Here is a 72089-nt window from a genome sequence, read left to right as displayed (position 1 = left end):
CCTATATCATCCATATAATAGAGGAGCAACAATGGTTGTACCTGTATCTTTGACAAAAAGAGCAGTGTCAGTATAACAAGATTTATAACTTTGATAAACCTGTCATACCAAGCTTTGGGAGCTTGCTTAAGCCCATACAAAGCTTTTCTTAACCAAAGAACTTTCCCCTTCTCGGTCTCATAACCGAGAGGTTGATCCATGTACACTACCTCATTTAGATCACCATTCAAACATGCATTCTTAATATCAAGTTGGTAAATAGGCCATTTTCTAATAGATGTTAAGGCAATCAATGTTCTAAAACTAGTCATATGAGTTGCAGGAGCAAAAGTCTCTTCATAATTTGTCCCATACTCTTGGGAATAACCTTTGGTTACTAGCCTAACCTTATATTTTTTTAAAGGTTCGTCTCCTTTTGTTTTGACTTTATAGACCCATATACATCCTATGATCTTTTTCTCTATAGGTAATTATTGAATTTCTCAAGTCTTGGCTTTCTCGAGAGCTTCTAGCTCTAAATTTATAGCATCAACTCTTTTAAAAATTTATTTAGCCTCATTGTAGGTCGACGATTCATAAAAGGAGTGAATAGATATAAGACAAACTCTATATCAGAATTACCGGAAGCTTCTTAGATAGATGTGAAGCCCGCTTCTCGGAAACTCGCTTTGGAAACGCGATACTCCTCGCTTCTGAAACTTGATGGGAATCTTGATTCCCCCATGCTTCTCATATGCTTTCTGCACGCTTCATTTTAGTTTTTATTTATGTTCCATTTCTATTTTCATTCAATTCTTATATTGCTTTTTTTTATTCCTCGCTTTCTACTTCCTATACATTTTAAAATGCATCGCTTCTCACTTTCGCTTCCCGTATCGTTTTCTACTTCTACTTCCTAGTTTGGCAACCTTGCTCTATATCTAGGTGAAAAAGTCTCATATGACAAACTTTTCAGGAAGTCTCATATGAAAAAGTTTCTCCTAGATTTTGGTTTTATGAAATACCTGTTAAGTGCACATGAAGGGTGTTCAAGAGTTCTTCTAGAATAAATTTGAATATTATGATTCTGGGTATCCTCCTTGGTAACACCAGAGTCATCAATATGCATATCATCATGATCATTATCATGTATAATATCATCAAAAATCTTCTTTGGCAGTAAGTCAAATAAAAATGAATACTCGAGATCATCTTTAGGCTTATCAAAGTCAAAACCATTTTTATTTTTGAGAAAGTTAACATTTCTTGAAACATATATTTTGTCAATTTTCTTATCTTAGCATCTATACCCTTTTTGGTTATTGGCATAACCAAGAAGCACACATTCAATGGTTTTAGGGGATAATCTGTCTCTTTTTTCAACAAGTACAAAACATGTACATTCAAAGATTTTTAAAATTATGAAATCTGGAGAAGTTTGATAAAGTTTTTCAATTAAGGATATGTTTTGTAAAGATGATGAAGGCATTCAGTTGATAAGATATACCATAATTAAGGCACCTTCAGCCTAAAATCTTTTGAGAACTTTTTTTGAGATAAACAAAGTTCTCGTAGTTTTAATGATATGATGATGCTTCTCTTAGCTAAACCATTTTGTTGAGGAGTATTTAGGCAAGACCAATGTTGTGAAAAGCGTTGAGACGTAGCAAGGCACTCCACAAAAAATTGAGGCAAGGCGTAAAGCGTAAGCCTCAATTTTTTAAAAAAAAACTTAAAAAAATATCTAAAAATACAAATAAATAAAAAATACTTTGTTGATGAAGCAACAACCAATAAGAAATAGAAAATCTCAAATAAATACTAAAAAATATGAGATTAACATATAAAAGTAATTAAGAAACTGATTATATAACGAAAAATATCTGAACTAATTATATAAACTAATTATATAACTGAAAAATATGTGAAAACTAATTATATAATTGAAAAATATAACTTCTTCGAAAATCTCAAATAAATACTAAAAAACATGAGATTAACATATAAAAGTAACTAAGAAACTGATTATATAACGAAAAATATCTGAAAACTAATTATATAACTGAAAAATATTTGAAAACTAATTAAATAACTGAAAAATATAACTTCTTCGAAAATCTCAAATAAATACTAAAAAATATGAGATTAACATATAAAAGTAACTAACAAACTGATTATATAATGAAAAATATCTGAAAACTAATTATATAAACTAATTATATAACTAAAAGATATCTGAAAACTAATTATATAACTGAAAAATATAACTTCTTCGAAAATCTCAAATAAATACTAAAACATATGAGATTAAGATATAAAAGTAACTAAGAAACTGATTATATAACAAAAAATATCTGAAAACTAATTATATAACTAAAAAATATCTGAAAACTAATTATATAACTGAAAAACTTCTTCTGAAAAATATAATACAACTTCTTCTTCTTAAACCAATTATATAACTGAAAAATATCTGAAAACTAATTATATAACTAAAAAACTTCTTCTGAAAAGTATAATACTTTGTTCACGCCTCAGGCTGGCGCCTTGAGGCGCGCCTTTTGTGCCTCAAGGCACGCTTTTAACAACACTACACAAGACCTTTGATGTGAAATCCCACTTTCTTTCAAATAATTTTTGAAATCATTAGACAAATATTCTCCCCCTGAGTCTGATCGAAAAATGACAATATTGGTTTGAAATTGGTTTTGCACAATTTTGTGAAATTCTTTGAAACATAAGAATACATAGAATTTTTGCCTATGAAAATAGTGTTAAATTATATATATATATATATATATCTATATATATATATACATATATATATATATGTGTGTGTATATATATTATATATATTATTCATGTATATATATATATATTTATTTTCTTTATTTTATTTTTATTTTATCTAGTTCATTTAGAACTAGAGTTGGACTAGTCAACACTTTGTTGACTAGTCAAAGGAGTTGTTGGACTAGCTCCAACAACTCTATTTTCAGCCGTTGGAGCTAGTATAACGACTCTTTTGAGTCCCTCTCCTTGCATCTTGCTTGTGTATAAATAGGGGTGTTTCCCTTCTCTTGTAATACAATGCTTCTTGCATGGTAATGAGTAAAATAATATTTATTTTTAGTCCTCTTGTGAATACCCCTTTGTGGGTTTGGTATTGAGTGTACCCTTTTGTGGACACTTGTTGTGTGTGTTCTTTTGAATCTTTGGTGAACATATTGAGTGTGATTGAAAGATTGCTGATTCTTTACATGGTATCATAGCCTTGGTTGCTCTTGTCTCTTGAAGATTGCTTGCTGCCTTGTTTTCTGTGCCCAAAGAAGAAATAAAGATCTTCTTGGTGAATCAAAGTGTTCGTAGAATTATGCAAGTGTGGCTTGTTGGCTCGGGTGATCGTGGTGGTGTGTTCGTGCTAGTTCATGGTGTTGCACTGGTGGTGGTGCACTCGTGCTAGTTCTTTTTCTTTTCTCATTTATTCTCTTCTCTCATCTCTTTCACCTCATCTTTTTCTATCTTTATAAAAATAGATGACAATAAGAAAGTCGCCATCATACCTATTAAGCTCAATGATACAAACTTTGTAATGTGGTCTTCAATAATGAAGCACCACATATGAGGATTAGTTGATGGTTCCGATCCGAAGCCTAAACTAATCCTCACGAAGGTTGAAAATGAAAAAAAAGTGCCTCTTACGGATGATGAGAAGGCTAAGGCACTAGCCACTTATGAAAAAAAGTGGAAAGAGTGGAGAATGAGGCATGCCAAGATTATGTCTTGGTTAATCAATAGCATAAATATTAAAAAGTGCTCTAGTCTCGCAAAGTTTGAGCATGCCAACAAAGCATGAAAATACCTTAAGAATATGTATTCCCTTAATATTGCACATGTGCAATTTTCAAAACAAAGTTCAGACAATGACTCAAAAGGACAAAAGTATTATCGAATACTTCAATGAATTGTCTGAACTTTGGGAAGAATTATCTATCCTTGAGCCTAGGTGGCATTGCTCGAAAGATATAGAGCTCTGGCAAAAGCAACTTGATGCGGGACATTTTTATCAATTTATAAATGGTTTGAGACCAGAGTTTGAAAGCACCAAATCTGCGCTTCATAGAGGGAAAATCCCTTCTATTGTTGATGTTAAAATTATACATATATATTTATATACAACAACAACAACAACAACTACGCCTTCATCCCAAAACAATTGGGGTCAGCGATATGAACCAAAAAAGAAAATCATTTTGGGTCTTCCACATGAATCCTTTTCCTCCAATCATTTCTATCCAATGCCATGTCCTCGGTGAGGTTCAAAGCATTCATATCCTTTCCTATCATCTCCATCCAAGTATTATATATAAATATATATATAATACATATATATTTATATATATTCATATAAATATATGTTTTTCTCTTTCTTTATTTTTCTTTTATTTTCTTTTCTTTTATTTGTAATTGAACTAGTCAACACATGTTGACTAGTCAAACATAAGAGTCGTTGGGGGTCCCAATGGCTCTATTTTGAGAGTTGGGACTCCAACGACTCTCTATAGAGTCCTCCTTTGGGTATAAATATGTCGGGTGGTTGTTAACAACCTATCCATCGAAGTTTTTATATCATCCATCTTATCCCTTGATGGGAACAAGAGGCGAATGGGCGCGTCAGGGGTTACTTAACTAACGCCCCATCCTATATGCTCTGATCTTTTAGACACACTCAAGTATCTTGCCTGTGAAAGAGAATCATCACCATTTTATATAATTTCAACAAGGTGCTCATTGCACGCTTCGAGGTTGCCATCGACCTCTCATCCTACTGTAATGAAATGGTGGTCTTCAACAAATGCACAAATAACTCACAAACAAGTGCCTATTGGAGACACTACAAGCATGACCCTTGAAAGGGTATAAAAGGAAGAACACTTGAAAAGTGAATAATACTTTATTCATGAACAAAATGCTTAAGAAGCATAGTAGTTTACATTGAAGGGGTTCACCCCTATATATACAAAAAAGTGGAAGAGAGAGGAGAGCTCATTTTGAGCTCTCCAAAAGAGACGTTGGATTCCAACGTCTCTTAATATAGCTGTTGGACTACAGTCCAACAGCATTTATTATTATAGCTGTTGGACTATAGTCCAACAACATTTATTATAGCTGTTGGACTACAGTCCAACAGCTATTTGCACAGTCAAGTTCGAACTTGACTGGATCAAATATCTAGTTTCTATTGAACTAGATGCTAAAAAAGAAAATAAAGAAAAATAAAAAAAGAAAATATAATAATATTAAATAATATATATATATATATTACAGTTTACATTTTAACACCTACTTATCATAGTACAAACATACCGTACATGTCTAAAGGTACGGCTACGATGATAGGGGCATGGGTTTCTCAAAGGATAACTCAACATAGAGTTTCACAAGTACATGCTTGAAAGAACTTCAAATATTAACATGCTTAGACTTGCGAAACAGTAAACAACATGCATGGTTTAGATTATCTATAAATCTGAAATGCTTCTCCCAAGCGTACCAACTTAGGGGGAAAGCTAGTTGCCCATTTGCAACCCACAACATCTTTTAGCTTTGCTTTGCAAGACTGCGAACTCGAGGAGCTGAGATCCGTGCAAAGAATCTTCTTCTCGAGACTGAAGCGCATGTACGCAAATTTGCATCTTTTCGAAAAGAGCAAAAATGGTATGCGCTCCAACGCGCCCTGCGAGACTTACATTTAAGGAGTAACAAGTACCCAAAAATGTAAGTTTGCACTCTAAGTGCGGTGGCAAGGAAAAAAAAGAGCAGAAATGCGAAAGCAATAGCCTGTGCACATAAAGCGCGATGGCAAAGCAAGTACAAAATAGTAAAAGCAAATACAAGCCTGTGCACTCTAGCACGGCGGCAAAATAAGCAAGAAAGATAGGAAAGCAGTAAAGAACAAAAAGAAACTGCGAAAGCAAAAGCCTGTGCACATAAAGCGTGGCGGCAAAGTAAAGACAAGAATAATAAGGACAAAAAGCAGTAAAGATGGGAAAGTAAATGCAAAAAGAAAAGCCGGTGCACATCAAGCGCGGCGGCAACAAAAAACAGTAAAGACAGGAAAGTAAAAAGGATAAAGATTGCGAAACCGCGTCCTTGAGTTAAAGGCATATATATATATATATATATATATATATATATATATATATATATATATATATATATATATATATATATATATATATATATATATATATATATATATATATATATATATATTGTCCTTGGTCCTTTCTTTTTCATTTTTAAATTTTAATTTTAATTGCTTTATTTTTAATTCATCCATTGTCCTTTGCGCAATTTTCCCCTACCTTGGGGAGTCTCGGGGTTGCGTGTGTCTTCGAGTGTAAGTAATGTACGTCTCGGGGCGCGAGCGGGCTCCGTTGCGCAAGCTGCAAAAAGCCAAAACATGAGTACATGTGCAAAAGCTCGAAAAGAAACATACAGGGGGTGGGGCAAAGGTGGGCTCGGCTGCCAGGCCGAGCCCGTCCTTTGTTTGAAGACAACAAGGCCGAGGGGTGGGCTCGGCTGTTAGGCCGAGCCCGACCCCAACTCGCAAAGTGCAGGGCCGAGCGGTGGGCTCGATAGTGAGCCCGACCCCGGCCTACCAAGGGAGGAGGAGGGAGGCAGGGGTTTTGCCCCTGCCTGTCAAAGGACGCAGAGAGAAAAGAGAGGGGTTCGACCCCTCACCTGAAATAGAGGAACAGAGGGAGGGAGCTCGGCCATTGGCTAGTTGGACCAGTCCAACAACTATATTGTACAAAAAACAAAAAAAAAATAAAACAAAGAAAAGACAAGTCCCTAGAGGACTGACACCTTTACATAGTGAAATGACTGAAATATCCCTAATGGATATTTCAGTTTATATACACAGAATACAAATATATATATATATATATATATATATATCCAGATAAAAATAAATGAATTCCAAAGATCTTGGGCAAATCCAAAGAGGGTTTTCCCGTACGTTCATCGCAGAATATTTCTAGATCCCAATACACCCAATGCCAGATAGCTGCCAAGAAGCACAAGCCAGAAAACACAATGTGTGCCCCGGCAACACCTTCGTAACTCCAAATACCCGGATTGGTTATAGTTCCTCCTGTAATACTCCAACCGCCCCATGAATTGGTTATTCCTAAACGAGTCATGAAGGGTATAACGAACATACCTTGTCGCCACATTGGATCAAGAACGGGATCAGAGGGATCAAAAACAGCTAATTCGTATAGAGCCATGGAACCGGCCCAACCAGAAACTAGAGCTGTATGCATTATATGGACAGAAAGCAAGCGACCAGGATCATTCAATACGACATTGGTACTGTCACTGCACAGCAAGCAAAGGATTGGGGATTCAGTGGTGTAATGTTAAGAGGTCGTGCGACATGAAGACATTGATAGCAATATGGGGGAAGTTCCCATCAGGCAACAACGGTTCTGCCTGACCCTACTCAAGCATGCACTACTAAGGTCAGTGAAGACTTGGTGTGAAGCCTTGGAGACGACGTACCCGGGGCTAGGGTGAGCTGAGGGGGGACAGCGTCAGTGAGCGAATGTGTGTAAGCCCAGTCAAACATGACTGTTCTAGGCTGTCAAGTTACGCCTTCGGAACGTCGACTCCACAGGGCCACCCACCTTCGAATGGTGTTGGTCCGTAGGACCGTGAACGGATTCGCCTCTGGCCTCTGGGCACGTCGGAACCGCATGAGTTCACCGGGGTGGAGCACGGTCCGCGAAAATCGGCATACTACTATCTCGATACATAATCATGTTATGAAAAAACAATAATGATTTGCTCATATCGAACTAAACGTGCCATGCTATTATTACTTATATATTCCATATGGCGAAGGCATAGTCTTATTTTTTCTTCAAATCAAATAAAAACTCATTGGCGCCGAGCGTGAGGGAATGCTAGACGTTTGGTAAATTCTCCTCCGACCAGGATGAAAGATCCCATCGAAGCAGCTAATCCCATGCATATTGTATGTACGTCTGGTGGAACAATTTGCATAGCATCATAAATAGCTATTCCCGGTATTACCCATCCGCCGGGAGAATTTATAAACAAATAGAGATCCCTGGTATTATCTTCCATACTGAGATATACCATGAGACCAACAAGTTGATTCGAGATCTCGCTATCAACGCCTTGGCCTAAAAAAAGTAATCTTTCTCGATGAAGTCGGTTGATTAGGAAAAATTGTATCCCCGCGGAACCGTACACGCACCTTTCGATACATACGGTTCAAAAAGTTCGAAAAAAAGAATCAATGTGTCGATTCCAGACCTATTCCTTTTTAGGCATTTTCCTGACAAAGGGCTTTGTTTTCATTTGCATTTTCCACGAAAATGAGTTTCGGTTTGCCCTCCTAACCTAAAAAAAAGAATTCGCTGAACTTATCATCTTTTTATTGATGTATTATTTCATCGAGATCCAAATCACGATGTCATTTTCTTGTTCCTGAATGGGCCTCTTCACTTATTTTAGGTTTATGCTCTACTCCGGGTAAAGATTCGCCCGAATTCTATTTGCACATATAGGACAAATGACCCCAGTACCACTTATTTTTTTCTTACGACTTTTTTTGTTCATGCCTTCCACCAACCAAGTATTCGATGTATTCATCACATTTATTAGTGGTTTGAGATCACTCCTATGGTGTTATTTATGATAGAAGTGGTAATCAATATTACATATACCCATTTGGTATTTTCTGAACGGAGCCTGGATACTTCATTTTATTGTTCCAAGTCAACCATAGATTATTCTAATTGATAAGATAATATTTATCCTCCAAATGAATTGATCCATTTGCACATTTCACGCTCCGAATTATTTAATTGATGATTCAATCAATCTTTCTTAGGCGAAAGAGAGTATATCTCGATCGGGGGAGAGAACGGGGAAATCCCATATGACCCAATATGTCCGACAAGTCGCACTATATGTCAACCCAAACTGCATCTTCCTCTCCAGGACTCCGAAAAGGGACTTTTGGAACACCAATGGGCATTACATTAAAGAAAACGGGGTTAAGTACTATACTTCACTTTGATGTGGAAACGTAACAATGGGTTTATTGTCCTCATGATATTTCTGTTTATCATATTTTTTTATCCATACCATAGATTGGAAGGTTCATGTAGGAAGACAGAATGAAAAAGGGAAAATTATTACGGACGGAGCGGATCCTTCGAATGATGAACAAGTATCTAAGAGATTCACTTAAAAAAAATGGGACCAATCCCCCCATTGCGTATTGGTACTTATCGGGTATAAAATAAATCTGCTTCTCTTTGTTCCTGCGAACAGAACGGAATCGTTCCATTATTACTATCACCAGCGGCACGTAATAAATGTGAACCCTTGCACCGAGATAATCCACTGAATGAGGTCCATAGCATAGTCTTTTCCAATGTGATAAAGTTACATAGTGTCTATTTTTCTTTGATGAAGGGGTATTTCCATGGGTTTGCCTTGGTATTGTGTTCATACTGTCGTATTGAATGATCCTGGTCGCTTGCTTTCTGTCCATATAATGCATACAGCTCTAGTTTCTGGTTGGGCCGGTTCCATGGCTCTATACGAATTAGCTGTTTTTGATCCCTCTGATCCCGTTCTTGATCCAATGTGGCGACAAGGTATGTTCGTTATACCCTTCATGACTCGTTTAGGAATAACCAATTCATGGGGCGGTTGGAGTATTACAGGAGGAACTATAACCAATCCGGGTATTTGGAGTTACGAAGGTGTTGCCGGGGCACACATTGTGTTTTCTGGCTTGTGCTTCTTGGCAGCTATCTGGCATTGGGTGTATTGGGATCTAGAAATATTCTGCGATGAACGTACGGGAAAACCCTCTTTGGATTTGCCCAAGATCTTTGGAATTCATTTATTTTTATCTGGATATATATATATATATATATATATATATATATATATATATATATATATAATTTAACCAAGCTGACTATAATTTCAGTACAATAGCTTTCTTTGAGAATCTAATTTGTTAGGTTCTATTTAAAAAACTAGGTCATACTGATCATTTTGTGTATGTACAATGATGTATGTCTTAATAATAATGACTTACACATGAAAGTTTTTCCACCCTTCTCTAACCAAGCTGATGCTTGACCACCAACTGGAGTTTCCTCCACATCCACTCCCTTTCCAAACACCTGCCCACCAGCCATGTTTACACATTTCCAAGATTTTCAAGTTTCATCACATGCTGGAATGCAATCTGTTTGTCTAAGCATCGCGACCTATAGAAGCCTCATTTTTTTTCCTGTGGTCGCTTAACCCAGATTTTTATATGGATGATGCTAGTGAAACAAAATTTTCCATGATATCAATACTTAATAGATGAAAAAGGCAAATAAGACAGAGAACAAAAAGGTTCTGTAGATATTCATGAGTTACCAAAAATAACAAAGAATGGCTGTATAGAACCACTATATATGAGCATGAAGTGCAGAATGCTATTGAAGTCTTGCATGTTGAGAAAAAGGAATTGCAAAAGGGCATCTTGGCTGTCAGAAGGTGGCATTTGGGGTTCAAGAACCAAGTTAAGCATGTCAAAGAATGGTAATTTCTGTGTGAGATTGTTTAGAATGTTGATCACTATCACCAATGATATTACAATGTCAGTTTACATTCAGTTTGGTGGCTAATCCTCTTCCTTAGGGAAGACTAAATCAGGATGTAGCATTGGTGCTTTTCATGCTTCAAATTTTGAGGCTTCTAGGAACTTTTCTTGAAGTCTTTTATTTATTTATATATATATATATATATATATGTGTGTGTGTGTGTGTGTGTGTGTGTGTGTGTGTGTGTGTTTATTTATGGAAAAATATATGGTGGTTCTGTTCCATGATACAATACAGTGGTACAGACTCTTGTTTGTATAGATCTAGCCAACAAATGGTAAGCTAACCATGCGGATGTGTTTAGTATGGTTTATATACTATATTAAAAGGTTTTATCACGTCTAATACACCATAAGATATTATTTTTAAGACGGTGAAAATCAACGGCTCACAATTCATGAAAAGTATAGTGGTTTAAAAATGGTATAAAACATCATATTTGAGTCAACTTTAACACATGAAAATAATAAATAGAATGTGCTAAACATGATTCAATGGCTATATCTTTCTTGGTGCTTAGATCTATGTAAACAAGTGTGTACCACCATAGAAGGGCCCTATATATATATATATATATATATATATATATATATATATATATATATATATGGGTTAACATTTGCTAATGTCAACCTGACCATCCGAATGAGCTAGAAATCATATGTGTGGGTTGTATTTACCCAATCCGACCTCATGGATGGATTCAGCATGGTCCAAATGCTAGGAACCAGCTTTTGGATCATGTGTTTTCGACAAAAAAATACTATTTTATGAGCCGAGAAAATATCACGTACACCGTTGATTTTTCAAGGCTCATAACATCATGCCTACACGTCGTAATTGGACGATCTAAGAGCTGACCTCCACTAACCTAAACATGTTGATCACATCTGTGAGGTTAGTTTCATGAAAAACAACAAAAAAAGAAAATTCATTTGTAGGTAATGTCGACATGAGCAAATGTTAAACATTATATATATATATATATATATATATATATATATATATATATATATATATATATATATATATATATATATATATATATGCCAATGATCAGGTCTGGATCAGTTGTCCTTCCGAATCCAAATCCAATAAGTAGTATTTGGTAAAGATACTAGAATCTGAATAATAATCAGATTCAAATTTGATATTCAGTTTTGCTTCCAAATCTGAATCCGACCCCAAACTGAATCTGGCTGATAATCTGACTTGATTACATATAAAATGTACTACTCTATTAGCTAATTGAATCTGGATTCAGTATTGCCTTTTTCCCACCTGTCTCTGAGTCTGAATCTGATAAGGCTAGATTCTATTAGTAGGACAGATTCAATAATGCAAAAAACCGAACCAAGTCTGATCCTGTTTACACAGATTAAGGACAAAAGCTACTGATCATGATAAATGGTGTTTTTTTATTTTAAGAGTTAATGATTATAAAGGATTTTCATATAAGACCTGTCAACGAAGGAATCGATATGGCATTCTGAAGTAGATAAAAATGCATTAGTTTATTAGTTTTTTCATTAGTTTATTAGTATCTACCTCACGAGCAGGTTGTGGGGAGTAGCTTACTACGCTTGATTCTTTGTCTTGTTTATATGAAGGCTTTTTGTGAGAATATTATAGAAATGACAGGATACATTAACAAACAAAAGTGGTTTATCTTCAGCCTTTGTAGATGCATACAGGACGACCAAACCTCATTAACATAAATACTTAGGTTTTGGTTTTATTTCAAAAACACTACTAGCATGGTATTGCATTTTTAGGTGGAGCATAGATTACAACTAAATAATGAATGGAATTTGCAAGGATGTGAAGATGCTTACGTTCTGATGTTGTAGATACGTTGGTGTTGTGTTTAGTTTGCAGTCTTTTGAGGCATCAAAAGTTATGGATGCAATTTAATGTATGCTAATGTGATATATGTACATGTTACCTGTAAAAAAAGAGCTCCTTCATAACTAATATTTAGCACTGTTCATGTTGAATGCAGTTATACTAGTTTGCAATAGATATTTTCTGTTAGTTTTTGTTCCTGAACTTGCTTTCATTTAAGTTTGCAATAGAAATTTTCTAGGCATTAACTGGGCGTTCTCTTTTCTCTACGCAACCCAAACAGGTCGCTCTTGATGATTTACTTCTCAAATGCAGTGCTTTTTCCATATCTAACATTCTAAGTGTGTTACGCTTGAGTACCGTTCTGTCCTCTTATTTTGATGAAGTTAGATGCATCTACTAAAACGGTTTGTATGTTTAGTTGGAAAGAGAGGCCACAGTCAAAGGTTTACCCATAGGAGAAGCTCATGAAATAAAAATTCCTCCACCTCGCCCAAAGAGGAAACCAAGCAATCCATATCCTCGTAAAACAGGGGTTTCTGCACCAACTGCCAAGGATTGTCCAGTTTCTTCTGCATGCTCTAGTAAACCTGCTATGCTGAATATTAATTCTCCTGCAAAGGTAATTTCCATATAGCATTTCTCTCAAACTTGTGATGTTGATTAGGATTACCATCAGTTTTCATAATCAATGCTTTGACCCATATTATTTCATGCGAACCCGTCATACAGGTTTAACAAACCATTGTTCTCTCTTGCAAATTTTGCCGCCTTGTCAACGAAAATATCTACTCTAGCTGACAGAACATCTCATAACCCTTGTGATTTCTAGGGAGGTTACACAACAAGGAAATATTACCGTTCTCCTATGCACTCAGTATAGGGGCAGTCTGCTAAGTGAACATTCTGTTGTTCTTGGTTGGATTAGTATCACAGCCGCAATTTTGTGTTTTCCTGTCAAAGCTTGTGATCTTCGATATTGCCACTTTGCCATTTGATTTTTTGTTTCAGGGATATCCAGAAAATGAAGTGTCTCCTGCCAGAAGAGAATGTCTGAAAGAGAGCAGATCTCCTGAAGTCCTTTCTCTCTTTCATAAAGCTCCATGTGCCTCCTCTCATGAGAGTAACATTGACAAACCCATGAGAGGAATCTCTGCATTCTCAAGCCCTGGAGCATTTAGGGAATTCATGCCACCAAAGAGTGATTCAAAGGTTCCAATAGACCAGAAGTTAGATATAGAAAGTAGCCATTTCATTGACTTACAGCTTGGAAACCCAGTAGAAGTAATCTCAGAAAGTCTCACCATTCACTCCACTGGAAAATCAAGCATAGACACTGAAGAAGACGAACAAGAAAAGCATGGGAAGCCTGAAATGTTACAAAATATTGGCATTCCCTCGGCACAGGTTTACCCCAGAAATGTGCCTGTCCATGTTGATGTGAGCAGTTCAAAATCCACAGACTCTGAAGCCCCTAATGCGACAAATCGCAGTAGCGTCGCTGCAACTAAGGAATATTACACAAACTCGACACCATCTGCACTATATCCTACATTCCTGATGATGCACCCTCCCTTCAATCCATTCCAGACAAACCCCGACATACTTAAATTTGCTTCATCTTATGTTAATTCTACTTCATCAAATTTCATCATGTCAAACCTTCTACAGAACCCTGCTGCACATGCTGCTGCAAATGTTGCGGCTTCGTTTTGGCCCTCCACGACTGACAAAGAAACTTGTCCGAACGAGATCTTCAGACTGACTTCCAATGGAATATCTTATGTGGAACCATCTGCAAATTTGGCAGTGGTCGCAGGCGCAACTGTAACTGCTGCTTCAGCATGGTGGGCTTCTCAGGGTCTTCTGCCACTTTTCCACCCTCATGTTAGCTTCCCCTTTGCTGTGACACCCTCTGCAACTACTATTCCTGTAACTGATGTGTCCCCTTGTGTCACTTCTCAACCCAAAGAAGATAGCAAAGAACAGAGTTTCCTTGAACCTGAACTATCACATATGATAAAAAATGCATGCCCTGCACCAGAGTCTCCACCCTTGTCTTTAGACTCAGATGCAAGTGCTTGTGGAGAAGGCTCTGTGGATTTGGAGCCAAAAGTGACATCTCATGAACCAAGGAAGCTCCTTGCTTCCGTCTTCCATGAAACGAGCAAGGCCAAAGCCCGAAAGCAGCAAGACCGTTCTTCCTGTGGATCTAACACAACTTCAAGCAGTGAGGTGGAAACAGACGTCGTGCATGAAGATACTAAAGGGGCATCCAAGGCACTGAGTTTCATCAACTCTTCTCCAGATCTAACCTACAGGCGACCTCAAAGCGCAGGAACCTACAATGAATCTTGGAAGGAGGTCTCTGAAGAGGTTGTAACTAGTCCTTACTATCTATTTCAACGTTCTTGATCTTCTGATATTGGCACTTTCTAAACTGCTCAATGTGCTGCTATAATTTGAATTTGAAAAGTAGTTTCTCAGAGTTTGGAGATGGGACTGGACCAGCCAGTTCAACCTGGACTGGGCTCAGATCAGGCTCAACTGTGAGCCGGATGGTCTTTGGTACCAAACTGCCAATGTGGTGGGAGGTACTTTTTTCTTTTCTTGATAACGAGAAACCACCATTATGATTCAGATGTCCCGGTACGGGATGAGAGCTGCCATGTTGACCGTGGCCCTGTTTCAATGTCAGCTGTGTGAAATTTCATAAGTACTCTCTCCCTGCCCACCGAAATAGTTTTCCATTGGCTTCAACCTTGTAACAGACTTCTCATAGCAGTAACATCATTTTAACAGTCTGCCAGAGTTGGTCACAAGAGTTCTGAACACATGGCTAAGTGGGTCGGCTTAAGGCTTTCAAGTTGAAGGAGGTCAAGAGTTCAATATCAGGGGTGTGCATCGTAAGCCAAACAAAAAACTGGTAGGCAGGGAGTTCTCACCAAGAATTCAGGTCTGTGGTCAACGTGACACCTCTTGGCCTGTAATGGGATGTCTAAACGGCGTTGTAGCGCCGGAAGACAGCCACCCATCTTGGCATTTCTCGAGATGGTTATGGTCTCCATCTCAAGAAATGTTGAGATGGGTAGCTGTCATCGGCAGCAGCAACACTGCATGATGCAGCGCCGCTGCATTAAAAAATCCCTCCTAAACCATAGGGTTTGTCCATGCTAAACGGTTTGATCAACGGTCAGGATTTTGAAACATTGACGTTCATGCACATCTTTGATTGTTTCCTTTTTTTTCTCTTTCTCAGGGACGTCTTGCCTTCCAAGCACTATTTTCCAGAGAAGTGTTGCCCCAGTGCTTCTCTCGATCCCACGATCTTGAAAGCAAGGGGCACACCAAGAACACCAATGAAGCTGCAACACAAGATTCTGAGAAGAAGATGGAGAGCTGGAATGGCTCTGGGAGAGAGGGAAAGAAAGGTGTGCTGATTGGTGGTAAGTTGAAGGGTCATCGAACCGGGTTCGAGCCTTACAAGAGGTGTTCGGTGGAGGCCATGGTGGTGGCAGATGGCAGCAGGGGAACAGAGAACGGGCTGAAGAGGATCCGCATGGAAGGAGGTGGTGTGGTGCCTGCCGCAGGCTCGTCCATTTTTCTACTCCCACCTAAATAAGGTGCGGAAAAGAAGCTCATGTTTCCGTGCATGGTCTGTCCTTCTATAAGATATACTTTTCATGGACATTAGTTTTTTATTTTATGTGAGCATCCAAAAATTTACAAAAACCTACTCAACTTTTAAATATTTCCACCTACAAACTTAATCTTTGAGATTTTAAGAAGACCCGCCTAGTTTAGCAAAATAATTCTCAAATACCCGCTTTTGCTAACTCAAGTGGGTTTACTCATCGTTAAGCATAGTAAAATAACTCGGTTAGCCCCTTCTCTCTCATTTACCATCCATTTTACAAAGGGTACGATCAAAACAGAGGGTATCTTCCTCTTGCTTATAGAATGAATGGTCGAAGCTGTTCATCACGGCACAGGTCTCTCTCTCTCTCTCTAACATCGGTGAAATTTAGGATGGTAAAAGTTGAACAGTAAGCTTGGTCTTTACATGTGCATCTTCATTGATGAATCAAGCCCTTCTTGTTCCTTTCTTAAAAGGTGATGACAATGAGGACAGGGCCCTTAGAGCAAGTTTGATTACTCTTCCTACGTTGCGCGGAACGGAATTCACGTTTGTATTTTGTAACAAACGTTACACAATGTGGATGGCATTTCGCCTAGAGTTTTTTTTATTTTCTTTGATTATGTTAGATCTACTAAATAATTAGGATTTTTTCATTGATTAGGAATTTGTTCTTTGATTTTCATTGATTATGGGGCTTTTTTTTATTTTTAGTAATTAGAGCTTTTTATTTATTTATTAGGGCTTTGAATCAAATATCTTTAAATAGGGCTTTTGTTATTTAATTTTATTAGGGCTTTTCTTTGATTTGATTAGGACTTTGAATGAAATATCTTTAATTAGGGTTTTAGATATTTAATTTATGGTTTATTTTTTTTGTAGTATAGGGTTTTTTAGTTTATTTATGATTTATTTTCTTGCATTTTAGGGCTTTATGATTTATTTATAAAAAATATGAATATGAATTCTTTTGTTTTTGTTTTTTGGTTTGTATTTAAATATATTGCATTTTTGGTTTTTGGTTTTTGGTTTGTATATAAAATGAACATGAATATGCATTTTAGGGTTTTTTGTTTATATATAAAAAAATATGAATTCTTATTATTTTCTCAAATTACCCAAAATATAAACATTTTTTTGTACTTGAATCTCGTTTGAGATCTATAATTGGAGCTAAAATCCATGATTTTTTGATAAACTTTCATAATTAGATTTAATAAGACACCGATTAAATCATCTATATGTAAAAATATATCAAATATTTTTTCAAATTACCAATATTTTTTTGTTTTTAAATCCAATATCTATATCCGAAGTTCAAATCCATATAAACATGTTAAAACACTCATATATTTGGGGGGTCATACAATCCAAAACGAAGTAATCCAACCCATTATCCATGACTGTCCAAATTGTTCACACATCGTCATCAAACAATGAATATTTGTTACACAACATTCGACTACAATCCAAACAAAAGTTGGACTTGGTGCAGTTGTTACGGAATGAACAGTTCAGTCTTTTTTTGTTTATTTCGTCCAATCCTGAACAAGCCATCAAACATACCTTTAAAGTTATCATGGGTAGCTTGTTGGTGGTGTTTGGTTTATATACCCATGTATCGACAGTTCAAATAAAAAGAAATTGGTCACTCCCCTTCCAAAAAGAAAATCCTAATCTCCTTACCCAAATGCAACTCAATTTCAATCCATAGAAACAAAACACAATCAGACGAAATGAGAGAGAGAGAGAGAGAGAGACGCTTGCCAAGAATGATCTTCAGGTGCTCCAACCACCGGCAGGGATGCAATCAGCCTCCGGTGATTGATTTGCAAGAAGAGGCCTGTTGATGAAACTCATGGATAACTGTGAATGTTAAGGGGCAACCAAGTAATTTTACTTAGTAAACTGCATTTAAAATAAAAGAAGCGGGTGTTTGAGAATTATTTCATTAATAGGTGTAATTGCTCTGTGGATAAATATCTGCACTTCACCTTCTTGAACGATTGGATAGAATTGGAGAAAGAATCCATTGCAAGATCAAGTGAGAAGTGGTACTCCAGCAGCTAATTTGTAAAACTTATCATATCCAAACTTGATAAATCTAACAGGATGAGGAATGTGTTGCAAAATTGACTGCCAATCTTGTAATTCATCTTTGAAGGTAGGGCATGAGAAAGTTGAGCAGCCTGTTTAAACCAAAACTAAATACGAGGAAAAGAGAGAGCAATGAGAGTAACACAAGAGATAGCACTCGCAACCTACATTCATGGGTTAGGATAACCTTTCTTTCTTACTTTTTCATCTATTTCTGTTTATATTGTATAAGGTCAATTTTACTCTTACGTTTTCTTTTTTTGATAGGATTCAGTACTATTACAGATATGCTTATCTTTCCTTTGATTAATCATTTTCTTCCTTGGCCAATTGATCTTGCTTGCTATTCATTTACTGTTTTGAATGGATTAAGGTAAGGTGGTTGAGCTGGACAAATGATTAATGGATATCGTGTAGAGGAGTTGCAAAGAACAAAGCCAACCTGCCAGTGATATGTAAACATAGAATAAATGGAAAGTGATAGCCATCCAAGGTTGGGTGGATTCCATCGATTAGCAAAGAGCCACCTCTGAAAAATTGTGTCATGGCCTAAAATGGAAAGAATTCTCTCACGGACTGCATTTAAAGCATCAATCTGAAATCTCAAAGAGAAAGAGCGACAATTATCAAAGAGAATATCGTTTTGATAAACCCAAATAAATCTGATAGTTATTTGAAACTTATATCGAGGTCACTTCTTAAAATAAGAAAAATATGAGAATTATGCCTTGAGCTATTTGGAATGGTCAAAATTAGTAATTTGTAATTTAGAAGAGGTGTTTTAGATTTTCAAAGAGACACCTTGCTTGATGAAAGGATGCAACTTTATGTCTCTTTGAAATTTACCAAAAGGTATTAGGTTTCTTTTGAAAATGTGTAACCTTTTGAAAGAAAATGATACGTTTCTTTTGGGCTCTATATAAAGCCCTCATCCTTTTTGTGTTGCCTATGCAATCTCATTTCACTTGCTCAATAAAATATTTTTTTTAGTACATTTGTGTGTAAGTGAGAGAAAAACTTTTAAGTTCCTCTTTTTCTCAACCTTATTTTTATGGCCATAGCCATATTTTGTCCCATCAATTAGGGTATTCAAAACCCAACAAGTGGTATCAAAAGATAGGTTGAAGGAGACCATACTTACATCAAAATGATGGCAGAAAATTTGAACAACTCTATCGTCAATCTCTCTCAACTCCAAGTGTCTGTGTTTGATGGTGAAGGCTATGATTTTAGGAGTCTTAAAATGAAGACTTTATTCGCCTCACAAGAGCTTTAAGAGATTGTTCATGACGGTTACGAAGAACTAACTGATAATGAAATCCTTGCATTATGGACCGCTCTAAAACAAAAAGAATTTAAGGATAACAAGAAGAAGGATGTAAAAGCACTTTTATATATCCAACTTGGGGTAAGCAATGCTATCTTTCCTTGAATCATGAATACAACTTCATCCAAAGAAGCCTGGGATATTTTAAAGAATGAATTCCAAGGCTCAAAGAAGATTATCTCCATCAAGCTTCAAGCATTGTGGAGAGATTTTGATACATTGTTTATGAAAGATAATGAATCCATTCAAAAAGTTTTTTACAAGAGTTGTTGGGATTATCAATCAAATAAGGAGCTATGATGATAAAATTAAGGAGAAAAAAATAGTTAATTTTTAAAAAAAAAAGTTTATCGTCGAAGTACAATTATGTCGTAATAGCTATAGAAGAGTCAAAAGATCTATCAACTCTATCACTACAAGAATTGATGGGATTCTTCGAGGCACATGTGAAGCGGATTGCAAGGACCGAATCTCAAGTGATTGAGCATGACTCCAAACAAAGCTCAATATAGATAAAGAAAAAGAAGGCTTCAAAAGAAGACCTTATTTTTCAAAACGAAGAAATCAAAAGTTCCTCAAAGGTTGCAGCAAAGGAAAAAAATTATTCTAGTCAACCAAGGCAGTTTAAGCAATCAGAAAAATATTGCCATGTCTGCAAAAAATTTGGGCATGAGTCTAGAGAATGCTGATTCAAATGTACAAGATACCGAATACCAAATCACTCTCAGAAGGACTGTTGGTTTCAAGAAAAGCATGAAGCCAATTTCTCAAAAAATGAAGATGAGAAAGATCAAATTGTCTTCTCTTGTATGAACGTTGAGCAAAAACCAAGTGATATATGGTATGTAGATAGTGGTTGTAGCAACCACATGATTGGAAATAAAAAGTGTTTCGTCAAACTTGATGAAATTTCACCTCCAAAGTAAGAATGAAAGATGAAAAATCTCAAAATATTGAAGTCAAAGGAGTCATAGCAGTCAAAACTAAATCAAGTCAGACCAAACTCATTCATGATGTTTATTATGTACTTGGTTTAGCACAAAACTTATTAAGTGTTGGTCAACTGATGAAAAAGGGGTACTTAGTAAACTTCAATAATGACTAATGTACTATTGTTGACAAAAATAGTCAGCAAACAATAGCCAAAGTGAAGATGGCTACAAATAAGGTATTTTTTTTTACTATGAGTTCATGTGAACGACAAGAACTAAAGGTTGAAAGTTTAGATGTATCAAATCTTTGGCATTTAAGATTTGAACATTTAAATTATCAAAGTTTAAAATTATTGAAGAAAAAAATATGGTGATTGAGCTTTCTTATATTGATGGAGAAAATAAAATATGTGAAGGTTGTATATATGGCAAATTCCATAGAATTCCTTGCCCAAATTCATCTTAGAAGGTGAAGTGTCCTCTTGAATTGGTTCATGCAGACATTTATGGACCGATGCAGACTGAATCTCACAATGGAAAAAAGTATTTTTTACTCTTCATTGACGACTTCAGCAGAATGATGTGGATATACTTTCTCTAGCAAAAGTCAGAAGCATTCTCCATTTTCAAATAATTGAAAGCCTATGCAAAAAAAAAGAGTTGGTTCAAATTGAAAAGATTAAAGACTGACCGCAAAGAAGAATTTACATCCAATGAATTTTGGAGCTATTGCAAAATCCAAAGCATCAAAAGGCAACTAAGTGCAGCAAAAACGTCACAACAAAATGGTGTCGTAGAGCGACGAAACCACACCATTGTTAAAATGGCAAGGAGCATGTTAAAAGGAAAGAAACTTTCAAACAATTTTTGGGCTGAAGCCGTGAACACAATAGTGTATATTTTGAATAGAGCGCCCACCAAGTCTATTCACAACAAAACTCCCTATGAGGCATAGTATAAGCACAAACCAAAAGTAAGTCATTTTAAAGTTTTTTGTTGTGTTGCTGATTGCAAAATTCTTTCTCAAATAGAGAAACAATTGATGAGAAGGGAGAAAAGTTCATATTTGTTAGTTATAGTGATACTTCAAAAGCCTATCGCCTCATTAACCCAAATACAAAGGAGTTGGTTATCTCAAGAGATATAATTTTTGATAAAAAAAGTGAATGGGACTAGGGAGCATGCTCAGTAGAAGCACCTCAAAGAGAGACAAATTTGACTATGCTAGACACTTCTACAAGCAAAGAACATATGGATTCAATGCACTCAAGTGATTCAGAATCAGATACTCCTCATAGAAAGGTTAGATCTTTTGCAGATATATATGCTTCTTGTCATATGTCATTGTTTTTATTTGAGCTTCAAAATTATGAAGAAGCCATCAAAGATGATATTTAGAAAACTGCCATGAATAAAGAGATTTCTGCAAATGAGAAAAATCATACATGGGAATTGGTAGATAGGCCAAAAGGAAAAGATATAGTTGGTCTAAAATGGATTTTTAAAACTAAATTCAATGAAGACGGCCCAATTCAAAAGCACAAAGCCCGACTTGTAGCAAAAAACTATTTCCAAAAATTTGGAGTAGACTTTAATGAAACTTTTGCTCCAGTTGCGAGAATGGAGACAATTCAAGTTGTGCTAGCCATCTTTGCAGAGTTGAAAGTTTCGGTATATCAGTTGGATGTAAAATCTGCCTTTCTTAATGGAGAACTCAAAGAAGAGGTATATGTTGAGCAACCTCTTGGCTTTGAGAAGGAAGGACATGAAGAAAAAAATTATAGGTTAAAGAAATCTTTATATGGCTTAAAGCAAGCACCACAAGCTTGGAATATGAAAATAGACCAATATTTTCAAAAGAAAGAATTTCAAAGAAGCCCAAGCGAACCATCTCTATATGTAAATAGAGATGAAGCAGATTTTCTAGTTGTTTGCTTATATGTGGATGATTTGATTTATATTGGATCAAATATAAAAATGGTCATCAAGTTTAAAGAGGACATGATGAAGGAGTATGAGATGACAAATTTAGAAATTATGAAATATTTTCTTGGAATAAAAGTCAAGCAGAAGAAATGAGAATTTTTTTTTCTCAAGAAAAATATCTTGAAGAGTTGCTGAAAAAATTTAATATGTTGAATTATAAGTCGATGAGCACTCCAATGAGTGTCAATGAGAAGCTGACAAAAAATGATGGTGCTAAAAAAGTAGATGCTTCTATGTATAGAAGCTTGGTCAGATCATTGATTTATCTTACTAACACAAGACCCGACATTCTAAATGCCATTAGTCTTGTATCCAGGTTTATGAGTGAACCAAGCAAACTTCATCTTGCAGCAACCAAAAGAATTTTGAAATATTTGCAAGGTACAACAAAATTTGAAATCAAATATGTTGCTGAAAACAACATTTAACTTGTGGGCTATACGGATAGTGATTGGACAGGGTCAATTGATGATCGAAAAAGTATTTTAGGATATATCTTTTGCCTAGGATCCAAAATCATATCTTGGTCATCAAAAAAGCAAAATACAATTGCATTGTCGACTGCATGCTGCCGGAGAACCCAGCGAGGCTGAGAAAGAATGGGAGGCAGAAAGAAAGAGAGCTCAGGGATGTCGACCGAGCTGCAAGAGCAAGGGCGCAACGATCGATGGTCGGACGGGACTCAGGGTTACGCCGATGGCAAACAGGAGGGTTTGAGGGAGGTGTTGTCGATGTTCGAAGGTCACTAACGGTCGATGGTTGCCAAGAAGCGTGAGGAGGCAGGGTGTCGGGCAAGATATCGACGAGGGGAGAAGAAGGTGATCGAGGTAGAGGAGAGGTCAGGGCATCGATGAGGTCACCGACACCTAGAAGGTCGACGATGGCTTCGATCACCGACGGCAGTAAGGAGGGCACAGAGACGGGAGGCAGAGAGGGTGGTGAGGAGAGAGAAAGAGGCAACGATTTTTTCCCTCGCCTACCCAGCATGCATCTTTTAAAGATGCAGGCTCTCGATCCTTCGAAAAGTCAGGTCTGGGTCAGGCTCGAATCCTGGTCTGACATGGCAGACCAACCTCGGCATGTGACCGACACGTGTCTGACATGATTTTTTTATGGGCTTTATAGGTAATCTCAAAACCCACCAAAATACATGTACCCTTTGAAGGATGAAAATGAGGAAGGATCACGCTAGGGATTTCTTTATTAAAGATTTTAAAATTTCAAATCATTTCGAACTAAAATTTGAGGCAATCAAATGCACCTTTAATGTTAATTGACATGTAAAATCAGCTCAAGCATGAGATATGAAGCAAACAAATGCACACTGAATGTCAATTGACATGCAAATCACCTCGGATCCTAGATCGGAGACAATCAAATGCACCCTAAAACTCAATTTTGAAGGATGAAATGTTGGACATTTGGGTTTTAGTCTGACCCAGTTTGACACTAATGAGGAATTAGTGGGCTGTTAGTAGACAATTAGTGGGATTTAGTAGGGTAGAAGTTATGAGAATATGAAGGGGTTAGGGATGGCAGTGGACCTAGGGAAAGCGGGGCCCCACCCCCGTCTCCCCTCGTTTGGACCAGGGATGAAGAGTATGAAATGGGGATGGAGGCGGGGACGAAGGTTAAAATCCATCCCCCTTTGGGGATGGAGGCGGGGATGGACGTACCCTTTTCCCCGCCCCACCCCGCCTCATCCCCATTTGAACCGGAGATGGAGGACATGAAACGGGGATGAAGGCAGAGGTGGAGGTTAAAATCCATCCCCGTCAGGGATGGAGGCAGGGATGGAGGTTTTAATCTTGAGGCGGGGCGGGGTGGAAACCTTGTCCCCCGCCCCACTGCCATCCCTAGAAGGGGTTCACATTCTGTAATTCTTAGGGGTGGCAAAACCTGACACGACCCGCCAACCTGCCTCTTAGGCGGGTTCGGGTTGGGCAAAAATGAACCTGTTTAATAAACGGGTCGACCCGCCTAACCCGTTTATTAAATGGGTCGGGTTCGTGTTAGGGGTATGCCAACCCGCCAACCCGGCTGACCCGTTTAATAAACGGGTTAGGCCGCCAACCTGTCCGCCAACCCGCCGACCCTTCAACCCAACCCGCCAACCTGAATCGCTAACCTGCCAACCCGTTTACCTGACCCAACCAGTTTATTAAGCGGGTTGGCGGGTCATGTCGGGTTACCCATTTAATATATAAACGGGTTGGGTTCGTGTTTGCCACAGCCGACCTGTTTAATAAACGGGTCGGGTTCAGGTTGAGGTATGTTGACCCTCCAACCCGACCCAATTGCCACCCCTAGTAATTCTCTCCTCCCCCTCTTATCCTCCACTATAAATTATCAGAGCTGAAACCTATTGCCTGTGTTCTCGTAATTTTTATTTGGGTTTAGGGTCCTGCTCATTATGGACTTGAAGGCTTGAGCTCATCATAAGCGTCTATAAGAGAGAACATTGAACACATCACAACGACCATAACTACCAATATATGTTGAATTAGCATTTCGGTTTTAATTTTGGAGCATATTCCCAAGTGAGATGCATAACCTGATCTCCTCTCTCAAGTTGGAGCCTGAGCACCCCCCACGTGGTTTGAATGATGCTCAAGTACAACCATCACCCTCAAGTAGTGTGCCACATTCTCGGTCTCTAATGCCACCTGCATGTGCTTTGATAATCTCCATAACCGAACTACGCACCCCAAAGATCATTGAATCTTTTAAGGCCACATGGGTGCTCTTCTAACACCTAAAAGCGCTCTGTTTCTTTACCCCTGCCTCTGCATGACCTGTTCTACAGGCAGAGTTAGACCCACCAAGTGGTCATTCTCTTGCTTTCCTTGCATACCCATGTCTCCTTTTCCCTCCTCAGTAGCTCCCCACCATCTATTCTTGGTTTTCCTTACAGGGGTTTGTCATGAAATCTCTATTTCTTCATGTTATATTCAACCCCACTTGATGAATCCATGTAAAGAGCAATATGGGTCCATCCCAATCCCATACCCCTTCTACTTGAGCAATAGCTCATGTGGGTTTGATGGATTCAAACTCAATTGCTCAAATTTCACCTTGACTCTTAACCTCAACTCAGATGTATATGTTCTTAACGTGTCATCAGATAGTTTACTGATAGACTTCTTCCCTACTCCCTCTTGTCATGTCCAACTAGATGATTTCAGTTTCAAGGACAATCAATTGTATGGGATTTCTCTTGATAATATAGTTCAATTATCAGAATGTGAGAACTCTTCTATATGTGAGGAGGTCTGTGACATGCCATTATGTGAAGGAAAGAACGAGTGCTGCTATCATCTCTCATCTCATGGTGAGGCGGGGTGATGATTGAACGGTGTTTTCGGCATTCGAGTGCAGAGGATTTTCTAGCTGGATTCCTTATCCTTATGCAAAACGCGGGATTAAACTTGAATGGGGTGTTCCACACCCCAATTCGAATGGGATTTGTGAGCATAAAGCCAACATGGTTAATGGTACAACTGTTAATGGAGTAAGGTGCAGGTGCGACACTGGGTTAGTTGGTGATGGTTTTGCAGAAAGGGTTGGTTGTATGAAATGTAAGTTAAGCTAATAACTTGATTTCGTTCAAATGCTTAGTAAGCTCCTATGAGTATTTCAAGCATCTTGGCAACTTGTCTGACTTAGCAGAAACAAATTGTGATCTATGTCAATGCTACCAATATACGACGGCTTATAATGTTAGTGCTGCTAGGATTTTCTTCCAGTTTGTTCCTCTATTCTATGTGACTAATGCATGCAATATCTTTCCCCATACCAACTTCACTTTGTTTAATTAACTTTCTATGTGTCCATGGAAAAATCAGAAAATCCATCAATTTAGCTCATTATCTTTAACAATAATAGAATTAATTAACCTGAAACTGATATTGATCTGCATTTATTACTATCCTTTCTGCAATACTTGAGTCATTCTGTTTCCGTTATTTGTCTGCCAGAAATGTGAGTCTTCCTGAAGTTATCCTATTATATGATTACAGTAATTTCTAGAAAAGAATGAGATATTAATTCAACTTCTGCAAGTATCGCCTTATTTGGTATATTTAATTTTTCACTTTTTCCATTTCAATGTACAAATGGTGGAATATATCACAAAGGTACGAGGATACGAAGACACGTGACTTGGGTTCAACCCACAAGTTCAAAATTTTGTCAAAAATAGGATACGAGGACACGGATTTCTTAAAATTTTAATCATTTAAAACTATTTTTTGAGATTTTAATATTCTAAATTGTTTTTATGGAAAACAAAATTATTATTATTATTAGAAAGTGATAAAAATATTATAAATAATAAAAATATCCATAAGAACCCGTGTCCGATTGTGTCACCAGGTACGTGGTCAAAATGGCATGTCCTTGTGACATGGATGTTGGATTGGCCGATGTCTAACTGCATTTATGATGTTACAGGATTAATTACAGTTTGTTTTGATTGATACCAACTTGCCTTGCATTTTGCAGTATGTACCAAGCATGGGAGGATGACTTACTGCAAAGAATGTCACTCTGGCAATAAGACATCCATTATGGTAGCTGGTAAGTTGTGAATGTTGGATCATTTTTCAGATCACACAGTTTCACAATCGTCATCATGATATAAAACACGAAATAAATCAAGAAATACAACAGTGTAAATAACATGATTAACAAACGACCGAAACAGTAACAGGGAGCAAGCATGGCATTTTCCGCATCAGACCAAAATCCAGACGACAGCATAAGATTAAACAGATGCATAGAACATAAAGAAAACAACAGGAACATGTTTTGTTTATGTAATAGGCTAAAGCGTACGAAAGTACTCCCCTTAGAGAAGATTCGCCCCCACATACTGTGTAAATCAGGGTCCGGCGTCCTTCCCCCAGGATACAATAGCCACGACGAACCGAACGGCGCACTCCGGCGGATCGTCCTTCGAAAACAGCCTCTTCGAACCAAAGTTGCAGAACCACTCTTTCGGAAAAACTCACAGGAAAGAGAGAGAGAGTAACAGGGGAGATGGGAAATCGCAGAACTCTCCTTCAGAAAATCACCTGTCTCAGCTTCTCCGTAACCCCACCCCTGACCACGCTTTTATAACCCACGAACGGTTATGAAACGTGGAAGGAGCCCGTTACGGAATCCGAGGGGACGTGATCCGTTAACGGACTTCGAAAGATCGAGATCCGTTACGGAATTCGAAGTTCCATAACGGGCACGGAATCTGAGGAGTCGTGACCCGTTATCCATTCTCATAACCCGTTACCGAATCCAAAGAAACTTTGGGTAAAAAGATACTTGTCTTGATTGGATATGGCCCTAAAGGGCCAATTACCCGAACCCGAGCCCGACCCGGCCCGGCTCGGCTCGGCACGGCACGGCACGGCAGGCGGGCGCGCGCGCGCGTGTGTGTGTGTGGTGGTCATCCCACTCCCTTGTTCTCAGGAACAAGTGTATGAGTTCACTAATTGCTTATAAAGCTCTCAGAAAACTCATGCAAAAGCAATATGGGACTATTCCACCTCATCAAGACCTCTATCTTAAACACCTCATTCCTTCTTTGAATTTCTCTCCATTCTTTCTTACACCTAACATTCCCCCACAAATTCAAAGAATGAAGCGGAAGGAAACAAAAGTGCTAAAAAAGACATTCTGCAACAAGACATATCATGCTTTCAGCAATGGTACCTTCCGGTTTGAACCACTACCTTAGTTGACTAACTTTACCCCCACAGGAACGAAATGAACTGAAGTCTTGAACTTGAACCTTTGGTGTAGGAGTGTCCATCAGCAACAACATGATAAAGGTTCTAGTTGTAATCTTTAGAGGCGGCGCGTTAAAGGCCATGCGCCTGAATCCTGTTTCATGAGTGACTTCAGAAATAACCCAATTCCTTTAACTGCGGCCACACAGTCACACTCACATAGGTGGGCTTCTCCAAAGATGCACTGCTAACATCTCGCCTTGAAGACTTTGAACTCATTCAGAGTTTTAACTCTTTCTTAACTTGCAGCTACAGCACCTTTCCAGAGTAAACAGAGGAACAGACACAGATACAAAGTATCATCTTTAGTAAGGTGCTAACCAGTTCACCTTACAGCTTGTTATTACCACATTTAACCTACTTTGTGGGATCTCCACTCAGATAGGTTGGGTTGCTACTGTAGATGAACTACTGATGGGTTTCAGTCCCATCCCCTCTCTGGATTTTAGGACTAAAGACTTATCTAGTCCTTTCGTTAATGGGTCAGCTGTGTTTTCTTTGGATCCAACATAGTCCACAGCAACCACTAACTGAGACACCAGTTCCCTTACAGATTTTATTCTGACTTGGATGTGTCTCCTATGCTTTTGGTTATATTTTGTGCTTTTAATCTTTGCAATAGTGACCATATTGTCACAATGCACAGATATCGCAGGATTTGGCTTGCACATTAAAGGAAGTTCCTCAAGAAGTCTCTTTAACCATTCAGCTTCCAATCCAGTGACATCTAAAGCACAGAGTTCAGCCTCAAAAGTAGACCGAGACAAGATGGTCTGCTTTACTGATCTCCAGGCGACTGCGCCGCCACCCAAGGTAAATACATACCCTGTCATGCCATAACTGACAGAGTTCATGGCTATCCAGCTCGCATCACTATATCCCTCAAGAACTGCAGGGAATCTCTTGTAATGCAAACTCAAAGAAATGGTTCCTTTCAGGTATCTAAGTACCCTGTCCAATGCCTTCCAATGAGTGCGATTTGGACAACTTGTGTATCTACTTAATTTTGTCACGGAGAACGAAATATCCGGTCTCGTGCAATTTGCAAGATACATCAAACTTCCAATAATCTGGGAATACCTCAATTGAGACACAGGAACACCAGTCGTATTCTTATGAAGAGGGATAGAAGGGTCATATGGAGTTGCTACAGATCTCCCTTGGTTATAACCAAATTTCACAAGTACTTTCTCGACAAAGTGAGATTGAGAAATGGTTAATCCTTCAGCTGAACGAGTCAGCTTTAAGCCTAAGATCACGCTTGAACACCCATATCCTTTATATCAAATTTACTACTAAGAAACGACTTTGTCTCATTAACAATTCCCATATTGGAACCAAACAGTAGAATATCATCTACATACAGGCATAAAATAATACAACCATCACTTTTAACTTTACAATAAACACACTTATCAGATTCATTGACAACAAAGCCAAATGATAATATAATATTATTAAACTTCTCATGCCATTGTTTAGGGGCTTGTTTCAGTCCATATAATGACTTAACAAGTCTACAAACTTTATCTTCATTACCAGGAGCCACATAACCCTCAGGTTGATCCATATAGATCTCTTCTTCAAGATCGCCATGCAAGAAAGCGGTCTTCACGTCCATTTGATGAACCGAGAGATCATAAATGGAAGCCAGTGCAATAAGCACCCTAATAGTGGTTATCCGGGTAACCGGAGAATAGGTATCAAAGTAATCTATTCCCTCCTTTTGTTTGAACCCCTTGGCAACCAGTCTCGCCTTGTACTTGTCAATAGATCCATCTGGTTTCAACTTCTTCTTAAAGATCCACTTGCACCCAATTGTGGAACTACCACAAGGGAGGTCAACCAGTTCCCAAGTACCATTAGAGATAATGGAGTCCATTTCACTCTTGATGGCGTCTTTCCAATGCTTTGCTTCAGGTGAAGCCATTGCATCTCGGAAAGTGGGAGGATCATCTTCGATAAGGTAAGTGATAAAGTCACTTCCCAAATCCTTGGTAATCCTTGGTCTCTTGCTCCTTCTAGGTTCAACCACTTCCTCAGACTCATCGGGTCTAGGATGGAAACAAGATGGTTCTACCCCCACATCTGTCATCATTTCCACATGTTCGGGAATTGAACCAGAAGTTGAAGGTATATCTAAAGAAGACAGATTCTGAGGTACACCAACTTTCATGGGAAATACATCCTCAAAGAATGTAGCTTCTCGAAGCTCTACAATAGAGTTAACATCTATGCCAGATATCTCAGACTTAATTACTAAGAACTTATAGGCATAGTTGTTCTCTACATAACCCAAAAAGACAGCATCTACTGTTTTAGGACCCAGCTTCTTCCTATTGTGTTCTGGGACAAGTACCTTAGCAAGGCACCCCCACACTTTAAGGTATTTTAAGCTAGCTTTCCTATTTCTCCAGAGTTCAAAAGGGCTATTATCCTTATGCTTTTGAGGTACTCTATTCAGAATATGACAAGCCGTATTCAGAGCATCCCCCCACATATAGGTAGGTAATCCAGAACTCCCAAGTAGAGTATTTATCATGTCAGTTAGGGTTCTATTCTTTCTTTCTGCAATCCCATTGGATTGAGGAGAATATGGAGCAGTAAACTCATGAACTATTCCAACAGATTTGCAATATTCATCGAGTTTATTAGAGGTATATTCTCCTCCTCTATCAGACCTCAATCTCTTAAGTTTTCTACCAGTTTGTGTTTCTGCTTCATTCTTAAAGTTAAGAAACTTATCAAAAGCTTCATCTTTTGATTTTAGCAGATACACATAACAGTATTTAGTGCCATCATCTATAAAAGTGATAAAATACTTTTTATGATTTCTAGTTAACACTCCATTAAACTCACAGATATCTGTATGCACCAGATCCAATATTTCAGAATCTCTAACAATCGTATGAAATGGTTTCCTACATTGCTTTGCTTGCACACAAATTTCACATTTTTTAGTTTTATCAATGGAATGTTCAGGAATCATTTTCAAGTTCATCATGCGTTTCACAGAGTTGAAATTCACATGACCTAATCTATTATGCCATAAGTCAGATGATTCTATGTTATAAGCAACATTAGACAATGAGTCAAAAGATACATCATTTTCTAATTTATCACTGCAAACATGTTCAACACGAATTTTAAATAAACCATCATCTAAATACCCCTTGCCAATAAAAGTTCCAGAATGTAAAATAACAACTTTATTACATTTAAAGTTAAATTCATAACTCTCTCTAACAAGACATGAACCACTAAGAATGTTCCTTCTAACTACAGGCACATGGTGCACTCTGTGTAAAGATAGAACTCGTCCTGAAGGAAACTTCAGATCCACGCGTCCAATTCCTAACACCTTTGCAGCCGTTGAATTGCCCATAGTCACGGATCTGCCTGCAGCAGCCTGGTATGAGACAAAGACAGACTTATCAGCACAGACGTGCACATTAGCCCCAGTGTCAACCAGTCACTCAGTTGGCTCATAAACGTGATAGATTTGTGGGTTAACAGAAACATACCCAGTACTGGTCCCAACGACCTCAGTCACCATGTTGACTTGAGGCGTTCCTTCTGTGGTCCCATGAGCTTTGGCCTTCTTGGAAGGATATTCCTTAGCCCAGTGCCCAACCTGCTCACAGTTCCAGCACGGTTTGTTCTTTGCCTTTTTCTGGATTTTGGCCTTAGGTTTAAACTGGTTTTTCATTGCAGATTTCGATTTTTGTCTTTTGCCCTTAAAAGCTCCGGTCATCATGTTCACCTTAGGCGGTTCAGTTGGCATTACGATCTGTTTCTGGCTCCTATGCTCTTCTTCAATGGCAATGGCTACCATAAGATCATCTAGAGAAATTTTTCCTCTACGATGCTTGAGAGACATACCGAAGTCTACCTAAGACTTAGGAAATTTCTCTACGATGGTCATAACCTGAAACTTCTCAGGAAGTTTTATTTCAGCCTCAGCCAAACTATGGAGCAGTAGCAGAAACTTGTGTGTCTGCTCAGTGACCGACTTGCCTTCTACCATCTGATATTTCAGAAACTTGGCAACAGAGTATTTTTCAAGACCTTGGTCTTCGGTATTGTACTTCTTGTCAAGTTGATCCCATAAACCCTTAGCAGTGGTAGACGAAGAACAATACACATCGAACAATGTGTTGGACAGAGCCAACAGTATGCAACCACGGCATATACTGTCCTTTTCTTTCCACTCTACAGCCGCAGTAACTGCAGCAGGGTCAGGGTTAGTATCAGACACCGAAGGGCAGTCGACTTCCAGAACATTCAACAGCCCTATCATAGTGAACCAGATCTTCATGCGTTGCTGCCAACGCTTGAAGTTCTGTCCGGCAAACTTTTCCGGCATACCGGACATGTCCACTTTTGGTACAAAAGCGGAAGAAGTCGACATGCTTAGAATCTTCTCTAAGACTGTTGGATCATTTTTCAGATCACACAGTTTCACAATCATCATCATGATATAAAACACGAAATAAATCAAGAAATACAACAGTGTAAATAACATGATTAACAAACGACCGAAACAGTAACAGGGAGCAAGCATGGCATTTTCCGCATCATACCAAAATCCAGACGACAGCATAAGATTAAACAGATGCATAGAACATAAAGAAAACAACAGGAACATGTTTTGTTTATGTAATAGGCTAAGGCATACGAAAGTACTCCCCTTAGAGAAGATTCGCCCCCACATACTGTGCAAATCAGGGTCCGGCGTCCTTCCCCCAGGATACAATAGCCACGACGAACCGAACGGCGCACTCCGGCGGATCGTCCTTCGAAAACAGCCTCTTCGAACCAAAGTTGCAGAACCACTCTTTAGGAAAAACTCACAGGAAAGAGAGAGAGAGTAACAGGGGAGATGGAAAATCGCAGAACTCTCCTTCAGAAAATCGCCTGTCTCAGCTTCTCCGTAACCCCACCCCTGACCACGCTTTTATAACCCACGAACGGTTATGAAACGTGGAAGGAGCCCGTTACGGAATCCGAGGGGACGTGATCCGTTAACGGACTTCGAAAGATCGAGATCCGTTACGGAATCCGAAGTTCCATAACGGGCACGGAGTCCAAAGAAACTTTGGGTAAAAAGATACTTATCTTGATTGGATATGGCCCTAAAGGGCCAATTACCCGAACCCAGCTCGGCACGGCACGGCAGGCGGGCGCGCGTGTGTGTGTGGTGGTCATCCCACTCCCTTGTTCTCAAGAACAAGTGTATGAGTTCACTAATTGCTTATAAAGCTCTCATAAAACTCATGCAAAAGCAATATGGGACTATTCCACCTCATCAAGACCTCTATCTTAAACACCTCATTCCTTCTTTGAATTTCTCTCCATTCTTTCTTACACCTAACAGTGAATACAAGAATAAAGCAATATAGCTTTCAAACATCTTATTTAGTCGTTATCACTAGCTTTTTAGTTGCTCAATACTTTTTCTCTAACATAAACGTGATTGGTACATAGGAATATTGGCTTCAGCATCTGTTCTAGTGGTTTTAGCAATGCTGCTTTATTTGACCAATCATTCCAGAAAAGGTGGGATGATTCGACCAACCACTTGAACATCTCTGCTTTCCAGAAGAAGTGCAGCATCAGAATCTTTTCTTACAATGAGCTTGAACGGGCTACAAAAGGATTTGCAGAAAGCTTGAAAATTTTAATCATGAAAATATGTATGCTGGAGTGATTGATGATGCATCCCCGGTCGCTGTTGAGAAAATTCAGTATAGAAGTAGGAAAGAACTTTCATTGCTACTCAACAAGATCAACATTCTATCCAATCTTTCTCATAGAAACGTCCTCAGGCTTATAGGATGTGCTACTGACTTAAGCAAGACACTGCTCTTGGTCTACGAGTTCTTTGCAAATGGTACTTTAGAGGACCATTTACCATTTGCAGCAAAAGAAAAGCCAACGATTATGTTGGTACAGCCGAATCAATATCACTGAAGGAATTGCAAAGGCTCTTGCCTAGTTGCATTTTTAGTTTTCTCCTCCAATCCATCATCATAACATAAGCTCTGCTAATGTTTTTCTTGACCATGATGGTACTCCTAAAGTTGCTCTGTTATGCTCTGATTTTAGTCCCTTTGTTCAGCAAAACATAAATGAATTCTACAACTTGGGCATCATTCTACTTTAGATCATCACAGGATCGAAGCTGGTGGACAGTGCTGTGCTTCTTTCATCTAAGATGGATGTAGGGAAGCTGGATGAAGTTATTGATCCATTCCTCCTCTCTCATCAGGACCAATTACATCTGGACCTGGTAGAAAGAGTGGCAGTGCTTGGCTTGAGATGTGTCTCTGTCAGCAAGGAAAGGAGACTCAGCGTGCTAGAGATTGAAGAGGAGCTTCCAAGGATCAGACATTGCAGCATGGAGAGACATGTAGGAGATTCACTGCAAGAGACATTTTCAAATTCTAGCCTACTGCAAATGATCTCAATGTCGCCGGACTCTAGTTTTGTGAGCGCCTTAATCTTGGAGAACAGTAACTCTGCGAGCACAGTGCAGAGTTCTGTAGTAAGTTGAGAACTCATGTTTGTAACAGAAAAAGGTAGCTGAAAATAGGGTCATTGTTCAAATTGAACTGATTTGAGTTGTTTTGCGGATTGCACTATGCAGAGGGTACATGCTTAAGATTTTTGGTGAAATATTATGCATAATAAAAAATGCATGAAACATCCAAAATGATCCCTGCAACACTTTCAAGAATCCGAATATCTCAAGGTATCTTCCAGATTGGCAAACTTGGTTTAACCTATAAGTCGATGAGGATCATATACTCTGATGCAGTGCCTAAAGCATGTTTTATAAAAATCTACACTACAATCTATGAACTACGGTATGCTAATTTATAATAAACTAAAATCTACTGAAATAGTCAATCCTCCTCAAAATAGTCTCTGCAATAACTATTTATAGGCAAAAACACATGAAAAATCCAAAATCGAACTTAATGCAAAATTCAGATAAAAATCCAAATGGTCAGATAGATCCAAACGAACCCTATATATATATATATATATATATATATATATATATATAGAGAGAGAGAGAGAGAGAGAGAGAACGTGCTTACCAAAGAGCCTACCACGAGCGAACGGGGTTTTCGGGGTGTTTTTGGAAAAAAACATAACATGAAAAAAAAACTTCAAAAGTTTAGTGGGCTAGCAGTAGGCACGGAGCATGCAACTCTCTCTCTCTCTCACACTTGCGAACCATGTGGCTGAGAGCCTTATCGTTCTTAGATATCAAATTGAGGATGCGAAAAATTACTATCAATGGGCGATTGCGCCAAATGGTGCATTCCGCACCTACAAAGTGTATAGATCGTTGCTTTTTGGGGAGGGCGATTGGTTTCCTGAGTGCGTGTTATGGGCTAAGGGGTCTTCCCCAAGATCTCGGGTCTTGGCTTGGTTAATTTTGCATGATAGGGTTCAGACTCATAGTTATTTAAAGAAGTTGGGTTTTCAGTTTCCTAGCTGGTGGGTGTTTTGTCAAGCTACTGAAGAAACTATCTTTCATTTATTCGGATTCTGCCCAATCTTTGTAGTTTTTTTTAATAGGACGTGGATATCTCTGGATGTAATTATCAAAGAGAAGTCTTTCGCGCTTGATCTGCTCCTGGGTCCTATTGGAATTAGACGATGCAAGCGGTGGAGGCTGATCTGGAAGACATGGTTGCTTACTTGGTGGTTTGTTTGAATGGCGTGCAATGATGCTATTTTTCATCAAATTTCGATCGTCCTTAATAATCTTGTCTATAAAATCCTGGTTGATGTATATGTGATTCTACAAATGCATCTTAGAGACTTCCTCTTCCCTATGATCAACATTCACTCTTCAGTGGTGCCTTCTAGTCCAGCAGATCTTGGTTGAGCTTGGCTTTGTTGTCTTTAGCTTCTTATTTTTTTGTATTTCTATGTTTGTTTTCTATCTTGTTTGGTTTATGAGTTCAACAGTTTGTTGATCTTCATTAGTGGTAATGTTGATCTTCTTTCGGCTCTCAATCTCTCTCTCAAGGCAGGGTCTAGAAACTATATAAGCAAACCAAAGATGCAACATGATTCAAACCCAAGATTTGGTAAAATTACCACCGAGGTGGTATCCCATGTGGTAAGCGGGGTCCTGTGCCAAGCTGAAGGCCCAGGTTAGAATCCCCTTGCCACATGGGGCTTAAGAGTTATCTGGTAGGGGTCTGCCTAACCCCAGCTTGCCTTTCAAAAAAAAAAAGATTTGGTAAAATTGGATTCGTACTATTCTTTTTGTTAGATTTTGATTTTTTAAATATAAAGATTTCATGTTCTAAACCTTATCTTTAAGAACGAGTTCTTTTGCCATCATTCTGGAATGAAAATTTGAAATTTTAATCTGATTTCTTGTTTTTCAAAATTTTGCAATAAACGGAGTTTTGCTATGTTCTAGATCAGACTGAAGTACATAATCATGACCGAGCTCAGACTAAAAATTCTCATAGCCTACTTAGGTCTCGTGGGTCCTTGGACTCGGCTGAGTTACGTTAAGCAATATCACAGTCATAAAGTCCATAAGAAACTAAAAAAATTGCAAATATTTATTTTTATATATAATTAAATGCTCAAACTATAAACCTATAAGGGGATGTAGCTCAGATGGTAGAGCGCTCGCTTAGCATGCGAGAGGTACGGGGATCGATACCCCGCATCTCCATTTCGTAGTTCGTCCTTTAATTTTTTATTCTTTCGCATTTTTTTTCTCGGAAACCCTTTAGCTTATATTTTTTGTTCTTTCGCCTGGTGCGCCACCTCACTCCAGCAATGCTGGGCTCGGGTTGGATCTCATTTCCAGCCCACCCGTTTGTTTCTGGCAAGGGAAAATCTCCCACTAAAACCTTTTCAAAATTTAGTTTTTTCTTGAGAAATTACCAACATGCTCACATTATACGCAGCGCTGCTACCAGCCACCATCTTGGCTTTTCTCGAGATGAGTGCGACCTCCAAGAATTCGATGAGAAGGGTGGCTGTCAGCGGTTGCAGCGGCACTGCATCATGCAGCGTCGCTGCATAAAAAATGCTCTCATAGCGCACATATCTTAAAATATGAGTGATGTACAAAAACATAAATTAAAACATGACTTAGATAAAATTTTAGCAAAACTACCACTGCAATGGTCACCCATGTGGTCAGATGTCAAACTGAAGGCACAACATAATCGAATTCTTCTGGCGCATAGGGGCTGCCGTTGCTTTATCACGGTTGGCCTGAGGGCTATTACAGTTCAAGCATACGGGCTGCCCCTTCGAGATATTTATTCACCTGAACTGGGAAGCTTACATCAAACTCAACAAAAGCAAAACAGACTCTAAGCACAACTTTACAATGTAAGTCACAAGGAAACATATATAATATGGTGAATTATTTTTTGCTTAAAGAAAACCATTATTTTGATGTATATTGTTTGCTTGTTCCAACGTGGAAACTCTTTCTATTTGTTGCTTAAGAACAATTGTGATGCACATATTCTTAATAATTGCATTCATGTTTCAATATCGATAAAATATTAAAATATTATAATGTTTTGTTATAAAGCAACTAAGTCTGATGGTTATTACATTAGTATTATGATGATGATATTTACAATGAGAAACTGCCCTCAGTATCAAAGACCTAGCCATGCTGGCTCTGCCTGTCGTACTTAATTTCATTGTCTTGGCAGCATAAAATTATGTGGGCCTTGCTCTCAGAGAGTCGCCATGATTCAGCTTTCACAGCGGGTGATACCCATGAAATTTGAACCTAAACTGCCTGCCTAGCAGAGGAGAGAAAACAAAAAGTTTGCGACGGATGGTAGGTGAGGCAGTTGACAAATATAAGCAAGCAAATCATACACCACAACAATGGCTTATGCACTAGTAGGACCAACTACACTTAGCAGGTTTTGTTGGATCCTCTTAGTGGCCTTAAAGTTAGTTCTGGTAGGTTCGACTTCACTTTCCAATCAGGTTGCCTCGTGCATACTTAACAGCCTAGACCTACAACATACAAGCCATTAGGCACAATGGTTACATTGATGGGCCATATGTTTTATACAAGTTGCAACAATATGGGAACTCATGGTAGAAACAAGAAACTCATTTAATTATAATACATGTCCTTTGTAATGAGAGGTGATTGCCAAAACCAAGATGGAGTGTGGAGCTTAACTTGATGTCAATCTTTGATGTTATTCTCCCAATGAGATATCACCTTACACAATACCTGTGGCAGGAATCAATTTACCAAAAATTTATTTCCCACCGCCGCTTACCTCATCTCTTTTTAACTAGTGTTTCCCTTTTCTAAACAAGGCTTAAATCAAATCTTCATGCCGCATTTGCTTCATATTTTTTGAAACAATTACTATAAGGCTGTTTGGATGACAAAAAACTGGAAACCCAGGTTTTTGGTCACCCAAAATTAAAAAAAAATTACAAAAAACAGGATCATAAAAAAAAAATGGCTGGCCAGCCACTGGACTGGCTGGAAAATGGCCGGCCAAGTCAAAAAATGTGAAAAAAGAATGGCTGGATTGTGGTCGCCCATGCCGGGCGATCCTAAGCCGGTCATTTCCCGGTCAGTGGCTGGCCGGAAAATGGTCGATTGGAAGGTGAGGGAAGGGGAGAGAGAAAGAGTGGGAGTTGTGAGGGGGGGGGGCTTTTTCACTTGCCCAAGTTTTGTTAAAATTTGATTAAAAACTACGTTTTTTATGTCTGTAAACACTGGTTTCTGTGAGGATTGCGTGTTAGGCAAACAGAAACGGGTCAGTTTCTCAAAGATCGAAAGAGAACCGAGGGCAGAGAAATTGGAATTAGTACACACTGGTGTTTGGGGACCAGCCCCTGTTTGTTCCCTTTGAGGCTCACGATACTATGTGACCTTCATTGATGATTCCACTAGAAAGGTATGGGTTTATTTTTTGAAGAATAAATCTGATGTTTTTGCCACTTTTAAGAAGTGGAAAATAGAGGTAGAAAATAAGATCGGGCTGAAAGTGAAGGGCCTACGGTCTGACAATGGAGGGGGGTATGACAATACAGAGTTCAAAGCATTTTGTGCGGAGAACGGAATTAAAATGAGTCGGATTGTTCCTAACCGACCACAACAGAATGGAGTTGCTGAGAGGATGAATAGAACTCTCAATGAGCGTGCGAGGAGCATGAGACTGCACGCAGGTTTGCCCAAAGCATTTTGGGCTGATGCTATCAATACTGCAGCCTATCTGATCAACCGGGGTCCTTCAGTCCCATTGGATATGAAACTGCCAGAAGAAGAATGGACGGGGAAGAAGGTAAATCTATCTCATTTAAGAATTTTTTGTTGTGTTTCTTATGTACACATTGATTCTGAGAATAGGGATAAGCTAGATGCTAAGGCCCAAAAATGTTACTTCATTGGATATGGCTCTAATTACTTTGGTTATCGTTTCTGGAATGAAGAAAATCGGAAAGTAATAAGAACTAATGATGTAACGTTTAATGATAATGTGTTTTACAAAGACAGGTCTAGTGTAGAATCAGAGGGGACAGAAAACAAGAAGATATGGTGAGAGAGATTGACTTGGAGGAAATCTCAACAAATACCCCTGTTGAGAATTCTGATACAATCGAAGTAGATTCTAACGTAGAGCCAACCACTCCTGCATTTGAGTTGAGGAGATCTGTTAGAATACCTAAACCTACTTACTGTTGACTGATTCTGGCGAGCCAGAACATTTTTCTCAGGCAATGCAGGTGAAAGATTCGGTTAAGTGGGAGTTAGCAATGCAAGATGAAATCAAGTCTTTGCAAAAGAATGAGACTTGGGTGCTAACCAAATTACCGAAGGGAAAGAAAGCCTTGCTGAACAAATGGGTGTACAGAGTGAAAGATGAGTCTGATGGCAGCAAGAGGTACAAGGCAAGATTGGTAGTTAAGGGTTTTTTGCAAAAGGAGGGGATCGACTATACTGAGATATTCTCTTCAGTGGTGAAGTTGACTACCATAAGGACAATTCTTGGTATTGTGGTTGCAGAAAACTTATACCTAGAGCAGTTGGATGTGAAAACTCCTTTTCTCTATGGAGATTTGGAGGAGATTTATATGGTGCAGCCTGAAGGCTTCAAAAGCCAGGGTAAAGGAGACTTGGTGTGTAAACTGCAAAAAAAACTATATGGCCTAAAACAAGCTCCAAGGCAATGGTACAAAAGGTTTGACACCTTTATGTGTAACTGTGGATTTAGAAGATCCGAGTTGGACCATTGTTGTTACTACAAGAACTTTGGTGAGTCTTACATTATTTTGCTTTTGTATGTAGATGACATGCTTGTTGCAGGTTCTAGCATGCAAGAAATAAACATACTTAAGCGAAAATTGTCAAAAGAGTTTGAGATGAAGGACTTGGGCCCAGCAAACCAGATTCTTGGTATGCGGATCACTCGGGATAGAGAGAAGGGAACTCTAAACCTATCACAGGAAAAATATATTGGAAAAGTGTTGGAAAGGTTTAGAGTTCAAGATGCAAAGCCTAGGAGCACCCCGCTGGGAAGTCACTTCAAACTCTCGAAGGAGCAGTCACAAAAAACAGACGAGGAACAAGAGAAAATGGCTAAGGTCCCATATGCCTCAGTCGTTGGCAGTCTCATGTATGCCATGGTGTGTACCAGACCGGATATTGCTTATGCAGTGGGAGTTGTGAGCCGTTATATGGCGGATCCAGGACCAGAGCATTGGGAAGCTGTGAAGTGGATATTGAGATATCTAAAGGAGACATCAGGTATGGCACTTTGTTTCAGTGGGAGAAGTGCAAACTTGCAAGGTTTTGTAGATGCAGACCTTGGTGGAGACGTGGACGGTCGGAAGAGCACTTCTGGATATGTGTTTACATTTGGTAACACCGCGATCAGTTGGATGCAAGACTTCAGAAATGTGTTGCCCTCTCAACCACAGAAGCTGAATATATTGCTATTTCTGAGGCCGGAAAGGAGATGGTGTGGTTGAAAAATTTTCTGAAAGAGATTGGCAAGGAACAGGACAAAAGTGTTCTCTTCAGTGATAGTCAGAGTGCCTTGTGCCTTGCAAAGAATCCAGTATTTTATTCAAGGACAAAGCACATTCAATTAAAGTATCATTACAGTCGAGAGAAGATAAATGATGGGACATTGTCATTAGAGAAGATTCTTGGTGCCGAGAATCCAGCAGATATGTTGACAAAGGGTGTGACCACTGAGAAACTGAGGTTGTGCATTGCCTCAGTTGGACTCCTTCAATGAGCATGAGGGAGGGATGTCGTTTCAGAGATTCAGAGAAGAGTTTGGGAAGAAAGACAGTTGGAGAATTTTTTTTGTATCAGTCTCCAAGTGAGAGATTGATGAGTTGTGGAGCCTGATTCACTGTTTTTGCCCCTGCAGGAAGGGGGGTCCGGGGGATCCCCCGGTGCGGGTCTGCGGTCAGCGGGTGGGGGTCCAGGGGGGGCACCCCTGGTGGGGGGTTATAGGGGGGCAGCACACCCCCCCCCCCAGAAGAAATTTTTCTGGGGCTTATGTTTGGGACCCGGTTTTCAGTGGATCCGACCCGATTTGGTTAGGGTTGTCGCCCTTGCCTTGTTTAATATTCTCGCTTTTCTTTCCCGAGCTTGTAACTGTCTGTTAAGAGTAATAATATTTCTCTCTAGGCGGCCGTGGTTTTTTACTCTCTCTCGGATTTGAGGAAAGGTTTTTCCACGTAAATCTGTGTTCTTGTGTTTTGTTTGACTTGTTCTTTGTTTCCTTTTGATTGTCTCTTGCTCGTAGTTTTTCCTAACAGATTCAGCTTTCACAGAGGGTGATACCCATGAAATTTGAACCTAAACTGCCTGCCTAGCAGAGGAGAGAAAACAAAAAGTTTGCGATGGATGGTAGGTGAGGCAGTTGACAAATATAAGCAAGCAAATCATACACCACAACGTACAATGGCTATGCACTGGTAGGACCAACTACACTTAGCAGGTTTTGTTGGATCCTCTTAGTGGCCTTAAAGTTAGTTCTGGTAGGTTCGACTTCACTTTCCAATTAGGTTGCCTCGTGCATACTTAACAGCCTAGACCTACAACATACGAGCCATTAGGCCCAATGGTTACATTGATGGGCCATATGTTTTATACAAGTTGCAACAATATGGGAACTCATGGTAGAAACAAGAAACTCATTTAATTATAATACATGTCCTTTGTAATGAGAGGTCTGTGCCAAAACCAAGATGGAGTGTGGAGCTTAACTTGATGCCAATCTTTGATGTTATTCTCCCAATGAGATATCACCTTACACAATACCTGTGGCAGGAATCAATTTACCAAAAAATTATTTCCCACCGCCGCTTACCTCATCTCTTTTTAACTAGTGTTTCCCTTTTCTAAACAAGGCTTAAATCAAATCTTCATGCCGCATTTGCTTCATATTTTTTGAAACAATTACTATAAGGCTGTTTGGATGACAAAAAACTGGAAACCCAGGTTTTTGGTCACCCAAAATTAAAAAAAAAATACAAAAATCAGGATCATAAAAAAAAAAATGGCTGGCCAGCCACTGGACTGGCTGGAAAATGGCAGGCCAAGTCAAAAAATGAAAAAAATGTGAAAAAAGAATGGCTGGATTGTGGTCGCTCATGCCGGGCGATCCTAAGCCGGTCATTTCCCGGAAAGAGTGGGAGTTGTGTGTGTGTGGGGGGGGGGGGGGGGGGGCGGGCTTTTTCACTTGCCCAAGTTTTGTTAAAATTTGATTAAAAACTAAGCTTTTTATGTCACCCAAAGACACCAAAACTTAGCTTTTGGGCACAAAACCCAGCTTACACCCAAAATCCAGTTTAAAATTGGCTTTTGGGTGTCATCCAAACGGTACCTATGTTTTTTTAATAGTAAACCATTACTATCTTTAGTCACAAATCTATGGTAAACAAAGGATACAGGAGCAATTAAAGTGATATGGTACAGAATTGGATGGTTGTGTTATTTTTCTATGGTTGAACAAAGAGCTTCCCTGGTCCACATCATGGACACCCATTAACGGGCAGTCGGTTTCACTCATCCCCTATTGCATCCCTCGTCTTCGTACCTTCTTAAATCTTATTATACAAGTTGTTTTGATCAAATCTGACCTTATAGATAGATTCAGCATGGTCGATATTCAATATATATTTCTCTCTCTTTCAAAAAAAAAAAAAACCTTGACCCTTGGATTATATTTTTTTTAAACACAAAATTTTGTGTTTTCTCAATCATTGATTTTTTTAATCTGCCGTAAAATATTACACACAAATCAGATTTCAGCAATTTAAATGTCAAATTTCACTAAATGAATGATGTAGATCACAACTATGGATTCCAATTTGATCAAAACAACTTGCATCAATGAAATCCCCAGTGGTACAAAGATATGGATGACATAAGACATGAGTGGAACCGATTTGATTAACGGGCCACAGACTAGTCAAACCTGCCTCCTTGACAGGACAGGCTAGGCATCAGACAAATCCGGGCTGGGCCCATCCTCAATAATAAAATGGATCAGGCTCAGTTCAAACTTTTTGGGCTGTCCTAGCCTGGACGCATATTTGGGTTGAATTGATTGGCCCGTCGACTAGCCACGGGCTGGTCAAGTCTGGCAGCTCCAGAAGAAGAACCAATAGGACCCTTGAACCGAAGTTACATGAATAAAAGTAGAGATACCCATGTTCATAAGTAGAACTACAGGTGATCATGAAGCAAAATCATTTACCATAAAGCTTTATCCAATGAGCAAAAAGTATGTTTCGCACATAATCTAAGGCTCTGTTTGAAAGCCAGACACTGGGCTTACAGCTGTAGATTCCACATGAACTGAAAAACATGGATTTAGCACTTCTCAAAGCATTTGTTTGTGATGGTTTATTGATTCCTTTCCCATTTTCAATTAAAGGTGTTTGGGAAGGGAGATGGCCAATCAATGCACCCTTAAAACTGAACTAGGTGGTAGTTGAAAGCACCATCGGAATGAATGCCAGAGTGGGTGTCGGTGATGCATTTGAAAATTACTACCTCTCCATGGTGGTAGTTGATTTAAGGATTTGGAGTTGGCACTCCTATGTCAACACCCTTAAGGGCCTGTTTGGGATCGTTAGCTGGGATGGGCATTTATGAAGTTGCATTTGAGGAAGTGGCAGCTTTTTTGCCAGCTACCTAGAAGGTGGTAGCTGCCAAATCCATCCTTCAGTGTAAATACAAAGGAGAAAAGCCCTCACTTCCCATCACAAATGCATAAACTCCCATCCTAGCAACAACCATGGACGTTTGACCAAGATTTTGCCTCAGGAACACCAAATGCATAAACGCCCATCCCAGCATCGAGATTTCATACAGGCCCTAAATGTCATTTCTTCACACTCCCAAACAAAATCTGAAGCTATGGATTTCACACCTCCACTCTGATGATGATGCCACAGTAGGCACCCAAACATAGCCTAAAACAAATTCTATTGTTTACTGCTTGCTTTAGCAACCACCGCCACAATGCAGAATCTGAAAGACTGAACCTTGTGATTTCTTAAAGTTTTTTTTTTTCATGAATGGGAAACCACCCCTGAAATCATTGATCTAGTCGCACTAACTCAACCTGTCGTATTTAGGGTCACTTTCCTGATGGTGTAAACCCCTTACCCTCAGAGAGTCTCCTTGCTTTGGCACTTTGGTACAAGCAAAGGACATAATGCCTTTGCCCTTTCTTATATGCAAGGGACTGATGCCCGTGGGAGTGCAAGCAGCCAATGACCCCTCCCACTATGCCAAACCCCTTGGGGCTTGTGGTCTCCAAAGGTTACATATTTCATCTTTCTCTTTACCTCAAAAAATTCCTAATTTCGTCCATACAATAAAATGGGGGACAAAGCAAAGCCTCTCTTGACACTAAAAAAATGCCCAAGAAGCAGTCTCCCATTCATATGCTTGGTCATCATCAGAATGACAATTCTTGAAGGTTTTTGAAATCGGTCACTCGCATAGATACAGGAATAAACAAAGCTCTTATTGCCACTAAATCCAAGATTAGTGGCATCGACACACCTTCATCTAAGGTAATTACCAGACCACTTCGAATGAATCCACACATTCCCATTAAAAATGCAGTTTACCAACAAAATACTATAGATATAATATGCAGTAGTATCTATATGCAGTAATATGGCCATCATCCATCCACCGCCAAGACAGGTACATGAAGGCAAATGCCACAAAAGAAGTTTGCAGCAGGTAAAATATTATCCTCATCTAAGCAAGCCTAGTTTCAGTTGATGGAACAGTCACAAGGCTAAAGTAGCTCACACCTTATATTCCAATGACAAGTAAAAGCAATGCAACAGCAGGGAAACCTAAGCTTTGCCATGGGTGGCAACAAGCTTCTTATCCAATCTTATGAAAAGGGGCATCACCAAAAACAGGCAGCAGCATGGTGAATGGACTCGGGAATGAATCTAGTACCATCATGTCAATCAGTTTATATAGTAAATTACACCATGAGAAAATAAAAAAAAGTTCCTCATTCATAAGGATTTGTAATTTGGCCTCGAGATGAAAAATTGAATAACAGCATTTTTGCTCTTTGTCAGTACAAAACGAAAAGAATGGTTATAATGCTGATACCCATTCTGTACTCGACAGCAGTTTCTCTTGCTCTGGGAGCATCTCTGAAGCTAACGAATGTTACTGAAAAGTGCTCGACTAACAATGCCAGTTGCCTCCATGTAGCGATCGACACACCTTGAGATGCAACTGCTTTCACTTCCACTTAAACTTGTCCCTGGCTTTGTGATACACTTGGCAAAGCATTTGTTTCTTACCGTCTGCAATGAAAAAGAAAAAACAAAGCAAAGCAAATATTACTAAAGTATATAATCATAGATGAAAGCAGTCACATATTCAGCATAAATCATATAATTCATCCTACAAAATCAAGTATCATTGACTTCTGCCCAAGCCAATATAGAAGAGTATAGAATATAGATCTGCAACACATATCATGCAGATCCAGAACAGGACCATGTTTTCTTTAATACTCCAGTCAGCCTTCACTCCATTCGAAAAGATCAGGACAAATCTAGAGTGTAGAATCCTGACAATGGACCATAAAACTTGCCACAATGCACCAATTCTTCCTTCAATGAGTTTAACGAATGAAGAGTAGTCTAACCTTAGATCCCCTGACAAATTTATGAAAACAGATGTACCATTATTGATGCACAAATAAACCAATTCTAATTCTTGAATTTTAGTAACTGTGCAAGAAGATTTCATAAAAAATAATGGGGCAAGAAGACCTTCCATAATCAAGATAGCAGTAGAACTTTCTTGAATTCATAATTGACAAGCACCTCGAAAACTTAAGAAATCAAAATGCAATGAAATACTAAATATCTTCAATTAAATCAATCAATTGGGCTTAAGATTGGTAGATTTAACACTCTAAGTGGCATGGTCTTCCCCTTCTGTTTACTGTATGAAATGGCAAATATATCATATTAAACCCTAACACAGGCAAGAAACCAAGCAAGAAACAGAATGACAAGTAAATACATGATCGATCAACAGTAAACTGAATAGATTTTCTGTTGCATATAAGTCATGTAGGGAACTAATGATTTACATCTTTTTTTTTCCAAGTGACAAATTCTAGGTTCCCAAGTCCTAACAGCTACAGTTGATATCACAAATTTTCCCCTCTTATAAATCTATTGCATAGGCATTGGAACAGATTCATCCAAGCGGCCCAGAAGGTCATGGCTTATAATGAATTACATAATTTGACATTAAGTTAATATGTTTTTTTCTCCTAATATAAACTAGATGTAGAAGGAAAGAAGAATTGATGGATGATTAAGATGTAAATCCAAGTGTTAAACACTTGAGGAAAACATCCCTCCATTACTGCCTTTATTTTAGGGTTAAATTATGACAGAATAGATGTCAATTGAGAACAACCAGATGTGACATTCATTTTGACAACTAAATCATTTAACATCAAAAGACAGCATCAAAGCAATTTTTTATATAAAAACAGTGGGAGTTGATTGCTAAAATGAAGGAGTCCAGTTTTATTTAATGGATAATCAAAGAGTAGAAAATCAGAAAAAGATATGAATCGGAGGGGAAGAAAAGGGGGGGGGGGGCGGTGGCATTGTGGCCAAGGAGAAGACAAGATTAAAGTAAAGATGTATTGCGTAAAAGACTTGGAAATTGAACAGGTTAAGGTTCATAAAATTAAAGAGCATAACATGAAGAAGAAGATGAAGGAAGAATCAAATGAAATGAAGATCTCTTAGAGTTACCGAAGTGGATCCATGTTTTGCTCTAATACCATTCCAGCATATCTTAGCTTGTGCAGAACAGGAGAAAACAAACCACACAAAATATAAAAATTAGATGATACATACATATATATATATATAAAGAGAGAGACAGAGAGAAATGGTCCTCTCCTTAAATGGTCCACTCACCTGTCCTCACCTTCAAAAATTGTATGTAGACCTATGTCACCTGGGTATGGGTGCGACACGGCTATATATATAAATATAAATAAATATATATATATATATATATAGAGAGAGAGAGAGAGAAACTTGTTATTTTAAAAGTCATTTTTGTAGCTTCGCTGATCAGGCTTGGATTTGTCCAAACCTAGTCAACGAAACCAACTTGGCTTAATTAACCAAGTTATAAAAAGGGGAAGGACATGGCCCTTCTCTCTCTCTCTGGTCTCGCTCTTCCCCCCCTCTCTAGCTTTTGTCTCCCCCCCCCCCACCCCTGGCTCTCTCTGACTCTCGTCTTCCCCCAGCTCTCTCTCTCGCTCTCTCTATTTCTAGAGTGAGCGAGAGTGTAAAACCCATGAAATTTATGGAATTCTAAACGAATGAAAGTGAAGCATTTATGTGAAATAGTGAGATTTTATGCTAAGCAATACAATTTTTAATGATTGAGGTTTCTAGAACGAAACCGGTAATAAACCCTCAAAATTGGTATTTGGATTCAGATCTTGGCAAGATCCGATAATCCGACCCAACTCACGGGGCCCAAATGGGAAACCCGATGGTTTCGGGATGATAGCGTGAGATCCGAAGCACATTTAAAGTAAGCGAGTGCAAGTTTAGAACAAATGGAAGAAAAATCCATGTGAAAACGAAGGAAATCCATCAACAAGGAAAAACGTCCCAATATGACATAAAAAGAATATTTTTGCAAAAGTAAACACCAAGTGGTGTTGTGGTGTAGAGGTAGGACGCATGGTTGCGTGGAGTCATAACCCAAGCTCAAAACTCATGGTGCGCTCACGTAGAAGTGAAAAGCATTGTATTTTTTTATGAAATCCGGAACAAAACGGATAGGGTTAAATACAATTTAATCCACACACTTTGCAACGAAAAACAATGTAGCACAACTGGTGGGGCTTGTTACCCCTTAGGTTGAAAACCCAAGTTCAAAACCCCATGTGCTTAGATTTTTCTTTTTACACATAAAAGTTAAGATTTTTACTTTAAAAAAAAATATAAAAGAAAAAAAATTGTGGGTTAGTTAAAAACCCTACCTTCTAGATTCCCTCCCACAATAAACGTGTGGGAGTTGGCCTTTTTGCCTTCTCTTTTCCAAGAAACATGAGAAATCCACCCAAATGTGGTGGGGGTACCAATAAAGCAACCAAAAAAGGGAGTTAGAGAAGCTTTTGCTGAAGGGAAGAGGGGGCAAAATTGGAAGTGCATTGTACCCACCTCAAAAATCGTGGGATTGAGGTTGGGTTTGCATTTAAAAATCAAAAACTCCCTAAGTAGTGGGAGAGTTAAAATAGAGCACCAAGAGAGAACCGCCAGCTCTCTCTCTCTCTCTCTCTCTCTCTCTCTCTCTCTCTCTCTCTCTCTCTCTCTCTCTCTCTTGGGTGATCAGACCTCCATAGTTGGTGGTGGAGTTTTCTATTGCTGCACGACTGGACCTCCATTGGCAAACGTAGTGTGCTACTCCAACAAAAGGAAGAAGTTGTAGTCGCGTCGTCGTGAGACTCCAAAGAGGTAAGGGGTGTTATGCTTATATGTTGTATTCCTTGTCGTGTGGTGTGATTATGAGGCTGGTGTTCGCCGAAACCCAGTATGAAACCATACCCACCATTGTTGGTTTATGAGTTCCCAACCAAGCACGGTTGAACGCGGGTTCTATATGAAAAAAAAAAAAACAACAAAATCATTAAGCGAAGAACTGGGTGACAAGGATAGGGTGCAGTTCAGTCCAAACGGCTGATGAAAAGTGTTTGGGTGTGGACGACCGGCAGGGTGCTGGCCCAATGCAACTATTGTCAATGATGGCCTATTAGCCAAGTTGGTTAAATATATATATATATATATATATGAAGTCATGCATATATACGTATAAAATATGTAGGTATATATATATATATATATATATATATATATATTATAGTTATTAAATGCTCTCTCTTTCGGTTAATTAAGGCTGTATAATATTTATTATATTGGTTCTGTGATTAGTGCATTGTGTCTATTTTGTAAGGATATACAAAGATAAGTTCTCGATTTTCTCCGGTGTGAATGGTCATTGGTGAAGACTTGAGTTTCTTTACAAAACGTTAAATCTGTTATGGGAATGGTCATGAAAGACCTGAGTTTTCTTTACAAAATGTTAAATCTGTTATGTGAATGGTCATGCGTGAAAGACCTGAGTTTTATGCACAAAACGTTAAATCTGTTATGTGAATACCTGAGTTTGTTTTTTTTTTCACAAACATTAATGCTGTTATGTAAAGGGTCATGCGTGAAGACCTGAATTTTTTTACAAACTTTAAAACTGTTATGAAAAGGGTCATGCGTGAAGACCTGAGTTGTTTTAAAAAAATTGTTAAATCTGTTAGGTGGATGGTGGTTTGTTAAAATCTGGAAGATAAAAAAAAAACCACGGTCAAAGTGTTGGCAACCAAACATTTTTTTGTATTAAGTCCATGAATAGGGATCTGCGTTTTATTTTTTTACCATTATTTGAAAACTGGAAAAAAAATATATATGCGTGGTCTTTTCCTCATTGAATCAATATTATTTTTTTTGTTTATTGCATCTCAAGCATATTAGTTTATGACTGTATTCTTTGTTTACCCATGGTCAAAAAAAAATTTCTGTCATGCATGTATTATTATTCTGTATGTATTTTATAGGCCCCTAATAGAAATTTGCATAAAGTGCTTACATATTATAATATGAACAAGAGGAATGAGATTTTTACTTAGAAATCCTTTAGGTTTACGTGGTTTTTATTTTTACAACAGTCATTAGTTGATAATCAGACTGTGCGCATTTCTTTTATGGAACGCATTTGCTCTCACGTATATACATATATATATATATATATATATATATATATATAAATAAATAAAACACGTAGATTTGTGTTGTGACCATGTATGGCCCTGCTATACATTCACGCACGGGGCTGAGGAGCTGTGGTGAGTAGGCTGCAAATGGACCACACCTGTTGGGTGATCATATGACGTCGACACAGCGTGTTCGGCTGATCGAAACCGTGAATCATCACTTTGGTGATGCTGGCCTATCCAGCATATAGCTGGATCAACAACCCGTTAATGTTGCTTCCGGCTGAATGTCAGAGTTGTGTTTGGAACTCCATGTGAGTTTGCCAAAAACCACATTACCCGTGCATGGGTTTGGCAAAAGACGACTTGACCTTGGTTTTTGTTTTAGGTTGCACCATTGCTGCGGACCACGATGACCTGGTGGTCGTTGTACTCACGGGATGTGGTTAGTCATTTTCGCAACCCAATCGACCCACTTTAACCAAGTGGAAGTGTGTACACCAGGTTTGGGCGACAGTTGTGGCGAGGGCCACAATGGCACCGATAAGTCAAAATGTAAAGCGCATAAGGAGGGACAACAATGCTTGCCGCCGATATGTTGTTATTCTAGGGTACAAAAGAGTACACCATAAAATTAAATTGTTGAACGTGGGTTTCGGACCAAGCCGATCCCAAGAAAACTTCACTCATTGGTGGTGCGTATGTCACCCAGACTATAACATGCATACAATTGGTGTGAACCCCGTTGCGGGTTTAGGATTTTTGGAAAATTCACTGTGGTGCGATGACTCGCACAGAAGAAACAAACAAAAGAATGTGAAACATCAAATCACATGGTTCTGGGTATACCTGGCAGAAGGTATATGTTATCGGACCCCTCGTAGTGCGATAGCTCGCACTTGGTTATAAAGAAAATGTAAAATGAAATATAAAACCTTTGAGACTTCGGGTATATGTTACCGGATTCTCTGGGCTCTAGGTACACCTGAAAGATGGTGTATGTTACTGGACCCATGGTCTACTTTAGAGAGGGTAGGTGGTACAAGCTTCGTAGGCATTCTTGTTTTCGTGAGAGCTAGGCGTCTCACCAGGTCCCCAGTCCACGAAGTTAGGGGACCAGGACTACCAGTGCATCCTAGGTGGTAGATCCAAGTCTTCTGCAGAAGTACAGGGTACATCCTAATTATTGTTCTAGCCACTGGGGAGTTCTCTCTCGGTCATTGACCGACCCCTTTGGATATCCGTACGGCTAGTCATACGGGTCATTAAATAATAGACCCTTGTATGGTCTCAGTCCGCTACGAGGTCTATGCCTGTACGTACCCACAGGGTAAGAATAAGATAAACATTAAATAATTTAAGTTAAATGAAATACTCATTCTTGAAAAATCGTGAACTGTCGTTATGACTTTCGCAAAACTTGTGAAATCTACAGCTTATGCTAATGTGAATAAATGTATCTTTAGTTCAGTTATCTATTGCATTGTATCATGAATTAGAAAGCATAATCATCTTCTTAGAATGATATAAATTTTCATGCTAGTTATATCTGCAGTTGTTGCACATAATTGTACACAGGACACTGAGCACCACATATAAATATAATGCTTTTTAGACAGACAGGGGAGTCTGACCCTTCTGCTTTAATTGTTTTTAGGTAACAACTAAATCAGAGCATCGGGAAGTCGTTATGGAAATAATCAAGAGATCTCATTTATTTCAGTATTTTATGTTTGAACTCTGATTAGTAGATTTACATTTCTGTTATAAGATGTAGTTAATGACATTAATGTTTTAATTAATGAATACAACAACAACAACAACTACGCCTTCATCCCAAAATAATTGGGGTCAGCGATATGAACCAAAAAAGAAATTCATTTTGGGTCTTCCACATGAATCTTTTTCCTCCAATCATTTCTATCCAATGCCATGTCCTCGGTGAGGTTCAAAGCATTTATATCCTTTCCTATCATCTCTATCCAAGTCTTCCTAGGCCTACCCCGACCTCTTTTAACTAATATATTTTCCCATTTCTCCAACCTTCTAACTGGAGCATTATTAGGCCTTCGCCGAATATGTCCAAACCACCGTAAACGATTCTCTCGCATCTTATTTTCAATGGGTGCAACACCTACCTTCTTACGTATCTCCTCGTTCCGAATCTTATCCTGTAGGTTTTAATTAATGAATGGTATGCTTTTTTTTATATGTATTTGTAGGTTTTAATTAATGAATGGTATGCTTTTTTTGTACTTCTCTGTTTTACCCTGTAATGCACCCGACTTGTGCTTTTCGCACTTCCGCTATTTCAAAAAAAAAATTTACTCCAAAATTTTTACTATAAAAAGTTGGGGCGTTACAGAGAAAGAGAAGGATAAATCGAGAGATAGAGGGAAACAGAGAAGGGAATCAAGAGAGAGAGAGGGAGACAGAAAAGGAGAAGACGAGAGCCATAGAGGATGGAGAAGAGAGAGACAAGGGTTTTGGGGGGGTTGCTTTTTGTTTTCCTGAGGTTTGGGAGTCAGGAGTCCTGTCGATGTGTGTCGACACGGGTACGACAGCTAAAGCATCGTGTTGTAGTAACATAGATGTAGACATGTCATTTGGAAAATTTGACCATATGGATATGATCTTCATGGTCGAAAACCTACAAATAGACTCTTGAATCAAACTTTTTTGTGTATATAGGACTTCATACATAGAAAAATTAAAAAAATTTGGAACCATTGATTTTTAGATCCTTATAAAATCCTATTTATACATCAAAAAAAACTTGGCTCAAGAGTTGGTTCATAGATTTTCGACCATGGAGATCACATCCATATGGTCAGATTTGCGAAAAATACATTTATGTGTGAATTTTGAAGGTGAGGATGGGTGGCTGGACCATTCCTCTTCTCATATATATGTGCGTGTGTGCATCACTAATATTTGGCTGCTCTAGCTTTCTCATGAATGAGACCCATGTGTGAGCGCATTTTGATCTTGGATACAATACATTAGAATCTATGCATCTCCCTGCAATAAGGTAAGTCACCACCTTGTTGTGTTAACAGCCAACTCCAATGTGTCAGCTTAGTTTATCCTCATTAAACCACTTAGCTGGCTGCTTCCCAACTGGTAGTTGGCTCTTTTTCCGCTAAATCAGTGAAAAGCTATGTTACCTCGACACTTATGGGGGCCAAGGTGTCAATGTCCCAATGCTTCTGGGCACCGGAACCGCCACCTACACTCCTAGACACTTCATTTTTTCTCAACATAAAAGTATTCAAACAAAATAGACACTTGAAGTCATGTGTCCAACACTTTGGGGTGTCTTAGATACAATGTCTGATGTTGGACACTTCGTGTCTACCTTATTTAAACTATATTTTCTTTTATTTTATGCCTCAAAGTGTTGAAGAGTCAAACCAAAACACAAACCTTGCCCATTGTAGGACCTCGTTAGAACCAGGTACAGATAGATTGCTCAACCTCCAGACCCCTCTCTCTCTCTCATATATATATATATATATATATATATATATATATATATATATATATATATATATATATATATATATATATATATATATATATATATATATATATATATATATATATATATATATATATGTGTGTGTGTGTGTGTGTGCATATCTAGTTTTTGAAGGTCTGCCATGTCAGACACTTCATACCTGTGTTCGACACTGACACCCATACCAGTGTCTAAGTAATATAGGTGAAAAGAAAAGTCGATTGATTCTTCTAAAGAACCAAAAGTGAAAATGATGTCCCAAGGTGGGGAGAAGAGAAGAGAAGAGAAATATCAAGATATAATGAAACAATGATTAAAAAGGGGATATATTGTAATATTTTCAGAAATTTTTGTCTTTCTTATTTTCATAATTTAAGTATGATTTTCCTTTTTATTTTTGTAACTCTTCCACCTTTTATTCACCATCAATCTTTAAAAATAATAATTTCTTTTTTGATTTAGCAAGGTAGCTCAGGCTCAACTTGATCTCATGGCAACAAGCCCAAGCACAAGCTAGCGTTGACCCAAGACACGCCAAAACTGAACAAAGCAAGCTTGGCTTTTACAGCTAGTCGATCGCGCAGTCCAAACATGTTCATAACCTTCACAGTGACCCACCTCATAACACACGATACAACTAAATGATGTATCAATTTTCAAAATACAACACCAGAAGCAGTTAAGTATAACCATGCTGACAAGCTGCTCTATTTGTAATTAAGAATAACTGCAATACACAACATAGTCACTGGCATTAGATCAGCCTCAACAATTTCTTAGTGAGTTTTTTTGGAAAATCTTGACAACTTAAAAAAAAAATTGTAAAAATTAATAAAATTAAAAAAAAGTTTTTGTAGTATGTTTCTTACAAAAATCTAAAGAAACAACTAAAAAAACTTAATAAAAATGTATACATAACTATATTTTTTTCAAAAATATCACGATATTATTGTGATTTTTATAGCAATATTTTGAAATTATTCCAATATTTTCACGTTTCTATAATTTTTTGTAAAGAAAATATTAATACTGCAATATTTTCAAACTATCAGTGATATTGGTGACTTTGATACAAGATAAAGCAATACTTGTCCATGTTGATGCATTTGATTTAACGATATTTTCAACATATTTGTAATTAGTGATTACATATATGAACCAATAGATCAAACATATGCACCAAACTTTCTATCACTGTATTTGATCAAATTGTTATTTGAATCAAATACACTTGCAATACATGCAAATTATTAGTAGTGTACCTTAATAATGTTATCCATTTATCGAGTCTTATAAACTGCAAGAAACTTCAAATTTGGCAATAACTAGAAAAAGTTTTTGACACCTTGAGGCAATGACAACCAAGCCCTTGCTTTTAGACCCTTTTCTTTGCATAGATGGAATCTGAATTGGTGTCAAGCAAGAAATTTACACAAAGAGGCAACAACAGAATATTTGGTTCCATGATATTTTTTCCATACAGAATACATTGCATCTGAATGATTGGAAGATATGCACGTAAAAGTATTCATGCCCAAACATCCATGATTTGACTTGCCTCAGCAGCAAGGACAGATAATCAATTGTAGCTTTGGTAGTAAAACTCTTTTCTTAGCAATTACAAAGCTTTCAAGATTTTACTCTTGGGTTATTGGGAAGGTAAGAAGGGGAAGACTACGTACAGGAAGCATGGTAAAAGGATTACTGAAAAGCATCTTTTTTGGCACTGACTTCTGAAAAGAGAACTGGAAGATAGGTTAGAGACATAACCATCTTAATTGCCAGAAACGGCAAGAGGCATCAACCTCCCACCTTATAAAAGTAAAGATGCATCGTTAGTAGGGCAGGTAAACGAGCTGAATGAGCCGAGTTTGAAGTGTTCAAGCTTGGCTCATTCTTGTGGCGAGACAGCAGAGTACGAGCTCATAATAAGCTTCAAGCTAGTTTGTTGATAGAAAAAATACATTGTTTTAGAGCTGGAAGAAATAGGATTACAAAAAAAAACATGTAAAATATATTATTTACTACCTAACGAGCTTATTCGAGTCGAGTGCCTATTGTTCATATTCAGCTTGCCGAGCCTATTTTAGGCGCTCAAATGAGCTCGTTACGATCTGGAACATGAGTTGAGCCACGAGCGGATCAGTTCGCTTCCCAGCACTAATCGTTAGGCCCCATAACAACGTAACCAAATTCTCACTTGGCTATCATACAAGACCTAATACTAATAGACCAAACATCAAATACAGGAACTTCTCAATGAATGGTGCACGAAGACGCTGTGTGCTGTCCATAACATATCCAATGGACAAAAGAACTAAAACATTTCACACAGAGACTACCCAAAATCATGCAAATGGTAGAGACCAAGAAAATGTCATTCCCCAGCTTTATTCATGAGCTACACCAGAATATTGCAATCTAGTAGGACATAAATCCCGGCAAACCAATGTGAACAAAAAAGCATCACAATCACAAGAGGAACTAAGAATCAATAACATATCTGAATCCCAATAATCAAAATCCATCCACAACATCCTAAAAGTGATCCGTAAAAAGAAAAAAAATTACACGATGCATCGTAACTTCCATTACCTTCATCAACCAAAATACTCCAGGAGAAGAAAAATGAGAAAAAAAAATACACATATCTTCAGAGAGAAGAGAAAATTTTCTTTTTCTAACCCGAAAAGAAAGGCCGAAATTTTCGATCAGACCCCACTTCATGAAATTACCTCGAGGAACTCCTCTGCGTAGGCCTGAGCCAACTGAGTCTTCACCTGATCCATCAACGCCTCTGTGGACGGAGGAGACGACGAACCCGCTGGAGAAGGGGACGAGAAGGAATCCATGGTCGACGCTGAAACCCTAGAATCGCTAAAACCCTAAGAAAACCCCGCCAGAATTTATTTCAAAATTGCCCTCCAAATTTGGGAGAGTGCTGTTTTTATACAACGGGTTGGTTTTATTTGTGAAAAAAAAAAACAATAATATATTACATTCAAAAAGTATCAAATTCAATGTGTTGTCGAGTAATATTCTGGGATTCGTTTTACTGAATTTCTACAACAAAATCGCAATAGGAAATATATGCAAAAATGAATTAAAGTTTGGATTAATGAAATGCAATGTATATTAATTCTAAGTTTATCAATATTTTTAAATATTTAATTGAATATATAATATTTATTAATTAGAAACTTTGGATGGGTTATCAAGCAGGTTACGGTACGGCTCGGTTTAGGTATATAGTCGGGCCGGGTACAGGTTGGTTCGAGTTCAGGTGTATAATCGGTTCGGGTACATAATGGGGTCAGGTTCAAGCCCATTCGGTTTTGAAATATAAAGAACCATTTGGATCTGAATACATAATTGGGTTCGGTTTTTATTTATAATACCCAAGACCTGACCTGTTTTTACAATGGGTCAATATTTTGGACCCAACTCAAACCCATGAGTTCACTAATATGGGTTCGGGATATCAGGCCGGATCAGGTTACCTGACCCAGTTACACCCCTAACTACATCCTCGTGAAAATATAGTTGAAATGGGGGACATGAGAAGCCATCTTCATTCCGATCTTTAGAATCTGCGTTCCCAAACAGCAGCAGATAGGGGATTCGACAAATCTCCATGTCCCCTCCACTTGCGCCGGCTCCCACTCCCCCTCCCCAATAGCTCCTTCCCAAATCCCGTTCCCAAACAGAGCTTTAATTACTATGAAAACATTATTAGTCCCACCGTGCATGAAACCAAAATACATGTAGTTGGAAGAGACTTTAAAGATGTGCTTGAGAGCCTTGCATTAAGATAGTTACCAAAATGTGGTATCGAGGATAAAGTTGCTAAAAACATCCTCTTGTGAGTGGATTTGAAATATAATTTTGGGGCTGCCAACTCCACTTCCAATATAGCATTTTGGCCACGACACTGTTACCAACAAACAAAATAAAGCACGAGAGTGTTGGGTTAAACCTCAACATGCCTCCAATTCAAGGTTCCCAAACAGAGGCTAAAAAGTACAATGTGAATCTTGAATGCGAACTTGCACCAGCTATATGTATTCATCTCCATGTACCAATAGTGGATTATTCCCCTATTAAAAAAGGAAAAGAGGGGTGGCCCGCGAACCGTCTCTGCCATAGGATCAGGTGGACCTCGTGGTTGCTACCACTTCGAGAATCGCATTGCTTGCTCCGCCGAATCTGCCATCACTCATCATGCCTATGACGTTGGGCATGCATTATGGAGCAACATTTGCACATGTATGCATTTTTGTGCTAGCAGCACAAAAACCAAGGCACTTTCACATCCTCGCCCATGTTTGCATTTGATGTCGGATCAGGTGGGCCCCGTGGTTGCTACAACTTCAGGACGAAACCTATGAGGAGATACGTTTCCAAGACCAAGTAATTTGATAGAGAACTTATTTCAATATACAGTAAATCTTGATGAGTGTGAATACGTTAAATATATTGATTGTGATGGTATGATGGTCGAATGAGCTGATTGGGATAGCAAGTTGTGAATCTATGGATTTGACTTTACTCTAAATGTTGTAGCATGATTACATGCTGAACTCGGATCAAATATAGATCACGGCATGATTGAAATAAATATATTGATATATTAGGTGAATGACACATCCCGCCTACAAACAAATATAATGACTTATTAGTTGAATGACACATCATGCCTACTTAGTCATGTTACTAATAAATGCATTGTGTTTTCCTGATTCATATGTATCACGTATGTGTACCATGAAGGATGTATAGCATGAATATCTAATTAAATGAATTATATTATCATTAATGTACTACATGTATTAGCTTTGTATACTACCATATATTTTGATATAGACCTACTAGATTTTAATGAGTCTGACTCATTTTATGGGCATACAAGTGATTACAGGTTTAGCCGTGGATGTGGGATGCTGCGACAATGTCAACGAGCCAATCATTTTTTTTCAAGCACTAAATTCGGATACATGTTACTATTGTGTTGGTTTTATAATACTCTGTTCTTTTGAAATTGAAGTATTTTAAATGAATCATGTTATCCTCATTTAAATTTAGCATAATCGCTTTTTGTGCATAATGTAACATGCTTAAGGTTTTGAACCCAAAGTTAAAAATGTTTATACCAATGATTATTCAATAAAAGAAAAAGTCTTAATTTTTATGTGTTTTACAAGTGATTAAAAATCTAGAGTATTAAACTTAGGCTATGGAGCCTGAAGTATTAAATGATAATAATACATGTGATGAAAAGTAATAAACTCTATTTTAATAAGAACACCCAATAACCCATTTAGACTGGGCTTACCTTGTAGAGTGTAGGTGATACAAAACTTCGTTAGACTATTATTATGTTTTGAGAGCAAGAGCATCTCATTGGTCCCTAAGTCATCAAAATTAAAATGATCGGACTACCAATTATGTCTTAGATGGTAGGTCCATGTCTTTTGTAAAAGTGTTATAATGCATCATGTTTGTCGCCACTGGTGGGGTTTATCTCTCGATCATTATACCACCCTCAGTGAAATTTGCTTCAGTAAGTCACTCATAGGAATTAAAATGCATAGCATAATAAACACTAGAGTGGTCTCCTATGATGAGATAACTTGTCATGTGTGTGCCCACATGAGTGGTAAAAAGATAAACAAAAGCAAACATATGGAGATAGAATGTTCATTTTGTTCATGAAGGTATAGAAAATAAATGACTTGTGAGACATATTTTTTCATATGATCAGCTGGGTGATATTCTCATAAAGGCATTACCAATTTGGAGATTTACTGAGCTACTCCAAACTCAACATTGTCCCTAAACAGTTGAGTTTGAAGAGGGATGTTAGAACACTAAGTCAAGAAGTAGAATCCAAATCCAATCAAGACTTGGGTCCACATTGAGAGTTGGATCTAGAAGGTTAACGTGAGGAAAGTTATTAAGAGAGGTCTGGTTTGACATCCAAGCAATTGGAGACCTTAGCAGTTAAGGAAGAAGATAATAAAGTCTCCTATTCTTGTGAGGTTTCTAAAGAGGAAGGCAAAGTTAACAAACTTATAGATATGCCTATGGAAACTCTTATGAAATTGTTTTATAAAGGAGTTCCAAGAATCGTAAATTGTTTCACTATGAAGGAACTTCTTCCTCAACGTACATGTTGAGAGAGGAAGAGAGTTATTGAATCATGGACATAGGCACCAAAGTCGAACCACGTTATACCATTTGCATGCGTTTGATTTATTTCTTTTAAGCTTTTACCCTTGAGGTCCACCCTGCCTACTGAACCAGTTTTAATTGTACTTTTAAGTCATTCTTTTACTTTCTTCTATTGTTATTGCTTACTGTTAGAAAATCGTGTGGGCTTACATACGTTGAACCACACATTGTAAGGTTGTCTTAAGTTCAGACCCGGTTTATGTGATCTAATTTGGTTGGGCCCTGTGATGTTTTATATGGTATGGTATACTATATGAAGAGACCTACCCTGGCTACAATTTTGTAATGGGTTGAACTAGAGACAGACTCCTAAACACATTGAGTTATGGTCCATAAACCTTATATAAAAGTCCTCTCTTCAAATTTCCCATAAGTCAGAAAGAGAATTCAATCCCTCTCTCATTAGGTCTAGAGAAAAGAAAAGGGTCAGATATACAGGTTCTGGAAGATCATACCCGTCAACAATCAACCAAAGCATTATAGATTTAGGTAGCGCTTTCACATTAAGTTTTATTTCATATTCGATTTCAACGGTTTGACGAGAACATGTATTCAATCCACTTTTCAGTTTCGGTGGATTATTAAACCCAACAATTGGTATCATAGCTATTGTTCTTGTTGAATCATTAAAATATATAATTTTATTATATATTTTGTAATTTTTTTATGTTCGCGGTGATGATCTATAAAGATCAGCGTCAGGGCGCTGGCAGAGGAGGGTCGATCGGCCCTCCCCTTAAGGGTTTTCAGAGGGACAGGATGGTTAATTCGACCTTCCCTCTTCTGATCGCCAAATCACCGTTGTGCGGCAAAGGGGTTTGCCCCTTTTTTAGGTTATCGAACGGGAAGGGTCGTCAGGCCCGTCCCCTTTTCTTGTCGATCAGACGAAAGGGTCGTTCGGCCCTTCCTCAATTTTTTTGTTGGCCGAACGATGATAGGGGTTATCACCCAATCTGATCGTCGAACGATGAGGGCCAATTCTTATCACCCATTATCATCGCTAGACAATAAGGGTGAATATCCATTCAGACTCACCAAACGGGCGCTTGCCTGCTCAGACTGTTGAACGGCGGACAAGCGCATCTTTCTAGATGACCGAATGAAAGAGGGTTTCCCCTTCTTTTTGAATCGCCGGCCAAAGGGAGATGAGTTGCCCTCTTTGGATCACAGGGCATACGAGGGTGCATCGCCGTTTAGATTACCGGATGAAGCATCATCTGCTCGGTTCATTGGATGATGGAAGATCAGACGCTCATTGAATCCCGAGTTTGCTGGCATCAAGGGTTGTTTTTAACCATCAACGGATAGACTCATCTCATCAAGGTCTGGTGCTATTTTTGGACCATCGTTGGTGCCCTTCGAGGACCAACGAGTGCTCAGGTCTGATCCCCCCCCCCCCCCGTCGACGGAGATTGGCATTTTATTCGGCCATCCGTCGGTGGGATTCGACGTTCGGCTTGGCCTTCAGGCGTCTGTGTCGACCCGATGACCCAGAGATGATTCGGATATCAGCTGATTCATCATCCCAGGCCGGTTCAGTGTCTGCCAGCCAGTTTAACCAGGCCAGAGTTGTTTTTGCATTTGTACACAGGACCGGTTCGGTCCTGTGTATTGCTGGGCTCGGGCTTCTAAAGTTTACCCGAACCAAGTTCAGTGACTAGTTGAGCTTAACCAAATCAGGTCATGTTTGGAGACGGGGCAATTGACCGATTAAGTCCTCATTTGGTTTTGTGGGGTTGAATTGAGTCAAGTTGCATTGTAGTGTAGGTCGGTTTTGGTTGGACTCGACCCGGTGGTGTAGACCTACACCCGGTTGTTATGGACAGGGTTTGACCTGTTCTGGTTCCCACAGGTGGGTTCGGCTAGGCCCGATTGGCCAGACTCGTGCACTATGTCTTACAAAAAAACATTTGAAGATTTCATAATGCAATTTAGCGTGCATTATGGGTCATCTTAGCGGGCTTATTTTTTGGTTACTTTTGCCCATGCACTTTATTATGCTTAATTATATTCATATGCATGTGTTGACATATTTGAACATTGGTATTATTTCTGATTATAGGTCCAATATTTTAAATTGAATTAATTGAATCAATATGTTGTCAAAGTAACCTTTGTTGTGTAGGTTAGTTCATTTTAAAATATTGTGATGTTTATATGTTTATGGTTCATGCGAATAGTAATCAGCTTAAAGGAAGATTACTATTTGGCTGAGCCCAAATGTGTACTTTCAGTAATAAATATTAGACAATTATTCAGTTTTTTATATGAATAATGAGTCGTTCCAAAGAAAGGCTTGTTGTTTGACATGACTGATTGTCCATGTTTTGATTACTGCATTGAGAATACCATTTACAAGTTGACACTTCTTTCTAAAGACTAAGTGTCAATGTTGTGTTGAGTATCTTATAATGGGGTTCACCTCTGTTTAAATATATTATTTTATGTTATTGCATGTAAAAAATGTATGTTAATCATGAGTTTGTTTGTTCTTTATTCAATTAATACCTCAGCTTCAATGATATCTGCAAACATTAATTTCAGCCCTGTTTTGAGCAGTTTCAATTTTAAGAACTGGAAAGAAAATGTTATGATTATGCTTATATGTATAGATTTGGATCTTATACTACGAGAAGATCAACCATCTGCTCTTACGAATAGGAGTTCTATTAAACATAAAAAGAACTTTGCGCGGTGGGATCGATCTAATCGCATGACTCTCATGATCATGAAACGCGCAATTCCTTAATCCTTCAGAGGAACCATGTCCGAAGAGGCAAATGCCAAACGTTTCCTTAAAGAAATTAAAAAATATTTTGCAAAAAATGAAAAGGCTAAGACAAATACTCTTCTTTCGTGTCTTGTCTCAATAAGGTATAAGGGCAAAAAAAACATTCAGGAGTACATCATGGAGATGTCTCATCTTGCTTCAAAACTTAAGGCACTAAGGTTAGAGTTGTCTGAAAATTTACTCGTGCACTTGGTTTTGATATCCCTTCATTCACAATACAGTCAGTTTAATGTCAGTTACAACTACCAGAAGGAGAAATGGACTCTTAATGAGCTCATTTCACACTGTGTGCAAGAAGAGGATATGATGAAGCAAGAGAAGACTGAGAGTACTCAGTTGACAATAACCTCTAAGGACAAGTTTATAAAAAAGAAAAAGACTAAGGAAGCTGCAGTTGACCCTCAGTCATAAAAGAAATAAAAAGATATCAGGACCCAAAGTCTAGTTGTTTCTTTGGTAAATGGGAGGGTCACATGAAGAAAGATTGTACCAAGTATCATGTCTGTCGTGAAGAGAAATGTACGCTCTTTACTTTAGTTTGTTCTAAAGTTAATTTGACTTCTGTGCCCGAACGCACTTGGTAGATGGATTCTGGTGCTACCACTCACATAAGTGTATCTATGCAAGGTTGCCTAAGTTGTCCATCATCAATTGATACTCAAAGATTCATCTATGTGGGTGATGGAAAAACAGTTAAAGTTGGGGCAAAAGGGACATTTAGGTTGCTATTAAAGACTGAAAATTACTTAGATTTGAAAGAAATATCTATTGTGTTGTATTTTAGGCAGAATTTGGTTTCTATTTCCATTTTAGACAAATACAGTTATTCTTGTTTATTTGAACATAATGAATTTAAATTATTTCTTGATTCAAATCTTATTGGGATCGATTCTTTATGTATGGTTGATAACCTTTACATGCTTGATACTATTGCCTCATTTAATGAAACATTGCAATTAAGTTTCATGGTACAAAACAAAAAATAACAAATAAGAATTCCACTTTATTATGGCATAAGCGCTTAGGTTATATTTCTAAATAAAGAATTAAAAAGCTTGTGTCGAGTGAGATTCTTGATTTTCTTAATTTCACTGACTTTCAGGTTTGTGTTGAGTGTATAAAAGGAAAATGAACAAACATAAGAAAATTAAGTGCCGAAAGGAGAACAAACGTCTTAGAACTAATCCATACAGATATTTGTGGACCCTTCCCTACGGCTTCTTGGAATGGTCAATAATATTTTATTATATTTATAGATGACTATTCTCGTTATGAGTACCTATATTTAATTCATGAAAAGTCTCAGTCACTGGATGCGTTCAAATCATTTAAGGCCGAAGTTGAAAACCAACTTTGCAAAAGAATTAAGGCCGTCAGATCTTACCGTGGTGGTGAATACTATGGCAGATATGATGGATCAGGTGAACAATGTTCATGGCCTTTTGCTAAATTCCTAAAGGAATGTGGGATCGTCCCTCAGTATACCATGTCAGGCACCCCTAGCATGAATGATATTGCTGAAAGACGAAACATGATTCTTAAGGATATGGTAAGGAGCATGATTTATCATTCTACCTTACCAGAGTCCCTCTAGAGAGAAGCATTAAAAACTGTAACTTATGTTTTGAATATGGTACCCTTTAAAGTAGTAACAAAGACCCCATATGAACTGTGGACAGGCCGAAAGCCTAGTATGAAACATTTTCATATTTTGGGATGTCCAGCTGAGGCTAGGCCCTATAAGCCATAAGAAAAGAAACTAGATTCCAGAACGGTTAATTGTTATTTCGTTGGGTATTCTGAAAGATTCAGGGGCTATAAGTTTTATGACCCTGCAAATAAGTCCTTTTTTGAAACAGAAAATGCTTGTTTCTTTGAGGGTGTTGAGTTTGAGAGGAGTGATAAAGTAAAAGATATTGCTTTTGAAGAAGAGTATCTTTCTCTTCCTGCAGTTGTGGATCATGATTATCAGATTTCTATTCCTAACATTGTTCTCACAAATTTGTATCAAGGTAATGCTTTAGATCTCCCTATTCAAAATCAAGTTTTTACTTTTCGAGTTCAAACTCAACAACCTCAAGAACCAGTGTTATTAAGGAAATCCACTAGAGAGAGAGAAGAAGGGCAATTTCAGATAATTATATTGTCTTTTTACAAGAACATGAGGGTGATACTGGCTTAATGGAAGATGATTTGATCGACTTCCATCAAGCCACACAAAGTTCTAACTCTCAAAAGTGGATTGAAGCAATGCATGAGGAGATTAAATTCATGAGGGACAATGATGTATGGGATCTTGTCCTATTACCTGAAGGTGTGAAACCCATTGGTTGCAAATAGATATTTAAAACTAAAAGTGATTTAAAGGGTAATGTAGAAAGATATAAGGCTCATCTTGTTGCAAAAGGATTTAGTCAAAGAGAAGACATTGACTATACAGAGACTTTCTCTCCAGTTTCTTCGAAAGAATCGTTTAGGATTATGATGGCACTTGTGGCTCATTATGATTTAGAGCTGAATCAAATGGATATTAAGACTATATTTCTTAATGGGGACATCAATGAGACAATATACACGGTTCAACCAGAATATTTTGTCTTAGGCGAAGCCAAGAAAATGGTTTGCAAACTAAAGAAATCCATTTATGGACTTAAGCAAGCTTCCTGTCAGTGGTATCATAAAATTTATCAAGTTGTCCTTTCATTTGGTTTTGAGATGAATGTAGTTGATGAATGCATATACCATAAGTTCAATAGGAGTAAATTTATTTTTCTGATTTTGTATGTGGATGACATATTGTTTGCCAGTAATGATATAGGCATATTGCACGAAACCAAGATATTTCTGACAAAGAAATTTGAAATGAAAGATCTTGGGGATGCCTCTTTTGTATTAGGGATCAAGATATATCGAGACCGTTCTCAGGGTATTCTTGGATTATCACAAAAGAGCTATATCAAAAGGATTCTGGAAAGGTATGACATGAAGAATTGCAAACCAGGGGATACTCTTATTGCTAAATGAGACAAGTTAATCCTCGCTTAATGCCCCAAACACCAGTCTGAAATTAAAGTTATGAAATAGATCCATTATGTATCTACTATAGGGAGTCTTATGTATGCTCAAGTATGTACGCGTCCAAATTTAGCATACATTGTTGGGATGTTAGGCAGATATCTTAGTAACCCAGTTATGGATCATTAAAAAGCAGCCAAACGGGTTATGATGTACTTGTAGAGAACAAAAGGTTACATGCTCACATACAAGAAGTCAGATCAGTTGTAGATCATTGGGTATTATGATTCTGACTTTGCGGGATATCAAGACAGTCGCAGATCCATGTCAGGCTATGTCTTTCTGTTGGCTAGGGGAGCTATTTCCTATAGAAGTGTCAAGCAGACACTCATTGCTTCTTTCACCATGGCAGCAGAATTCGTAGTTTGTTATGGGGCATCCAACTATGGGATATGAATATGTAATTTTGTCACAGGGCTGCAGATTTTAGATAATGTTGAAAGATCGCTAAAGTTATTTTGTGACAATAATTCAGCAGTGCTGTATTTCAATAACAATAGGAGCTCCTCGAAGTCAAAGTATATTGACATTAAGTTCTTTGTTGTTAAAGAAAGAGTGCAGAATGGTAAGATATTGATAGAATATATTGGTACAAAATCCATGATTGCGGATCCACTTACTAAAGGTTTGTCACCCAAGGTCTTTCACGAGTATACTGCTCGCATGGGTGTTTTATCATTTTATGATATGCTCGTTTAGTGGGAGTTTGTATTTAGACGTTCTATGATATAATAAAGTTCTCTTTTGCCACTTTCGTATAAAGTTAAAGTTTTAGTTTTATTTTGTACTCATTATGTTGTGATCTCACTTAAGTTTTTAGGAAAGACTAGTTCGAAATAGGCATATTTGATCACATTGCATGTAATTTTCATGCATCACATCCATACTTGATGCATGTCATTTGGTTATGTCGATATACGTGATCATTGATGGGTTCAATTACATTATTTGTAATGAAGACCACTTGATTCTATGTTGACATGATCAATGGACCGGATTGGTAGATATATTGATTGATAAGACAGTATTTTTGAGTTCATAAAGTTACAATGTGTGATTATAAGGTTACATATGTGGCCCAAGTGGGAGATTGTTAGAAAATCGTGTGGGCCTATGTATGTTAAACCACACATTGTAAGGTTGTCTTAGGTTCAGGCCCAATTTATATGATTTAATCCGATTGAGCTTTGTGATATCTCATATGGTATGATATACTATGTGAAGAGATTTGTTCTGTCTACAATTCTGCAAGGGGCTGAATTGAAGACATACTCCTAAACACATTAGGTTATGGTCCAAAAACCTTATATAAAAGCCTTCTTTTCATATTCCTCATAAGTTAGAAAGAGAATTCAGTTCCTCTCTCATTAGGTCTAGAGAAAGAAAAATGGCTAGATATACAAGTTCTAAAAGATCATACCTGTCAACGATCAACCAGAGTGCTATGGATTCAGGTAACGCTTCCACATTAAATTTTATTTCAAATTCAATTTCAACGGCTTAACTAGAACATGTATTCAATCCTCTTTTCAGTTTTGGTGGATTATTAAACCCAACACTTACTACTTCCCTTATGTTGCTTAAACACTTTTAAGGCATCCAAGCATTTTTTAAACACTCGCTTCTCTTTTCATGCTTCACACATCACTTTTTACTCGGATAACTCCCAAAATTAACAGTCGTAGCTGGGAGTTCAGATGAGTATTCAAGTCATGTTCAATCATATGCATCTTTCAGTCAATGTGATACGAATTTCAAGAGGGAATGATGGCACTTGGTTGAAAGCATCAGATGCATCAAATTCCACAAGCAAAAATTGTGACAACCAATTTCAAAGTAGTCAGCAGTCTGACATGATAAGTCAAGAAAAGGAGGTGCCGACCCTCTCTCAAATGGAGAAAGGATCAGGTGCAATGTGATTGCATACTTTTGGTGTACTACTGCACCTATCATCCATCATTTTTAGGATACAGCCTGTAATTAGTAGTGGGCCCAAAAACAGATGGAGGGTGATCAAGTGCAGCAGCGCACAAAAAATGTGCAATCACATTGCACCTAATATGCTCCCTTTCAAATGGTTGGGTTGGGACCCAACCAATTATTTGAATTGAGATCAGGTACAATGTGATTGCACACTTTAAGTATGCTGCTGCACCTGATCACCCACCATTTGATGTTGAGCCTCACAGCTGACAGGCTGTATCCCAAAGATGGTGGTAATTAGGTGCACCAGCAAAGAAAAAGTGTGCAATCACATTGCACCTGATCCCTCCCTCCAATTATTTGAGGATGTAGAGTAACCATCCTGCTGCATTATTTTCAAAACTCAGCAAATCAACTCACATGATGTAAAACCATGACTCAGTAGCACTAGACTGTTGTCTGCTTTAGTGGGTCAGGTGGGCTTGTTGGGTAGGTGGGACCTAAAGCCCACTTAGACCCTGACCAACTCTGGCATCTCTGATTGGATTTTGGAAGATTGTACTAGCCACTTATTAAGACTAGAATACAAGAATAGGTCCAGTTTAGGTCATGTCCTGAAGGGCCCAGGTCCATGCAAGTAGGGCCGGTAAACAAGCTGAATGAGCCGAGCTTGAAGCTAGTGTTCAAGCTTGGCTCATTCTTGTGTCGATTCCAGCTGATTTCCTGCTCATAAAGAATCCGAGCCCAAGCTGTCTTGTTTACAGAAAACATACACTGTTTAATAGATGAAATTGATAGAATTACAAAGAGAGACAAAATTACAAAGAGAGAGACAATCTCAATGCTTGAAGCAATATAATTTTATTTCTAAACCTACTGCTTGTAAATCAAATACTTTAATTATTTGCTATACGCTTGATCGTTGGAACTCTTTTTGAAGCTTGTAGGGTGTGTTTTATTGGTAAGAAAAGAAGAAACACTTTGTAAGTGAAGTGAGTTAAAGTGAAGTTCAAGCAAGTAGATAGCATAATTGCACATTCCATTAGTGAATACCGAGACTCTGTTCCATACTCAGACAGAGGGGTTAGCAGCTTTGGACCATGTCTTTCGAGATAAGGTGCCCCCCTCTCTTCTCGTTCTCTATCACAGATGGATCTCTATCAGAAAGATAGCTAGAGAACCATTAGAAGGTGCTCATGCCAGTTTGGTTTCCCATCCGATATATGAGGCAGAATATATCTAAAATATATTTATTACTACTTAACAAAACTTACCGAGCCAAGATGAGCAGTAACAGCCTCAAAGGGGTTTGGCATAGTAGGATGTAGCCTAGGGTGCTAGGCTGCTGGGCAGGCTGTATAGGTTAAAATCCCATGGGTGTCATCCCTTGCACGAGCCAAAGTGTGGCGACTCCCTGGGAGCAAAGGGTAAGCTCACAGAGTTTTATGCTGTCAGGTCAGTGATTGTAAGTATAGCAGGCAGAGCCAGCGTGGCTAGGTCTCTGATCCTGGGAGCGGTTTCTCGGTGTAAATATATAAAAAAAAAAAGTTGAGCAGTAACAATTTTTGCTCATGTTCAGCTTGCTATGCTTTGAAGAGCCTTATAAGAAGAGCCGGGCCCTTCCTTTCCCAATTCAAGTGTAGAGTAAGTTTTGGATGGGGATCCATAAGAATGACCAACATGTTACTCTTTCCAAATGTCTTTCAATCATGAAATCATGGCCAGGACATTGAAGATAGCATTTTTATCCTCCTCAGATGTTTATGAGATTCCATCATGTCTTTTTTTTTTTTTTAACTTCTCAAAGTATAAAGTTCCCTCCTCTCCAACCAATTATTTACAGAAGTAAAATGGATTGTCATTCTATATATGCAAACAAGAAAGAGCAACTCTTCAAATTTTCACCTGCCATATTCTCCTGTACATTTCATCATTTCAACTCTTTTTTCCCACAAAATGAGGCTCTAATAGATACAAATGTACCTTTGGCTTATTCCACGTTTTTTTTGCAATGGTACTTGTGAGATGTGACCATTGTGATGAATAATCTCTCAATGGTGAATAAATAGAGGTCCGTGTTGACTTGAAAGAGGAAAAAGCCAAAAAAAATGAATGAAAGAAAATATCATTTCGATTGTAACGATCTTTATGATGTGAATTTACCAAGTACATAGTATAGGAAAGAAGACAATTGGCTACCTAATTTGAAATTGAACCTGAAGAAATATTTTCCTTCAATCCGCCGTTTAACTGAATCTTTTAAAAATGAAAATTGAAAGAGAAACTCGCCCGGGCATTAAAAAAAAATCTGAAAGCATGGTATTTATACTTGCTTTCCTTTTATTAACTTCAAAAAAAGCTCTCTATATATTTTTGTACAAGAAACCTTTATTTATAGTAGTGGGTACTTCATACTGTAATTAGGTTGTACATTTAAAAAAAATTATGATGGAATTTTTGCTACTAATTAAAAAGGAAGAATACTTGCCTAATTTGGAGTTACATATATATGAATTACATGAATCTAATGGCTCTGGAAAAAGTGCTCCAAAGGTAGCAAAATTGTCTAATTCTAATGTCAAAATTATCTCATCGAAATCGCATCAGTTTGCTCTTCTTTTAAGCTTGAATTTTAACCTCATTAGACAAAATTAGTCCTGGATTCACCTGGATGAGTAACCCATATCATCAAACACAAAAAATCCGATGCACTGAATACAGTCTTTAGTGGCGGTCTTGACCGCCACTAAAGACCTGGATGGAAAAACAATCTTTAGAGGCAGTCCAAGCGTCGTTAGATGCAAATCCCGTTCGATGATACGGGTTTTAGTCACCTGAATTACTACACACTTGAACTTTTAGCCAAAAAAAAACCATGGTTGTGAAATTGCAGTTGGTGACACCTAATTACCACAGTAAAAAGGAAAAATATCATAACTTTGCTAGGCAATAACATTGGAAATGGCTCATGGAACACACCTTTTGGAAGAAGACAAAACCTGCAAGATCTACCACAGTAAATCCCTTGCAATTTTTGACAAAAAAAAAATAAAAACACAACAAACAGTCAAAAACTTTTTAATAAAGATACCCCCACAATAAAAGCTCAGGAATGAAAACAATTCTATGTCCCCACATGGAAAATAAAATCTCATGGTGTTGCAGAGACCACCTTAGCCACATTGATATGAAGACAAAATATTTGGTCACGTGGTATGGCTGGTGAAAGGGGTGTGACTAGACTCTCGACGTTGCATGATTTAGGTTCACACATCGAAACACATGGTTGGTTTCCAACAGTGTTTGGTCGCACGTCACAGGTGCCACCCACCTACAATCTATTAATCATAATTTTTAGTCGGTGAATTTACTTTTCAGCCACTGCAGGTTTCAAATATTTAAGATAGGCTCTTAACCTTTTAAGAAATTGCCTGAGTGATTGCATGAGTGTTTTTTTTCTTTAATATTACTTGTTTACCCTTAAGTAGAGGGTAAATAGAGGGCCATAAATAGGGCTGGTAAACGAGCCAAACCAACCAAACAGGGCATGTTCAGGCTTGACTCATTTACCAGTGAATTGAACTCGTGGCTCAATTCGTGTTTGTTTTTAGCTGAGCCAAGCTTGAGCTCAGCTCGTCGCTCAATGAGACAAGCCGAACATGAGCTGGATCGTACAAAAATATTCCATGTTATTTACATATGGAATATATATATATATATATATATATATAGAGAGAGAGAGAGAGAGAGACCTGAACATATAGTAGACTCTTTTTTCTCGTTTTGTCCCGTTAGGTCTTATAGATTGAAGTGTTTTATGATAAATCTGAACTGTTAGATGTGTTTATCATGCACTATTT

General features: G+C 38.2%; 2 protein-coding genes and 1 non-coding gene across 3 annotated transcripts in view; 2 read left to right on the top strand and 1 right to left on the bottom strand.

The window, feature by feature from the left end:
• LOC149836236 (protein LATE ELONGATED HYPOCOTYL-like) overlaps positions 1–16274 on the top strand; it is a 21037-nt gene extending 4763 nt beyond the window's left edge. Inside the window, exons 5-7 of the mRNA XM_090009078.1 lie at positions 12964–13164; positions 13554–14918; positions 15802–16274. Coding sequence (XP_089865204.1) covers positions 12964–13164; positions 13554–14918; positions 15802–16164 — 1929 coding nt within the window. The 3' untranslated portion in view covers positions 16165–16274. The remainder of the gene's footprint in view (positions 1–12963; positions 13165–13553; positions 14919–15801) is intronic.
• A 20676-nt stretch (positions 16275–36950) lies between these two features.
• TRNAA-AGC (transfer RNA alanine (anticodon AGC)) lies at positions 36951–37023 on the top strand. The gene has a single exon. It is a non-coding gene; the product is annotated as a tRNA-Ala (tRNA).
• Positions 37024–45614: 8591 nt separating this feature from the next.
• Positions 45615–57075, bottom strand: LOC149836234 (mitochondrial import inner membrane translocase subunit Tim13-like). The gene is made up of 2 exons (XM_090010832.1): positions 56945–57075; positions 45615–46172 (listed from the first exon to the last, which is right to left on the bottom strand). The coding sequence occupies exons 1-2, from the start codon at positions 57059–57061 to the stop codon at positions 46023–46025; spliced, it is 267 nt and encodes an 88-aa protein (XP_089866958.1). The 5' UTR covers positions 57062–57075; the 3' UTR covers positions 45615–46022.
• Positions 57076–72089: the final 15014 nt, after the last annotated feature.

This window comes from Nuphar pumila, chromosome 6 (assembly GCF_984573655.1).
Source record: "Nuphar pumila chromosome 6, dmNupPumi1.hap1.1, whole genome shotgun sequence".
Lineage (NCBI taxonomy): Eukaryota > Viridiplantae > Streptophyta > Magnoliopsida > Nymphaeales > Nymphaeaceae > Nuphar > Nuphar pumila.
Note: the sequence above shows the minus strand (reverse complement) of the source record. Positions and strands in the feature narration are given on the sequence as shown.

Bases quoted from the DNA above. Each gene is read 5' to 3' on its own strand.
- LOC149836234 (XM_090010832.1), bottom strand. From the start codon at position 57,061: ATGGATTCCTTCTCGTCCCCTTCTCCAGCGGGTTCGTCGTCTCCTCCG. The intron at 46,173-56,944 runs GTAATTTCATGA...TTTTCATTGCAG, and splicing joins ACGCAGAGGAGTTCCTCGAG to ACGGTAAGAAACAAATGCTT.